The following is a 72,089-nucleotide window of genomic DNA, read 5'->3' as shown; positions in this document are numbered from 1 at the left end:
TGGAGGGTGTTCTTTTTCTGGGTGGATCATCAAAATAAGTGGTCCTCCAAACTGTCAATCATTCTGGTGATATGGTTACGTAAAGCCATGCTTGTCCCCATTTTTACTTACTGGTGGAGAGTCTGACATAGTGGAAAAATTGCAAATCTTCTTTTGGAAAGTGAGCTTGTATGAGCGATGCAAACAGCACCTTTTAAACAGAGCCTACAGGAGGAGAAATGTTGTAGTGCACGCTCTCATATGCATTTAATAGGGGTTCTGTCCTCAGTTTGGGTTTATGCTTTGTGTTTTTTGTATTTGTAGTTGTCTTTTGACAGTGTTTAGTTCTTGAGTTACTCTCTCTGCTCCCCCCTTGTGCTTGTTTCCGGTACCTTTGGCTTCCTTCTAGTTCTACTAACACATCCTTCATATTTAGCTCATTAGCCCAGCCTTTGTTCTGTTTCCCACATATACACCACCTCTGCAGTAACTCAGTGCTGGTTTGTTGTTTTGTTGCTTCCTCATCTCTAGCTCTCCACGCGAGTTTTCCCTGATGTTTGCTGATTTTTTTAAAATTCTTTGTGTTTTGGATTTCACCTCAATTTCATCATTAAATCTGCAAGACACTAGCCTCGTGAGACCATCCTGATCTCGCGAGCTTTCAAGGTTTCACTCGCAGATCAGTCTGGAGACTCTCCGTTGAAGAAAATTTGGAGCCGTTCACCAAACGAACGTCCAATCAGCATTGGCTTTGAGGCGGGTTGAGGTGTGACGCAACGAGAAGCGCGACAGTTCAGTCTAAAGAACATGGCGGCTTCAGCCGATGAAACTAGCGTTAGCGTGGCTATCGGGCAAGTTTTATCGGAATTACAGAGTATTTCTTCACTGAAAGAAGAGCAAAACACTGCTCTGGAGGCTTTTCTCAGAGGAAAAGATGTTTTTGCTCTTCTCCCGACTGGTTTCGGCAAGAGTTTTATCTATCAATTGGCTCGTCTTCGTCGTCGCTCTGTTAGTACGTCATATGCTTCGTTGATCTGATTGGTTTATTTGGCCCGTCTATCACCAACATAGGCCAATCAGCTAACCAGTATTTTCGCCCCTCTGCACACCTCTGCCTCCTGGTCTCTGCATTTGGGTACTGAAAAACCTCTCCCCAATCGTAACAGATTCTGCCTTGGGAGCGGGTACAGGGTTGATCATGTGCATTTTTTTTTTAAACTGGAGAGGGCAGGATTTTTCAAAAAATCCTCCACTATACCTTTAACTTTTTATGTTGAAGCAGAGGATTAAATCTAATAGAAAGAGATTTAAGTCTTCTCCTAATATTTGTTTTTCTGGTGACTGAAAAAAGAGAACAGCGTTCCTACCATAAGATTGTGTTTTGTGGTTTTTCTTCCAACGCTATGAGATCAGTTCAACTTGATTCTGTCTTATTATCCTCCCTGCATGTCTGCTCACACAAAATAAAGTCCACTGCAGTCATCATCAGCAGGGTCATGTCTTTGTCTAGCAAGAGAAGTTTACATCCATTGCTTCTAGCCATATATGAAGTGGCTTACAGTGTTTGTGCTCTGTCTTTCCTCCTTCGCTGGCTCGTCTTCATTATGCTCCCAAGGAGCATATGGCTCTGTAGTGACATAGTAATTATATACATTTTCAACCCATCTTTTATTTTCTCTCAGCTTCCTTTGTGTGTGTTGACTTGAGTGTAATCTGACAGGAAAAGTATTCACGCTGGAAGTCCGTGGCAAAAACAATCTGACATGTTGAGAATAAAAGGCCTTAGGAGAAGCTAAATAAAAGCATCGCTGCTGATTCTAATGAGGGTAATGTTCCATTTTTACAAGAAGAAAAAATCATCAAAATAAAATCATGAGGCCTATACAGTAAGTAACAACATTTAGTCAACATATGTTCAGTTAGAAAGCGTAACATATCTTACACATTTATTGGATTTATTGCACATGTATTAAGACTATAAAGTTATGTGCATTAAGTGTAGATTAAAATAGGATTATGCTCTCTCATTTATAGATTAAAATAAATGAAATCAAACTTAACAGGCTGCTCAGTGATGCATTGGGTTGTTGCCTAACCCCCAGATTCCACATCTTTGTCACCCCTCTGCCCAACCCTGCTCACATACGTCGTGTGAAGTACTTTTCTGCCACGTTAATCAATAAGTACCATGTGCCTCTACCCTATCCGTCCTGCACATATAGAAATACATCCAGGTGTACATACAGTAAATAATGTAGTTATGGAACTGAAATTACTTATTTATATCCTTTACTCACTAAAAAATGCTAATACACATCTTTAAAAATGTTTTATGACTTTTGTGAGACAATATTGATGCTTTTTACATTTTCTTTGTTAAACAGCTCCTCTGATGTCATCATGGGACAGGCTCAGAGATGTCCGGCACGGGCGACCCGAGTTCGAATGCGACCTGTGGTCCTTTCCCACATGTCTTCCCCCTTTCCTGTCAGCCTACTGTCCATAAAAAGGGGCCACTTTTACAGTAAAAACTCTAAATGAATAAATAAATAGATTACGCACTACATACTTTTTTTCCTTGTTAACACAAAAGGAAAACATAAAACTCAAGACGACTAGATTTATCTTTAAATCCAAATTTGAAAAAGTTCCTGAAAGTAGCGTAGGATCCCATTTGTGGTGCAGATCAGGCAGAGACGACAGATAAAGGATTTTAAGGCATTTATTTTCTCAGGAAATACATTATTGACCAAATAACGCATTATGTGTTTAGTACGTTTTTGGAGAGGGAAAAACAATTTAGGTATTTTAAGCAAAATAAAATCGAGGGCGAGCCCAATGTATATCTGCATGCACAAATGAGACGATGGTGCATGTGCAGGACGGACCGGATAGTTACACTGTTCCACATCCACCACTACTTCTCTGCACGTCACCGTCCACGAACGGAGCTGAGCTACTTTTAGCTCCACTCCGGTCTGGTCAGGTGCAATCTCACAAAAAAGGGAAAAGAAGGTCGAGAAGATCCGTTTTTTTTAAATTAAAATATGGTAACGATAGATCGGTAACAAAAAAAATTGACACATAATTCTTATATATCTCCAAAAACTAAGACCGTTTAATTAAATTATAGGATGCAAACTATTGCTCCTTCAGCATAGGAGGAAGGAAATTTCTCATCTCGATCAAAATATTTATTTTATACTGAGAGGCTTAAAAGTTTAATCAAATTCAGTCAAAACTTCCAAGATTGCATTTCATAAATTCAAAAACAAACTTCTTATCGCAGGCATGAATGAAGAGATGCTGAGTTTGGAAGCAGAGAACAAACCAATTTAGTATGATCCTAGTTATCCCTGACACAAAAATCCACAACAAAAAGAAAATATTTGGGCAGAAAATGCACATATGCTGATGGAGATTTTTTTGAATATGTCATATTAGATTAAACGGTTATTTCCCCATGTTTTCTCCTGTGAATTTAATAATATTATCGCACATGCTCTCCTCGAGCTCGGAGGAAGTCAGAGCAGAGCAAGACGGGAGGAACAGCGGAGGCTGTAGGCTTTGCTTTGTGCAGGTGGTCTGGAAAAGGAGCGGTGATGGAGTTTGCATGTTCTCGTTTTGCATGCTTGGGTCCTCTCTGGGTACAGGTGTTGCCTGGGTTAATCAGCTTCTCTAAAATTGTCCATTGGTGTTAGTGTTTGGTTGTGTGTCTTTGTCTCTGTGTTGCCCTGCAACGAACCGACGACCTCTCCAGGGTGTACGCCACTTCTCGGCCATTGCCGGAGAAAGGCACCTGCCCCACCGTGACCCTGATGAGGACTAAGCGGGAGAAGATGGATGGATGGACAAACTTGATTCAGTGTCAGGATGCTCATATTTACAATATTCATGGGTTGGATCACATATCCAGACACAGACTCCTGCATTGTTGAAGCTAATTTTTTTAATTCCCAGTATGCTGCCAAAAAACAGCTGCACACTCATAAGAAAATATTCTCTAATCTCATAAACTGTATCAAAACAATTTTAATCACAGTGATTATGCATGCAGTCATGCCCAGTAACAGGGATAATAAATACCATGAATTATTTCCTCATCATGGTACCTGTAAGTTGAGCCAATTTGATGCATGCAGGGGTCCCATAACTGCAGACCAGTTAGAGGGGCTAGCATCTCTTTATCACATCCGTTGTAGGTGTAAAATTTAAATAAACAATCTGTTAAAATAGCAGAAACTTGGTTCCAGTGAATCAATCCAGAAGGTGGTGAATTATTCACTCTTGGGTTGGCAGGAGGCCTTGATGATGATGAAAGTCTTGGCTTTCACCCTAGGAGGCAAACAGCTGCAGGGATGTTGTTCTCCATTCCTCCAAGCAGCAGAATGAAAAAAGAGAAGAAAAAAAAACAACTCAGAGTTGTTCGTGGTCAACAGCAGTTTGTTCATTAGCAGTTCCTTTCTGGGCGTTAACATCCAGCCAGTGTCAATTAGAGAGTGGTTTTAGAGCAGGTGGGACTGTTACTGCTGGAAGTAGATAAATCATCAGGTTCAGACACGACTGCCAGAAAGTACAGCAGTGACTAGAAAGGTTAGCTGCTGATAAAATCGGCTACAGTCTGGGATTTTGACTGATAAACCGAACTGCTCTTCTTCAGGTAAGTAATTACAAAGCTGGTTAAAAGTATATATGTACCGGTATATATATATATATATATATATATATATATATATGGACTCATCCACGACCTCCCGACACAATTGTTGTATTAGAATAACACATTAACATATTCACATGTGTATAACATGACAGATGTGTATAACCCACATCTGTTCACTACACACCGATAGAGTTGCTTTATAAGATTGATCTAAAACAATTAACTGCAGATTGCAACTATTCCCTTATGTGTGAGAAGGGACAGTTGCAGCTTCCATTTATTAAAGAAAAGTTTGGTCAGCAAGGAATAATCAATGGATCATTACGGTGCGGTAAGCCTAGCGCCATTCTCCCCGCTTTACAAGCTAAATCAATGGGAACTACTAGACACATCTGCAATCAACAACAATTATTGAAGATTTCCAGAGGACTTCACCATTGAAATTCACCAGAGCTATAGTGAAACTGACAATGCCCACGTGCATGGCAGCTGGATGCTGGAATACATCGGGGAAAAGTGAAAAAAAAAGAGTTATTCCACCTTTCTGATTCCTGATCCTCCACGGACGGGTTGGTCGTTGGATTGCCAACTTGAAGAGGGAGGATTTGCCATCGAACTTCTGGCCAGAGAAAAAACCCGTAATATGTAGCCAACATTTGGAAGAAGAATGTTTTCAAGATGACTTGGATAATAGCGCGTTGTGACAAACACCAGATACAGCACTGGGACTTGATCAACAGCCGATACCGCACCGTGACGTCACTAACCAGTAGGTGGCAGTAGTGTTCTTTGACAAACATGGATGCCTCCAGTAAAGCACATTCACATGAAAATTATTCTTTATTAAAAATACTGATCATTTATTGAACAGTATGTAACAATTTTTAATTTTTAAAGTAATTTCAGAAGTTTCAATTCTGATTATAACCGGACTTTTCCTTTAAAGCATTAGTTTTGGCTGTCTTTAGTTGGAACTCAGTGCTCCTGGAACACCCCCCACAGGTCACCACTAGCGCCCCCGTCGAATGCCTTCTTCAGGTCCACAAAACATATGTGGACCGGTTAAGTAAACTTCAGAGTACGCTCAAGCATTGTGCAGAGAGTGTAGAGGCGATCCACTGATCCACGTCATGAAAACCACATGCTTCCTCCTGAAGACGACATTCAATAAACAGCCAGACTCTCCTCTCCAACAGCCTGCCAGAGGCCTTGACAGGAAGACTGAGAACTCTGATCCCCCTATAGTTGGAACACACCCTCCGGATCATCTTCTTATGCAGTGGAACCAACACCCCAATCTACCAGTCCAGGGACACCGAAATGGCATGCAAGCCACAAAATCCCCACAACATCCAAAGGTCTAAGGCAGCGGTCCCCAACCACCGGGCCGCGGACCGGTACCGGTCCGTGGGTCATTTGGTACAGGGCCGCACAGAAAAAAGTATATATATATATATATATATATATATATATAAAATTTATCGACGATCAGAGTCTGAGTGATGTTTTATTTTGAAAAATATAAAAAATTGCGGTATTCTCTCCCAATTACATCTGCATCTGTGCCTCTCAGTTCAAGACTCATACTATCTATAACAACCTATCTTTGTGAAGCGGGATTTTCCGTGGTTACAGCGACCAAAACAAAGCTACGGAGCAGACTGGACATCAGGAGCACACTTCGTGTGTCATTGTCTCAGATTACGCCTAGATGGGACTGGCTTGTTGTTTTATTTTTATGCTGTTTGTATTTGATTTTATGCCAGTCGTATCATTTTACTTGATTGTCCGTGAAAATATTGTCTGACATATAGTGGTCCGTTGTGCAAAAAAGGTTGGGGACCGCTAATCTAAGGTACCCAAGATAGATCTCATCCACCCCTGACGCCTTGCTACCATGGGTTGAACCTTGGTGATAAAGGAATCTGCTACCCACCACAATCTCTTCCTCAATTTAATTGTATTACTATGTATTTATTTAGAATTTATTTTGGATCATTTTAGAGTTGGTCTTCCATGTGAATTCTCCTCTACTTTTCCACAAAGGTAAGCTCTAAAAGCTGGTTTTTAAAGAGTTAATGATGCAGTAGGTCATACCAGGTGGTTCTTAGGTATTAGGAAACAAACAGTCATTTGGAGAGTTAGCTCAACATTCTATAATGAAGATGGATTGAAACAATGACGATCATTCCAGTTCTAGTCTGGAATTGTTTTTTCTGGTTAAACCATCAGCCAGTTTAAGCTTAGAAGAGGCTGGTGATGCTGAGGGACATGGCAGCATCGCAGCTTAGAGGTCAGAACCATCCAGAGCGGACCACAAACCTACAGAGTCAGACTGAACAGAACAAAATTTGGAATAAAGATAAAAACATAATAAATAGAAAGGCTTTAACACCACCAGGAGCGCACGTTCAATAGATGCATTAAATGAATAGATTAATACCAACTCACTTTATATGCAGCCAATTTATGATTATAAACTCATGTATATCCCCAACAGGTTTGGATTTGATTATTTTCATAAAACTGAAAAGCTTTTTTTTGTGATGAATAACAAATTTATCTCTGAAAAGGTAATTAAATATAAAAAATACTATATTTTCTAAAACAAATGTATCTCATTTTATCTACATATATCTGCTCAAACATTAGATATTTAAACAGTCATATAAAGCTATGTGACAATATGTGGCCTGAAGCTCTAAAATCCTATGAAAAACCTTAAAGACGATATTTCCATCACACTAATCTTTAATTTCCTCCTCCATTAGAGTCAAGTCGAGACTTTAACCGAGAATTTTATACTGATAGTATTCATTTTAGTCAGTTAAAGTAAAAAAAACGACTTCAAACCTGATTCTGCCCTGAGGCATTTTGTACGTACTTTGTGTGCAGACTAGATGTTCCTGTTCCACATGACTGGCCTTTTATCTCAGATTTCTCTGACTTTTAAAATGGTAAGAAGATGTTAAGCAATTTCTATATTTATATTTTTGGAGTCTGCATGGCATGTCGTCTCTTTCGCCCCATTAACATACTGGTGACCTGTCCACATCTTACCAAATGTCTAGGATAGACTCCAGTCCCGGCTTAGTCATTTTGCCATTAGATAAATCCCAGGTGATATGATATGTAAATCCTAGGTGTCTGTATTTTTAGGGAGTCTGAAACAGCTGGATGAACACAGGCTCCCTTGACACTGACAGCTGTTTCTTGCCAACTGGAGCATATCCAGCAGTTTAGCATCTCACACCCTCTCCTTATGGGCATGCACTGCCTTTACATCTGTGTTTCAGACTTTGTTTTTGGCGACTCAGTTCTGTACGGTCGAATTGCATAAAAGGGAAAGCTGTTTTTAATTTGCAAATAAACTGCAAATTGTTTAACATACAAAGCATATTTGTAACTTTAAAGTCACTCATAATAATCTTCAGTTGTTGCGTGTTTACTCTTTGTAATGGATATACTAACACAACGTTTTTAATTTTTTTCAGTTTCAGCAAATGCTTTTATTTTTCCAGTAAGGAGAGGAGACAATGTTTTGAGAAATAATGTTTGAGAGGCAGGAGCTTTGAGACCTAAATCCTCAGGATCTTATTGCTCTCAATAACAAGAAATGTCTGTATAAAGTCAGAGTGCTGCCAGAAATGCAATAAATACTGTCATTTTATTCCAAACATGTGCACACTAACTACGCTCCATGTGCATTTTGAACATTTAATCCATACAGATTCAATATCATGAGGTCTCCAATATGTCACAGCCATGAGTTCATCTCCTCTGAACTCATTGCTTTAGATCAGGGGTCACCAACGCGGTGCCCGCGGGCACCAAGGGGCCCTCAAGGACCACATGGGGTGCCCTCTTCGTCTTCTGAAAACAGAAGAATTCACTCAGTGGGTTAGGGTAAGTTTATTATTTTTTTTATTCTGTTGCTCTTCTTTTTAATCATTTATGTATTATTTGATCATGTTAACTATTTCATCATATTTCAGTGGTTTCAAAATGATTTACTGTAGGTGAACACTGATCCCTCCAGTTCATAGGTCAGTATTGGTAGCCCTTCCTATGACTCGGTAGCCATGAAGTAGCCCTCAGCCTTAAAGGAATAGTACACCCAAAACATGATTAGCCTTCATTTTCTACTCACCCCCATGCTGAACAACACTCTGGAGTACTTTTTTGATATCTCAAATGCATCTGGAGATCTGGGAGGCTTCTTGCTGTCTGCTGACATTCAAATAATGGAGGTCTATGGCGCCCGAGGCAGAAAGGTCCATAAAAGTCCACAAAAAACGTGTCAATATTCCTCCATACTGCTCGTCCAATGTATTCCAAGTGTCCTGAGTGGGTAGCATCCAGAATTTACTCGAAACGAAGTCTTTTAGAATGTTTTTAGAGCATAAACAGTAGTGTATAGGATTTCCTGAAAGCGCGCGCCTGCGAGCTCACGACTCTACGGAAACCGGCAGACCAAACCAGATGAAAGTGCGCATTCAGCTCGGCAAAGAACTCCTGCTCTTCCTCAACACTGAAGTCCTCAGACATTTTTCTTTCGTTGTTTCTTTCTTTGCACAGGTAAACAGCACATTTCTTCTTCTACGCTTGCATTATCGGCAGAGCAGACGCTGAATTCGGTTCAGAACGGTAGATGTTTTCAACTCAAAAAGTTACATTTGCGATTAAAGTCACATTAGTTTCAATTATTTTTTTTTTATTTAACAATTAATTAAATTACATTTTTAATCAGGATTAAAGTATTTTTTATACATGCATTGTGGTGATCCAACAGATGGAATAGCTAAAGATGTGAGAGGGAGTCAAATTATGCCGTTTTATCCCTGGTGTTTTCAAATATCCTGTTGTGGAAAATGTGACATGTTTTAACTGAGCTGAAAATAAGGAGATAAAACTGTTTCAACTAACTTAATCCACATGTACACATTCTGTCCATATGCTTGTTGTAAAATTTACAGCTTTTACTACATCTGTGACACTACTGCAATCCAAGAAGTTCTAACAGTGTTTGTAATTTAAACTGAGCATATGGACGGAGAGAAGGAAGGGATTAACTGACAGCAGGCGTTTGAAAAATGTTGGATTTTCGTTCCATTTCTGTTCAGCTTGTCCTCATAGAGATTCACGTGTCACCGCATGAGATACGTTTTAAAGCAAGACTTGCAGAATATGTACTATACATTACTGTAGTACATGCTACAAAATGAACCCTTTTTTCAATAAATATTAGAATATTTCTGAAATGTTTAAATAGTAGGAAATTAATTCCCACCTCATATATTAACTGCACAGTAATTACTACACAGAATCTAATCATCACCTGAGAAAACATGCAGTTCACGTCTGCTGGCTAAGAGAAAACCTCCCTAAATAAGATTGTCCCCTTAATGGGATTTTTCTGATGGATCCTCATTGCTGAGCTTGACCTTGTTCAGCACCTTACCCTAATTTCAAACGTAAATTGATCTCCTCGGTCCGACCGGATGATTTTTAATTAAATGTGTGCATGAAAAATTGAAAAACTTATCAGGCTGTTTTCATTTTTCTCATTTAAACTGATTTCATTATCTTTGTTTCGAGAATGGCCGGCATCATCAAGATCTCACCTCATGTCACACCGCTCCCCCTAGAGCAACCCAATGCTTCAATAGTGGGGAAGTGAAATGCTGTAATCCCCAAAGTGTAGCCAGAGTTGAACAAACTGAGCCCTTTCTACACTTGAGGGAGTTTTTTTTTTTTTTTTTAAATCACTGAACCAGAAGAAGGAGTATGACATTTTCTACATTGTTAACAAACCCAACCGCATACCATTGCCTTTAGCAAGATTTGTCCTTTGTTTCTACAAGGTCTATGAACTGTACATCAGCCTCTACCATAATCCTTAATACACAAGTATAGTAAAAAAAAAAATTTTTTACTGCAGTGTGTATAAAAATAAACAAACATTTCAAAAGATATATATTGGATTTACTGTAAACTATTGAGTTCACATCCAAAATATTGAAAGTTTCATCTTTTTGGGTAGAAATTATTTGATTAAATCTGATTATAAAGTCAGGAGTTTGTTTTTCTCTGTCTTTTTATATCATTTTATGGTTCCCTGGAGTTTCCGTATGGTTAACATAGGTGTATGCAATTTATTCAATTTTTATTATTATTAGCATTAAGTATAATTAGCTCAACAATGACATAAACACACAATAAGCACCATTCTCTGGGAAGATTAGAGCATTCCATAGCCTACCATTGATATCAATGTAATTAAATCAGTTGTTCTTGATGCTTTTTTTTCCAGTTACGCTCTCTGTCTTATCTATAAATGTTTTTTCATGCAAATGTATTTTCTTTTTTTTTTCTTGTCAGTTCAACAAAGAGTTGAACAATAAACTAGAAGGTTTAACATAATTGAAAAAAATGTATTTGATTAAAAGATATTATGCGTTATACTGTGAAAAGCAGTATCTGTAATATTTACAAATTCAACCTCTTCTGTTTTCGATCTCTTCCTTTTTGCATTTTTTTTGCATTATTTTTTTTTATTAATCAATAATTAAACAATATTCTTTAGTCATTAGCAAGTCTGACCATCTGCTCAGTGATTTGCAAACTCCTCTATGAGAGGACAAATTTGTACAAATGTTTAAATTAGATAAATAAATACAGAGACACACAGATTGTAAACATATATGGATGTTTTTAAAAATGTATTTATATCCCTGTCTGAATTCAATAAGACTAAAACGATACAGGAACCATATGTGGAAAATCTAGTCCAGAATAAAAAGTCTGTACCAAGATCAGTCCCAACATTTGCATTTCTAGCTCCACATGCAGATTGATCACCTGGATAAATTAACAGGATAAAGAAAAAAAAAGGCAGGGTTCGTGCTTTCTGGACCTGGATTACCCACTTATGCAAACGGCACATTGATGTATCAAGATTTTGTATTTTTCAAATATAATTCCTTCCCTATAACTAATGAAAATATATAATTGCTGCAACCAATGTTTTGTATGTACAGTATGCATTTTGTATGTGTTTTTGCTCGTTTTGTATACAAACTGTGTGTCCAAAATGACAATAAAGTTTGTCTAATCTAGTCTAATCATTATTTTGCAAATCGATTAATCTTTTGATTTTTTTTTAAATTAGTGATCAGATAGCTAAAGTTTCCTTAAAGAAGATTTTTTTACGAAATTAAACCAGGTGAAACTAAAACTTTTTAACTGAAGGAATTCTGGATAGAGCAAATTGACAGAGGAAATTTTTTTTTATCTTAATACAAAATGTTTATACATTTTTTTTGTTCCAGTTCTGATATAATTAGTGCTGTAAGTTGGTCGCTCTGTCTGCTAAAGGCATGTTTTACATCTTTATACTGCAGTATAACAGTTACTAGATTAGTTTAGAATTACTTCAATAATCAATTAATCACGATTAATCTGATTAATTGTTTCAGCTCTACTTAAAATTAAATTGATTGGAGGTTTGAAATGTTTTCTGAGACCAACAAAGTATTATTTTAATAATACAGTGTTTTCTTAACATAAACGTATGTAGCTGTTAAAAGGTGTTATTTTCAGAAGGTGCTATATTCTCATACAGAATGATTGGGATTTATAGAAAAACAATTGTGCTCAGCTGCTTGTAAAAATAAAACATTTTTTTAGCATTGTTTTAATGACCACTCTGGAGTGTGACCTATTTATTGTCATTTCAGATATCGAGCGTAGAGGATTAAACAAAGAGTGAACTTTTCAGTTGACGCCAATATCTTGCTTATGATTGATCATAAAACAGAAGGATAGAAAGAGTGTGTTGATGAGCTCAGGTTCAAGATGCAAAGCAATCAATGGTCCAAACGAGCCTGAAAAACTACTGGAGTTTTTTTCTTCCTGAACGATACAACCAATACAACCTATTCTCATTATGAGTGCGAAAAGTTATGCACCGTAATTTTCGTACATTATGGACGTTTTTTTCGTCGTATGCGCATGCGCATTTGACGCACCATTCACGAATATAGAATATAAATTACAATTAGCCCTAACCCTAACCCTTAGATATCAAACAGCAAGCAACGTAGTTAGAGACATGAATAAGTGCTGATTGCACTGTTTTTCCCAATTTTACGTCCGTCCGCGGATCTGCTTTTTTTTCTGTCTGCCAGCGCATGCGCACTGATGTGGTTTTTTGAGGAAAAACGTCCAAAACGTACGAAATAGTGTGCATAACTTTTCGTACGATTTCATACGCACTCATAATGAGAATATGTTGACCAATAAGCTAAAATGAAGAAATGAGCGTCCATATTGGGCGGACTGCTTGTGTGGAAACCATTTATTTAATAAAAATGAAAGCTGTTGGCATAGACAGCCTTTAATATAGCTGTTTATGTGTTACATGCTCGTCAGGAAGCCAAGTCTTGGAGCTGGGAATCAAACCGGCTCCAAAGAGTTTTCAGTTGACACATCATTAATACTTTCAGGAGCAGCGCATCAACAAAACCACACCAACAACAGAACAATGACAGAAATACTTCTTAAATAGAGGTGGAATTAAATTGGAAGAAACCATTGCAAAATGATACACAGCTGCAAAAGAACAACAAACAAGAATCTTTGTTTTTAATTAACAGCTAATGAAGCAATACATTTACAAATCAAGACGATAAAAAAATAAATCAAAGCAAATACTCAAAACTTAACACAGAAAACGCCATAAATGAGACCAATTCCCCCCTTCCATTCTCTAATGGTGCAGTCCTGTGCACACCTGCCTGGAGAGGGTAATGGCAGAGATGAGAATTTCAAAATTAATTTGGTATATTTCCTCTTTAATTCATGTATTTATCTTTGATGAAGAGTTTAGTAATTAATGAAAATATTGTAAAGTGAAAATAATTTACCTTTTTAACAAAAAGAAAAAAAATGAGGCCTACCAAAGAAGCCAAACCCCAAACAAATCCTTGCATTCAAAACAACTAAAATAAAATAAACATCAAAACCAGATGCAGTGTTTAACTGTTAACAAATATACAGGTAGCAACGACTCAGTGTTACAATATATATAAAAATAATATTTCAACTGCATTATATCCAGAAATTGTACAGTGATCCAGGGGTGACTGACAGGAGCATGGGTGTCATTGCCCACACTTTCAGTAGGTCTTCAGAATTAGGCTCCACATCTAGGCTCCCCATTTAAAAAGGAAATCCACCTTTCAGTTCAGCTTTGTACTTTGAATACATTCATTATTCTACAAAATCTGGAAAGTATTTCTTTCTTTTCCAGAAAGGCTGCGTCCAGAAATTACTAATAATGAGAAATTGGAAAGAGATTAAGTGTTCTGCTCTTCTAGACCTGGCACCAATGACAACAGGGAAATGCTTATAGTGAAAGTTAGCTAAGACAGGAACAAAATGCAGATTTAATCTGATATCAGATGTCTGAAAAGGAAAAAAATTAACTATTTCCTTTTTTTTTTATTAAGGGCAGAGGGCAAGGCAGGCACAACTGGGAGACAAACAGTGGCACAAAGAATGAGGTAATAAGTAGAGGCCGCCGGTGGAGTTTTCTCCGCGGGGGTCTGGGCTATAAATTCAAAGTAGACGTATACCAAAAACAAATCAAATGTATACTAAGTTATCACACAAGTATATTTATATGAATGCTAACAGAAGACATTACAAAAGCAGTTTTTAAAAACAAAAAACATAATTTCATCTACAGGTTTTCTTTTCGTCCATAAATCTTGCCCTTCTGAGGCTTTGTGAAGGTAAATCTGTGTTTTTCATGGTCCAATATTGTGTCACAAACTTAAAAAAATAATGTACCATTTTAATAATGGAGAAGCTATTAGTCAGGTTTATAATTTTTGTAATATATATAAACTATTTATTTTCTGATAATGTGTTTATTTAAGAGCACCTATGCAAATTAACAGACATCTAGAAAAAGTACACTATAGTATATTATTTTCAATGTGAATCCCAGATTGTTCGTTCTTCGTTTCCGTTTTTAAAAAGTGCTTTAAATCAGTCTCTATCCATTTTGGGTCACATCCTGACAATTAAAAAAGGAGGCAGGGAAAGCAGAATAAAGCTTTAGCCTCACTGCATGCAGTTAGCCAAGCCTTGTAGCTAAACCAGGTCCTGGAAAAGGATGGTTCTTGCGCCATGTCTCTCTCTCTCTCCCTCCAATGTTTCTCCAACTCTCACAACTCCACCTGTCAATCATCCTTAAAACATAAAACAAGAGTCAATGGATAAACATTCTTGCGGCCTAGGGTGGAAATACGTCAATCCGAAATGAAAATGAAATGACGCTTTACTCGTCAGATTAAATATTTATCTTGCATTTCACTAAAAATATGTATAATATATTTAGAAATATTTTACATTTTTAAAATAAAATTATAAAAAATATTTTTTTTTTTATGTCTTAATCAGTGCCAATGGGTGGGTGGGGCAGCGCCCTAGCGCCCTCTATTGGCCAGCCGCTACTGGTAATAAGACAAGAATCCAGCTGTGAGTAAGGAGAACCAGCTGTGAGTTTTTTTTTTTATTTTTTTTATTTAACCTTTATTTAACCAGGAAAGTCCCATTGAGTTAAAGTAACTCTTCTTCCAGGGAGTCCTGGCCAAGAAGGCGGCTTAAAGCTACAGTGTGTAATAATTACAGGCATATAAATTCAGAAATTTAATATATTATACATAACTATGTTATTTATCATCACCTATGAGCTCAGCCTTTTAACCATAATATTTGCGTTGCCTTAGAATTCGTTATTTATAATTACATAGGAGCGGGTCTCGCAGCCATGGAGGCTGACATCTTTGCGCTACGGCAGCGCAGAGGCAACAAACTAGCGATTGCGAGATCTCCCATGACGCTCGAAAATAACTACGGCAAGTTGAGAGAGATGAACTGAGACGGTACTGAACAGTAGATGGCAGTATTATGCCTGAGAAGCGTTTAGTCTGCCTGAAACCAAAGAAGAAGAAGAAGCAGGTATACTGCGCCTCGGTAACAAGAAAGGTAAACAAGGCGGCAGGCGTGAGTGACTTTGCAAACTGTTTGGCACTGTGTGGCCAAACATCAGACGAATGGAGGATCATGCCTACTCTGTATCACAACGAAAAGCGGCGGACACCGAACCCCCGTCATCTAAGAAGCGGAAACACGACGAGAATAAACGCAAGAGTGACAAGAAACGACAAAAAACACGGATCAACATTGGCACGGCATTTACACGATGGAAGTCACTGATGGAGGAAAAAGGTTTTCAAAGTGACGCTCAAGTTGCCAGTTTTCTCTTGGACAGGTAATTAATCCTACACACACAATTGTCTAATATCACTGCAGTTTTTGGAGTACAGGATGCTCAGACCTGTCTAAAACAATAACATGCTGCGTGATGATGCTGTTACTCTCCAGTATACTTATTCAGCAACGTCCCTGACGTTTCACAGGTAATGATTCAGTAATTTTCTGTAAAATAATTTTCTGGATATATACCTCGGTTACTTCTCTCCGGCTCCTTTGGAGATCTTCAAGCCTTTCCTCCTCTGCTCTCACCCCGCTGGCTCCCCTCTCTCGCCTGGCCCCAGCTGCACGCTCACCCCAGCCTCTCTGCCCTCTTCCTTTCCCTCTTCCTTGCCTTGTAACCCCCGTGCCACAAACAAGACTTGGACTCTGTAAACGGGGAATATATATTCTTCCAGCGAACACAATCTCGCTGTTAAACTAATGACTACAATTACTTCGTCTGTTTATATCACCATGCAAAGCAGCTCACCAAAACGTCACAACGACGTAGAAAAAATAACGGGTATATTTATTATCTTAAGTCTACATGAAATCTATACCCTACACAGACTAATGAAATACTATCTGTAAAATTATCTATGTAAACAAACCTCATCACTTGAGAAGGTAGGTGATGCGGACGTCGTGGAAGACATTTTGTCCCGTAACGCTCGCCGTACTGTTGGGGGGGAGAAGCGGTGGGGGGGAGACGTTCATGTTGCTGCAGTCTGCAGTCTGACCGCTAGATGTCGCTGAAAATTACACACTGTAGCTTTAAAGAGTTACATTAACATAAAACCACAGGAGACAAGACAACCACAGCTACATATTATCTAGGCAAAATTAAACACAACACAACAAGATTGGGCATACACATACAACCAAAAAGCAAACAGCAAACAAGGCATCCAATCAAAAACAGTTGCATCTGTCAGTTAATGATGATTTTAACAGGTCTTTAAAAGAATTTATGGATGGAAGTACTTCAAGATTTAAAGTGGCTTGAAGTTCATTCCATGCTTTAGGTGCAAATGATGAAAATGCTGTTTTTCCTAGCTCAGTTCTTGTAAATGGAGTATGTAAAAGTATTTTTTCTGATGACCTAGTACTGAGTAAGGAGAACCATGAGTTTGAATACTACGAGAAGTTTGGAGAAAGGCAAGTGATGGAGGAAGCAATTGTTAAAACATTTAGGAATAACTGGAGAGGCAGGAGAGACGCAGAAGAGCAGAGGGACTGAATTATGAAGAAAACAAATCCAAGAAAAAAATCATAGATCTCACAAAAATGATGTATGAAAAATGCAACAATAGACTAAGAAACTGTTTCCTAATGAATTAAGTGAATTAGAAACCACTAAAAAATCATAATGAAGACTGAAAATGGAAAGAAGTGGTGAAACAGAAGAGAAAAAAACAAACAGGAACAGAGAGGATTTTAACAGCAATGACGTGAAAAGGTTATTTTTAATTTAGTCAAATTTAAGCAAATCATATTTGAGGATCATTTTTATATTTATTTTTCATTTAAGGAGCAGCTAAACATCCTAAACACAGTATTTTAATCTAGACTCACACTGGACAGTTCCAAAACTTATTTTCTTCTTTGTTTTTATTTTTTTTACCTCTTTAATTGCAGGTTTTTTCTTCATACTTTTGGAAACTGTCTCAATTTAGTCAGCGCTTGCGCAACAGGAGAAATTGTCTCATATTTTAGGTACACTGAGAAAATTTAACCCTGGGTTGACAAATACAAAGCACTTACCCCCACCGCTATGTGTTATGACTGTTAAGTGCTGATAACTCATTATATAATTAGTTATAATTATAAAAATGAATGTTGATTAAACTTTGCTTTCACCTCCTGCATGATGGGGGCAGAATTAATTTTGAAAACATTGATTGTCAAAGAGAAACTAAAGGCTCCTGATCCACTAACGACAATGTCTGCGACACAATTTGCAATCTTTCCTTAGTGATTGACGTTTTTTGTCTTTGGATGTAGTATTTTTTTTTTCATACAGTTATCTGCATTATTAATACCCCAGAATTATATTTTTCAGTCATTTTCATTCAGCAATACTCCATTTAAAAAGCAGAAGGGAAATCATTGTTTTTTACACTGTTTTTTTATGTGATATAAATAGTGAATTTTCTGCATGTGTGTTATATACTCAGCCACACTCCTCACAAACAAATGAAATAATCGCAAACTGTTGTCTGTGTTTGGAATCCAGTTTGTGTGGGTTGTGTTTTTGTGTTTTCTCCCTCCACCACCAGGTGGCGCCCGGTTCTCGTTGGCCCTTTCACACACCTGGGGATAGTTACTGAGATTTTTGTCTCCCTGAGTCTTAACCTTGTTGTTTTTGTCTTTGCCTCTCTGCAGGAAGTCATCCTGCGAACTGGATGTTTGGGCCTTCTACCCCTGGAAGGATCGTCTTGAGCTTCATACTGAGCAGGGGATGCAAACAGGAGGATTGGACCTTCTCCCACCCTGAAATGATTGTTTGAGCCTCACACTGAGCAGTGGATTCATCTCCACACGAATCGTTCAAGTGGCAGTCAGCTCCACCACTTCCCTAGGAACCAACTTAACCTGGGTAAACCCTGTCCGCCCTCTAACGAGTCAACAAATTTCTTGAACAACCCACACCGACTGGATTCTTGGAAAGACACCTTTTCTGGAAAAGTGAGTCCAGTTGCTGTTTCTGCTTTTGCAAATCGTAGCTCAAATTTTCTACTGAGCCTGAACTAAACACTGAATTTCCCTTCTCACTTCCAGTGCCAGTTCACCAGCGTTCAGAGTAACACTGGGCCCATCTCGACTTGATTTCAATAAAACCTGTTAAACCTTCCCCTGGTTTCTCTGAGTGGTTTCCTGCATGTGGGTCAGATCCCTGAATAAGATCATGACAGTCTGCAAATGAGACAGCTTAACATATTTAATCTACTATGAATATGTGCATCCTTCATTCATTTTAAAATGAAAACCAACAATAAAAAAATTTGGGAAAAAAACACTCTAAATCAGTTTTATGAAGATATTATAGAAACAGATTAGTTCCTTCCTATTTCTCAGAACAGAAGATTCCCCCCCCCCAACTTTCATGTTGGGCTCTAAGTTTACCCAATACGGCACAAGCAGCAAGTAAATAAAAGTCACAGAAGCATACAGCTACAGTGGCACTTCACACAGAATATTAAATTTTAGAGTTTAGAAAGTTTTAGTCGCAGTGGTAAAAAAGCAGCAAAACATGCATTGAAATATCAACACTGGTGCATCTTGGTGAGTCAAATTGTGCAGACATGGAGAAGGATCAGTTCGACCCGCCCATTGCAATATAAGAGCACATCATAGACATCCAACCTGAAACTGCAGTTGCATAAAGAGAGTGATAATAAAATGCAATATACTTAATTGCATACTCAATAATCAGTATTTTAGCTTTATATTTTTAAAGCTACAGTGTGTAACTTTTAGCGACATCTAGCGGTCAGACTGCAGCAACATGAACATCTCCCCCCCACCGCTTCTTACGGTGGCTCAGAAGTGCAAAACACATTTACAATTCAAAAACACATTAACAAATAAAAAACAAAATAACATTTGAAGAAACAAAATTATATTTTATGAAACAAATGTATTTTTTAAAAAAAAGTTTAAATTTTTAAAAACAAATTTACATTTTAGGAAACAAATTTACATTTTAGGAAACAAATTCACATTTTAGGAAACAAATTCACATTTTATAATGTATAATTTATTTTATTTTTTCTTTCTTTCTCTAAAATGAAACTTTCTCTCACCTAAAATCTAACTTGTTTAAAATGTAAATTTGTTTTTAAAAATTTTATCTTTTTTTTTCAAAAATACATTTGTTTCACAAAATATAATTTTGTTTCCTCAAATATTATTTTGTTTTTTAATTGTTAATGTTTTTTTGAATTGTAAATGTGTTTTGCACTTCTCAGCCACTGTAGCTTCTCCCCCCCAACAGTACGGCGAGCGTTACGGGACAAAATGTCTTCCACGACGTCCGCATCACCTACCTTCTCAAGTGATGAGGTTTGTTTACATAGATAATTTTACAGATAGTATTTCATTAGTCTGTGTAGGGTATAGATTTCATGTAGACTTAGGATAATAAATATACCCGTTATTTTTTCTACATCGTTGTGACCTTTTGGCGATCTCGCAACCGCTAGTTTGTTGGCTCTGCGCTGCCGTAGCGCAAAGATGTCTGCCTCCATGGCTGCGAGACCCGCTCCTATGTAATTATAAATAACGAATTCTAAGGCAACGCAAGTATTAAGGTTAAGAGGCTGAGCTCATAGGTGATGATAAAATAACATAGTTATGTATAATATATTACATTTCTGACTGTATATCCCTGTAATTATTACACACTGTAGCTTTAACATGGCTGTGTCTGTTTACAGTCTGAATAGCAGCAGAAGAAATTGTGCAAATAAACTCCAGCTGAAACTGGGCTCTACTAGCTCCTTTTCAGACATATGTAGTTCTTATGGGGTAGTAATATTTTAGGCTTGGCAAAACTGTGAAAGCGTTTGGCCAATGTTCCATATATTATGGATATTGCTTTTACATTTTTTTGACAAATTACACAGAGCCTACGTGTATAAAGAGAAGCAACTGTACCCTAAAACAGCAACACTCAAACCAGAGAACGCTTTAAAGGGACTATAGTGTTCCCTGTTATCAATGCTAGTAAAGGTTCAGCAATTTAGAAGAGTGAAACCTTCTTGTGGGACTAATCTGTTTTATTTTAGCAAGGGATAATCCAAGGGAGACAGTTTTAATTTCCAAATGCCCCACAGCAGTGACCCAAATTTAATTGTTCCTTTGCTACAGAGGGAGACCCTCTTGAGACGGAAACAGTAAGATAGGAAAAAAATATGGGTAATTAAAGAAGTATACAGGCGTCTTCAATGAATGAAAACTGTTAGTGAGCAAAGATCATTTGAATCTAACGGATGGGAGCACTGTCCGTCAGCTTTGCACGAGAGAATAGTGCTGATGCACAGAAGTGCTGCACAGAACAAGCAGTTTGGAAAACACGACTTTTAAAAGAAGCAACTTAGTGTTGTAGATTATTGAGGATAGATACAATTCAGTTCATACAATGCAAAAATATTTCTTTATAAAGAATAAGAAATGCTGGGGCCTGTTACACATTTATCTTTTGAGATAACACAGAAGCAGCCCTCTTTTGAAAAAGATTGATTAGGCAAAAGAAGCTTGGTTTAATTAAAACACAACCATAAGCAAAAAGTCTCTTGTCAGCCTAAACAAAAGTGAACAAAAGGATCTCCCCAAAGAGCCTAGGAAACATCTTTTGTACCTAAAGAGCAAAGTTGAAAATGCCTATTTTCCATCTGTCTCAATGTGTTGCCTCCATTGCATTTAGGAATCATATCCCTCTACGTCGCAACGAAGCAGATAGTCCAGAAAAACTAGTAATATCCGTGTCAGGTTTCTGTTATGTTTTTCTTTTGAGTATTCAGTCTTGCTTTACTCCTTGTTTTCTAGTGTTAGTGGTTCTTTTTTTTGCTGTGTTCTTTGTTTTTTTCCAGTAACTGTCCTATTCTGGGTTCTGTTTTTTTCTTTTTAGTGTTTAGTTTTCTTTTCTCCATGTTTTATAGTCCTAGTAATTTAATTAACATTTTGTTGTTATTTCCAGTCTTCCAGGTTTCTATTTGTTGCTCTCTCCTGCCCTCTTATGTTCTCCTTCTTCCCTAGCTATTTCCCTCTCTTGTTCTGTGCACACCTGCTCCCAGTTTCCTCATTAGCCCCCTCTTTGTCTCAGTCTCTTTTAAAAGCCCTCTCTCTTCAGTTCCCCTTTGCTGGGTCCTCGTCAAACACTGCCAAACTTCGTCAAACTTCCTCTTCCTGAGTCTTCCTCGTTGTGACAGTGATTCCCCTGATGTCTCCGTGGTTTCTGGTTCGTTTTGACTAGTTTTATGTTTGATTCTTTGGATTTTTGGACTCCTGGTTTCATGTTAGTTTGGACTTCTTTTTCATTATTGGATTTTTGGATAACCTGCCTTTGTTTTCAGTTTCCCTTTCATTAAATCTAAAGAAATTCACCTCTGCCTTCCTGCCTCTGCTTTTGGGTCAACAATCCATAACCAAATCCTGACAATCAGGTGCCTTTTTGACTGGCTTATTTGCTTTTATTTATTTTTTTTTTTAGAGATGTAGAATATTTAATTATATAAGTCTTAAAGTGGTGAACAAACAAACATGACCATGAGGACTTTTATCTCAAGCTATTTTTTTTATCTCCTAATCATCAATGATCCCCCCCCCCACCATGGACTGTTCTCCCTGCTGCCCTCTGGGAAGAGCCTTCGCAGTATTCAATGCAGGGCCTGAAGTTTCCGAAACAGCTTCTTCCCCACCGCCATCAGACTGATGAACTGTTGAAAAAAACTCCAAATCAAGTCACAACCTCTGCATCATACTGATTACACCAAACTAAAAAGAACTCAACTCCAAACATGTTTTTCTTCTGCTTTTTTTGCACCATATATATTTGTCCAGGCACTTCTCTGAGCCGCCATATCAATGCGTTTTGCATCATGTTTTTCTCCTACGATGTCTACATTCGATCACTGCTGCAATTTAAGGAATGGAAATTTTCATTTCACTGCTAAGCTATGCTGCTCATTTACAGCCTGAAAGCTGTACAAAACAAAATAAACGCAAAACAAAATAAAAGTTGTCTAAGTATAAATTATTCATTGTACCTGGATGGTTGTAGATCAAATGTGGTTGCACGGAGAATGGAGGAAAACAGAGGGGGGAAAAAATACTTTATAAGTAGTTGATATTATATAAAATATTTAAATGTATGCATGTAGTTTCCAGTATGCATGTTGTTCTGTTTGATCTCTTTAACTGCTTATTTTTCGATTTCTATGCTTAAAAAAAAAAAAAAAAAAAAAAAAAAAAAGCTACATCATTATTGCTTTTTTCTCTTTTCATTTATTTATAACAATGGTGATTGGGATAAAAAAAAAAAAAAAACATCATCCAATTTTTCCATTTTGGTATATTTGGTTAATTTTAAAAGACAAAACAAAAAAGAAATCACTGTGTGTGTTTTTTTTTTTTTTCATTTTTGAATGAACCTGAGCCTCTCTTTACCTTTGCTCTAATCAGTTAACATGTTCATTTTCTTTCCACAAAGATAATTTACAAAGAAATTCAGTTTAATCAAAGGTACTCTTGCTTTGCATTGCTCTATTTTGGAGAGAGCACAGAAAAGTAAAAAAAAAAAAAATCCCCAAAAATGTGAAGCATAATTCTCAGACATAAAATAATTATTTACTAAAAAAGTCTAAGCTATTCAGAAAGCAGCTAAATCAGCCATTTTTATTGTTGAGAATGAAAGTGATTGATGAAAACAGGAAGCTTATCCTTTTTTCCTGCAGCACACCAAAGCACACACATTCTGACTACACACGGCTAGAGATGCAATAATAATTTCAATCATCAGCTGTCTGAATGGAAATCAGGGAGCTTCAGCTGCTGCCCTGTTGTTTTCCTCCGACTTCTCTGAAAGAGCTTTCTAGAAACTATCCTACTACATCTCAGTAGTCATAACCTTCCCTTCTTATTGCTCCTGTAATAACATTTCACCATCATAGACAAAACAAATCTCCCCCATTCCACACAAACACACACACATTAGATTTACCACACCAGTAGTTTCCACACGACAACTACTGTGGGACAATATTCCACCCTGTGTGTTTGCGTTAGCGCTTTGGCGTTGCCCAGGGACTCTTATTGCCTCCGAATATAACTCTTTTTTTTAGGATCTCTTATGGAGGCTGTAATGCACTATCGATTTGTTTAGCTAATACGTTTCTCTGACCTCACTCATCATTCTTATCCCAAATGTTGCAGCATACCATCGCCGCTCGCATTAAGCCACACCTCGGAGGTACAAAAACCTCTCAGACGCAGCAGGTGAAAATGAAACTGCTCCCTGAATTCCTCACAGAGCTAAAAAATAATAACGGGAAAATAAATAGCAGGTGCTTTTCGATTATGAGCTTGGCTATAAAAGAAAAATAACGTTAAAAGTTTTTACTTTGTACAATCTTTTTATGTCATAATAAAAACAGAGGCTCACACTTATTATCATTGTTGTGAAGCTAGTGTAGAAAAAAACAAAACGCTTTACTGAAATGTTGTTTGCAACCCTCCGAGCTGCACTTTATTAAAGAAAAGGTGTAGAGATGACGCTAATCTCTGCTTTAAAAGTGAAACTGTGTGAGGGTAACTGTGCCAGGATGACCTTCTCTAAATTTAGCAAATCAATATAGGACACAGTTAGAGAGAAGACTGGAGACAACCCTGGCTTTAACTATAAACCATCAGATGATGGCTAGTGGTAGTGACACACTATAATTCAAATGAGAGCTCATTACTAATCATATCTCCACATATATCTGAATTAGCCAATTAGTAGAACAAAGCAAATCTAGACCATTTAAAGCACTACGAATGAATTAACATGGTCTGATTACAATAGGCCTGTAAAACTTTCTTTCTCTATATAATGTCATGCACAAAACGAAACAGTACCAGGCCTAATTAAAGCTATTATACTGCAATTATGGTTTGTAAGATGCTATCAAACACAGAGCAATAGACACCAATGCAACCATCATTGATTTGATAGAATTTGCTTTAATTTTCATTGATTTCTATACATTTAGCCTTATGTGTTTTATGGCTTTCCTTGTAGTGAAATACCTTAATAGTACAACTTAATCACTGAATTTCACATCAAATAATAATAAAAAAACATTTTAAGTTATTAATTTAATCATAGAAATTCTTAAATAGAAAGAATGTAATTCAAATTAGGGCTGAAACAATTCATCAGATTAATCCTGATTGAAGGTATTGTGGAGGATTTTCTTGAATTTTAGAGGCGTCCTCTCAACTTTAAAAAAAATGCACATGCGAGTAAACTCAGTTAACTGACTGTTCAGACAGATGATTACTTCCCCGGTGGTGCACTGCGGGGTGCCTGCACCATCTTTGTTATTAGAGCTACTGTTAGGTAGCGACAGCCAATGGTGGCAAAGGACCGCTGTGACAGCAAATCCCATAATGCTTTGCGAGGAGAGCTCTCTGCGCAAAGCATTCTGGCATATATCTGCCTCTTCTGAGGCCTTTCTCTTCTTTTTATACACTTCGTAGACACCTTTTCTCTTACGACCTTCGGCCAATTTTTAAGAACCGCGGCGAGAAAGGTGAGCTTCAATGACCGTAGCTCACCACAATTCGCTAACTGCTTCCTGATTCTAAGTTATCATCTGAATCTAGTTTTCTTTTATTCCCGACAGGTTTCGGGGAGTTCTTACTGCTAACAATAAAATTTAGTTAAACTCAGACAACCACTAATATAAAAACTAATTTAAAAAAACAAAAGACCCTACATTATACACAGCAATTCATTGCAGCATATGGCTCAAAATATGACCCAAACTCTGCCACTTTTTGAAATTATACTACCATAGGCTTTCCACAAAAGACCCTACAGCAAATTTCAAAATAAAAGTCTCCCATTTCCACTGAAATAATACATGTACTAACCTAATATTGGGAAACTGTAATTTAAGACTTGGAGATGGAGTCAATATTACTCCTGGATAACACCCTATCCTTAAGAAATTCATAACAAGCTTTCAAAATGGCCCCCAGTCATCAGTGCTGGATTGTTGCTGGATTGTTGCTGGATTGTTTTAATTTCCTGATCCTGACTAGTTTTGCCCTTTGGAGCTCTGAACCTGCTTGTTCCCATTCTGATCTATTTGCCTGACCGGTCTTAGGACTCCTTCTGGATTCTGCCTGCTTACGACCATGGATCTGTCTCCTGACCCCGACTTGGATTTCCTTTCAGTACTTCTTCTGATCTCTGATCTTCGTGCCTCGACTCATGTCTACATCATCAACACTGGCTTTGGCTTCCCCTTATGGAAACTGCAGCTATCCCTCGTCTGCTTGCCTCTACTCAGCCAGTTCAGCAGCCTTCTTGGCTTTGGCTCCTGGAACTCTCTGGGCGCTGTCCACTGCCTGCTGTGCGAAATCATCCGGGTGGATTCCACTCCTACTTCTGGGCCTGGACTAAATTTTAAAACCAGGTTAGTGACTCATAAGCTCATAATCGTCCTCCGTCAGATTTACGTAGTCACTAACCCGAGTTTCCCCTCTAAAGAGATTCCGGCCTTTTCCATCCTAGCTGCTGAGTCCCAGATTCAACGTTTTGTCAACAAAGCGTTTTTGTAAATTACATCACTCTGTCTTTCTGAAATTCTGCTTTGCAGTTCTGACACTCATATTACCCAGCGCCTGCTTTTCAGATCAGCTGGTACTTGTGGAAGTAGCTGAAGTATTATTTCAGCTTAAGAGATGTTAAAGAACCTGTTATCTTTGCTGTTGTTACACATCATAACAAGCATCGAAAAAGTACAAAAATATCCCTGAGAATCCATCCAGTTTCACAGGATTTATCAACAGAAGCGAAAAACATCAAAAAAAGAAACTGATCCAAAAATGGAAGGATTCAAATTCTCTTAAATAGAACTAAATAGATGTTTATTTTCCACATTTTAGAACTGAGGTTGAAATAAAACTTTAACCGCGAAACTCCTAGCTCTGCAGGCAGTTAAAAAAAAAATTGTTTGCACCTGCTGCTCATATTGGCATTTACCTGATAGGATGATAAAGTCATCAAAGATCTTCAAAGAGCCTTTTTGATGGTTGAAGAGTATTGAAGAGGTTGGCAGGTGAGTGTAGAGAGGTGCCCACCATTGCTGAGAGGCCTGCTCACCTTTATTAGCCAGCCTTTGTGAGTCATGCCAAGCAGCACATTCTATCACGGCTCCAATGCGAGAGGTGAGACAATGTCACAAAATGGGTGGAGGAAAAATAACAAATGACGTTTTTCCAAGAGCGGTCAAAAGCAAACACGTACAATTTAAAGCCTATTTAAAACAATATTCAAAACTAAAATCCTGATGGTGATATGCCTGCTCTTTAGTTAATTAGACAGTCATGTCATTAGTGTCATAATTTTATCTAAAGATCTGACCCACATGCAGAAGACCAAACAGAGAGAAGTTTAACAGGTTTTATTGACGGTAGGTTGGGACGAGTCCAGTGCTGCTCTGAACACTGTCGAAACCGGGACTGAAAAGTGAAGGGGTAGATTCTGCGGTCAGTTCAGGCTCAGTTGGAAATTTGTGTCTTCGATTAGAAGAAGTGAATTAAGGCAACAGGACTCATGTTTCCAGAAAAGGTGTCTCTTGTAGAATCCAGCCGATGTGTGTTGATCCAGTGAATGACTTGCTCGTTGGACGGCGGACAGGGTTTACCCAGGTTTGCAATGTTTCCTAGAGGAGCGGATGGGCTGACTGCTACTTAGTTTTCCTGCGGTACTTGAACGGTTTCTTGTGGAGGTGAATCCCCTACTAAGTGTGAAGCTCAAACAATCCTTTTGGGGGAAAGTAGATCCAAACCACTAGCTTGAATCCTCAGCTCAGTTTGATGCTCAGAGAAACCTTCCAGGGGGGAGAAGGTCCAAACATCCAGTTTGCAGGATGACTTCCTGCCGAGAGGCAAAGACAAAACAGCAAGGTTAAAACTCTGGTTGACAAAAACTCAGTTTGACTCAGCAAAACTCAGCTGGGCTAGAGTACCCAAAACTGGCAAACACTCTGGCGTCGAGGTTGTGGCAGTCAGCAGCTTAAGAGTCCTCCGGTAATGAGGCAACCATCCGCAGGTGTGTGAGAAGGCCAACGAGAACCAGGCGCCGCCTGGTGGTGGAGGGAAGACAAACAAAACACAACCCAAACAAACCGGATTCCTAACAATTAGGGGGATTGTTTCTATCAAAGTATTTGGATGTGCACAACTGCCTTAGATCTGTCTGTGTGAGTTTTTGAAAATTAATGTATTTTTACTTAAATTCCTGTATAAAATAGCACTCATTTTATACGTCAGTTTAGTTTCTGTGTAAGTATGCCTAATGGACATTCCTATGTTGACACATGAGGACCAGAGAGGCTGCAGCATCTCTTTATATGGTAATGCTGTGGTGCTTTGTGAGAAGTCCATCCCTAAATAAGTGAAATCATCATTTTTAAATGGTCTCTAAGTCATGTGAATTTTGGTAGGTACTGTCGTGGGAAAAAAGTATTCAACTATTCATCCATGTTAAATAAACGGAGATTGATGGATTTGACTCAGTCGGCACATTTATTCCTATCTTTGCAAAGAGAGAACAGTTCATCATACAGCCCTAATGGCACAGCATTCTGCTCTGTTCTGATCTAGGCAGCGTTCGTCCCCCCCTACTTACAGCAATGGAAAGCAGTCAGAGTCAAAACAAATTACACCCAATTTGGTTAACAGTAACATGTTATGAATAAACCTTGAGAAAGAACCTGGTTTGTTATGGGAAGAATCTATGTCTGGTCTACAAACACCATTCTGCAGGGAATGGTGAGGTCATGAGAGAGAAACAGACTGAGTGAAAACTTTTATAGTGAGTAAATAGGATAAATTAATATATAATAGAAGAAAGATAAAAATTTTCCGACAACAGTACCCATAAACAAAAACAGAAAAAAATCTGTAACAATATTCTTTTGATTGTTACTCTATATCTACAACAACTCTTGAACTTTTTAGTTTTGGAGTACAGCACATAAAAGGCAAAACTTACTGGAAATTGTATGAATGCTGAATAAAATACTAAGTTTTCTGGGCATGTGTACACAGCTTTAAAAAAATAAAAATAAAAATATATATATCAAAGAAACTCACGTCAAGGCTTCGCCAAAACACCCGCTGACAACAGCTATCTGATGGAGTCCTGCCCACAGCCTTGGCTTCCCCATTGCATGTTTGCCAACTAGCAAAGCTCTGATCAGAGCCTTTGAGCCAAGAACCAAAGGGATGCCTTCTAATGATTAAGTTTTTTTTAAAGACATATTAGATAAAGCACATCGAGGTTCCTTTAGGTATTTACCCTAATAAATCAACTTCCTCTATTGTGCAAAAGAGTAATTTATAAACAATTAAAAATAATAAAACTAAACAGTATCCACATGGTTGGGATCTTGACAAACATTCCTATTTTAAAACCAATGCACACTCACAGAGCATTAAATGACGTTCACCTTCTGCCTGATTGTCAAACCACTATTCATCTCATGCTTAGTCTTAATTTTCATTAAGAAATCATGAACCATCTGTTTGACTGAAACTGAGCATGATGTGAGAAATGCCTCCTATGTTATGTTTAATTAATGAAGGATTGTATTCTGGCCAAGGAATCCCACAAACCAGGAATATAACATGATGCTAATGTCCCCTTGCTTTGTGAAATGGGAACTTTATGAAATGTTTGGAACTGTAGTTATGTGCTAATTCTTCATAGACAGTATCTGCTTTCAGTGTGACATTTTGAGGATGCAGAGGAGCTTTTATTTAGACATTTTATATGAAAGGCTTCTGATTGATGAAGCACTGGAGTCTGACAATGAATGACACAGATTTAGGAGAAACAAATATTATGAAATGCGGAGATTGATTTTTTCTTCCAACCATAAATACCACTTTTCAAAACAGAAACTGACCATCTCAACAAAACAAGTCGATAATTATGAATGACTAAACTAATGGAAAAAAAAGTTCTGTACTGAACAGCGAGTCATGCTAGATTCATAGAAAATATTAATAAATGTTTGCGTATAACAGAATCAGATAATGATAATTATAAAATGTGATATATTTAGAAAACATCAAAAGTCGGATGAGCTGATATGATAACTGAAAACTTACAGGAAATTACCTATAAGATTTTATTTATAAATTGATGTCCATTTTGAAAAATGGGTGGAAAAATAATGTCATTGTTTTGTTGCTGAATTTGTCCAAAACATTTCTGATGGTTCACGTGTTTCAAACCGAGCAAAAACTGCTGAAAGGACACTGAAAAGATGACATGATTTACGTCCAAATGTCTAAATTTGTTTGAAATCTGAAAGGTGATGTTAGGTTCAGAAATGTAGGTTTGTAAAAGAGAAATTGAGTCTACACAGGAAAGAGATTCAAGCAACTTCTACAGGAGGGGAAAGAAAAGCCCAACCTAACTTCAAGCTTTCTTTCTCCGAACCCCCTCCTGCAGCCATCTTTTATTAACAGAACATAACGCATGGTTACAAAACAGTATTTGTTCTGACAGAACAACTGATCAGTTCATAAAGACAGGATGCTCCACCAGAATCACAAGGCAGGGTGGTCTCCTGACTGAATCACAAGACACAGTGGAGCATCCCCTTGCTCAAATGTTTTATAAGCATACATACATTAATTTTATAATCATCATTGAATAAACCTAACAGGGGAAAAGCCATGATTTTTAGATTGAAGGTTGAAAAAACTTTTCAACGTTTATTAAAGGGTAATTTCCTTTTCAGCTTAAATGGTAATCTGTTAATGTATTCTTCTATTTAGGTGCAATCCCACGGGGGAGGAGCACAACTGGTATGAAATGTAAAATTCAAATGGGGAGGACCTGTGCATCATCTCATGGGGTGCCTCCATATCTCGACTCCGTCTTACATTATACACTAAATACTAATTTTTGTTCAATAATGACACTTATTCTGATGAACAGAAATTGTGTCAACCAATAGAAAAAAGGCAGATGCCAGTAAATTGAGTGGTGGTCCACCACCTCCACCCCTAACAGAGGCAGAGGAGCACGCCCTATTCCAAAATGTAGGAAGGCTAGCCATTCCTTCATCAGTTGGATCCTCATCAAAAGGACATAATGTTTCAATCAGACATTCTGATTTAACTTTTATATGTTGCCACAGATCCATGACAGAACTAACCTGACTGAATCAGGAAATAAAATGAAATGATACAACTGGTTTTAAGGGGGGCGGTGAGAGAGGACACTCCAAGTTCATTCAGCTTCTGACCAGGTTAGCTCTGGAGAGAATGTTACTACAGTAACAGGCTCAGAGCTATAAGGGACCTCTCTTTGGGACACAGAAAACTGTGGTCATGGAAAAATAGATCTATATTTTTTCTTCTAATTGCATTCTTTAGGTTAAATACTTTTAGAAAATGAAATTAAGGAAAACAGGAGGTTGCTTCCTTTTAAAGGGGAGTTTTTCCTTTCCACTGTCGCTACAAGCATGCTTAGATTGAGTGATTGCCTTCGAGTCAATGAGTCGATGCAATCAACTGGTTTTCCTTATATAGAAAACTGAATCAATTTGACTGGATGATCTGGTGAACTGGAAAGTGACCTGAGATGACATGTTGTGAATTGGCGCTATAGAAATAAACTGAATTGAATTTTACGATGGGTAGAAAAAGTGAGTCATCGTAATCATCACTAAATTTTCAATTCAGATTATTTCTATAGCACCGATTCACAAAACACATTTTTGTTTCTGAGTCTTTGAAAGAGTTGTTTGAAATCCCTTTATTTTAGGTTTGATGAAAGAGTAATTAGGCTCAGCAGATTGAGTTATATTATCACACTTTTTGGATATATATATATATATATATATATATATATATATATATATATATATATATATATATATATATATATATATACTTCTTGTATAATCATGGGCTCATTTCCAGACTGTTTTTTTGTTTTGTTTTTATTCACTTCCTGTTCTTCATTTACACATCCGTCATCCACCATGGATAATCAGAAAATGTAGCATTTTCACTCTGGACTGCAATGATAAGCAGCTGATCCCAACAGCATAAAATGAATCCTGTTTACAATAAAAATCAAAGCAGAGGACCACTAAAATGAGAAAAGAAGTATTGGCATGATTTCTGACTCATACCACCATACACTTCCTTCTTGTTATTGGGTTTTATGTTTTTATCATTTAGTTTTGATATTGAAATGATGCAGTCTAAATAAAAATGATAAAAAGACATTAATATCATTACCACCTACATGTACTACAAGGACATCTAATAAATGGGTTATATGCCACTCCACTACTTCCTGAACTTCAGCCAGCTCCTTTGTTTCCTGTCTTTCATTACCGAACAATCTGATTAATCCAGGTGTTTGTGACCATGATGAGAAATGCCAGACATACCTGGATTAATCAGTTTGTCCAGTAATGAAAGTTCAGCAAGTAGTGGAGTTGGGCATATAGCCCATTGAAATATTAGAGAACAGAATAACGTAGTAGATCTTGCATATAGATTTATAACACATAGTGTGACATTTTGAGCCTTTATTTCTTGTAATTCTAATGATTGAAGCTTAAAGAGGGTGAAATCCAAAATCTTAGTGTTTCAGAGTATATAATACGTTTAAAATAATACCAGATACGACAAAACAAGTTTAAATAGGAGGCAACTAGACTTTCGCTCTGTTTTTCTAAAAAAAAAAAAAAAAAAGAAATGCATCTACAATTCAGTCCTTGAAGTCATTTTTAAAAAATGATACATGAATAACCAAACAAAACACCCATACAAATCAAAGTAACTAAACAGACCACAAAACACAAAGCAATAATTTGGCCTCGACTGCTGGGCTGGACTGAATGTAAAGAAGAACCTAAAGGTGGATGAGATTAGAGATGATTAGGAACTGAGCAGAACTAGGCAGGTGAATGAAATGAGTAATTAAGGCCAGCTATCAGAGCAGATGATGCCATTGACAAGCAAAACCTGAAGTACCTACACATCGAAACAAAGAAAATGGACATAACAAAATCTTTCCTTCAATTTTTTCCAATCAGTTCATTCCTAAAGGAATCAATGACCTTAATTAAAAAGCTATTGGAACTCAAAATAGATACGCCAAGAGGTTATAATAATAATAATACATTTTATTTGAAAGCGCCTTATCACAACACCCAAGGACACTGTACAGGCAGATAAAAACATCAAAAACAGGAAGCTAAAAAGTACAAGCATAAAGATGCCACAGAAAACAAAACAGCAGGAAGTAAAATAAAACCAAAGGAAGAAAAGGAAGAGAACAATATTGAAGTGATGCGTAAAAACTAGATGGGATAGGACTGTCTGAACAGGAAAGTTTTGAGTCTGGATTTGAAAAGAGGGAAGGAGTACGGAGATCCGGAGGGAGGGAGTTCCAGAGGTGGGGAGCAGAGCGACTAAATGCCCGGTTCCCCATTGTGACCAGACGGGCCGAGGGAACGGAGAGCTGGAAGGAGTGGGAGGATCGTAGGGAGCGGGTGGGGGTTTTAACGTGAAGGAGATCTTAGATGTAAGATGGAGCCAAGCTGTGGAGGGCCTTGAATGTAGTTAGGAGGAGTTTGAAGGTGATTCTTTGCTTGATGGGGAGCCAGTGGAGTTGTTGCAGGATGGGAGTGATATGATGAGAAATGGGGGTCCGAGTGATCAGGCGTGCTTCAGAGTTTTGGAGGAGCTGTAGTTTCTGGAGGGACTTGTTTGGAAGGCCAAAAAGAAGTGAGTTACAGTAATGGATGCAGGAAGTGATGAGACTGAACAAGAATGGCGGTAGTTTGGGGAGTGAGGGAGGGACGGAGACGAGAGATGTTACGCAGATGGAAGTAGGCAGACCGGGTGATGTTGTTAATGTGGGACTGAAAGAGTTATGTTGCATAGTTGGACTTTTTAGATGCATCTTATAAACAAAAAGAAGTAGGCTTTGAGGTTATTTGTAATAAACAGGTTCAAGGAGAAAACCTTCTTTTCCTCTGTGCCCTCAGTGCATACAGCGAACATTCTCACAATCACATTTCCTCCCACATACTGTACTCACACATTCACGCAAGCACACATCAAGTTAGCAGTGACTGCGAGCAGCCTCTCAGGAAAGAAAAAGTCTGTTTGCTGAGAAGCGATTAGAGCCCCCTTTGGTCTTGGAAGAGCTACTGATGATTGATGTGATTAATAAAGCTGTTGTCATGGCGCCCTCTACGTCTCTGACTGCTGGCCGAAAGACACAGAGAGGAAGAGAGAAAGAGGAATCATCCGATAGGGAGAGACACTGAGAAAGACTGGATGGCACTAGTGTTTGTAAAGACATTAAATTTATCCTTTAACACCTCTGAGACAAAACTCATTCATCAGACCACCTCGTCGTCACATATTTATTTATCTATAATTGGATTAACTCTCAGTTAAGGCATGCATCTGTCACTGATGCTCTTCACATAAGCTTCAATTCATTCATCTTCAAACATCTTGGTTTGACCATGATGTTTGAATGTAAAGGAATCTATTAATGTTCTTGCACTGAGTACCTGCAGCATCTGTTATTTTCCAAGGATATTTCTCCTAATATTTGGTTCTGCATTATAGAGAAGCACAGATGTCAGAAATATATGTCTCAATAGAATCTCTTAAAAAAAAAAATTTTCTTTGGTATCCATTGGAATAATTTCCCTCATTCATTACATATTCATGGCATACACAGTGACACATTTTAAGCTTTTTTTTTCTGTTAATATATAATGAGTTGATTTCAGACCTAATGAAAACCTAAATTCAGTTCCTGACGTATTAATTTTTCATCAGTGTCCTGAAATATTCATATTGGAAATGAATAAAATACATGACAAATACTGTGAGCTCATTAGTTTTTAGAAATTCAAATAAAATATTTTTACAGGGACATCACTATGTTGTTTACACTACAATGCATTCTGGGTAAATGATATAGGCCTGTAGGTCGAGCTCTGACTTGGTAAAGCAGTAAGGAGTGAAGTAAAAGTAAAAGTCAGAATCAAGACTTCTGAAAGTACTTTAAATATGGAATTATTAGATATTTTTTAATAAATGAGTAATTTTCATGTGAATGTGCTTTACTTGAAGCATCCATGTTTGTCAAAGAACACTACTGCCACCTACTGGTTAGTGACGTCACGGTGCGGCTGTTGATCAACTCCCAGTGCTGTATCTGGTGTTTGTCACAACGCGCTATTATCAAAGTCATCTTGAAAACATTCTTCTTCCAAATGTTGGCTACATATTACGGGTTTTTTCTCTGGCCAGAAGTTCGATGGCAAATCCTCCCTCTTCAAGTTGGCGATCCAACGACCAACCCGTCCGTGGAGGATGAGGAATCAGAAAGGTGGAATAACTCTTTCTTTTCACTTTTACCCGATGTATTCCAGCATCCAGCTGCCATGCACGTGGGCATTGTCAGTTTCACTATAGCTCTGGTGAATTTCAATGGTGAAGTCCTCTGGAAATCTTCAATAATTGTTGTTGATTGCAGATGTGTCTAGTAGCGTTAATATCGTTAACGAAAACTAAACGAAAATATTTTCGTCAACGCACATTTTTCACCGAACGAAAACTAGACGAGACGAGACTAAAATCCCCACTAATAAACAATAACTGGGAGTAAATCAGAAATAATTTTCGCGGACTAATAAAGACGAGACGAAAATGCAGTTCGGTAAATAAAGACTGGACTAAAATCTATGGACATTTTAGTCCACGTACAAAGACGAGACGAAAATTACATATTATTATATGATATGTTTTTTTTCAAATCCTGTCTCCTCCTCCACCTCAGCTCTTCCGCCACACACCCACTTTCAAACCTAGAGGTTTGTTAAGGAAAAAAAACAGACCTATATGCTGCTTAAACACTTGGAATTCCTGTTATGCTGTTTATCTATCCTGACATTGTATTAATTTCTGTTCCATATTGAAAATACACCACCACCAACAACCACCCAGAAACAATGACAGGCCAGCTATACAAGCTTCTTGAATTGCCCACACCAAATACAAAGCTGACTCTCAGGACTAGCAAGCTATGCCTTGTTTCACCGTAAACACTGTACCTGTACTTTATTTTATTTATTTGTTTCCTTTGTCAGGGGTATTTTTTGTTTTAATGCAAGAATTTGTGTTTGTGTCTTTGAACCTTAACAATGTTCAAAATAAATATTGTCAGAACATCTTCCATGTCTGCATGTGTTCCTTAAAATTGTGTTGTTGTTTTTTTATCAAAAAGATGAGAAAATGTTGAAATGTGAAATAATTTTAGGAAATGTTAAATATTTTCTGCTGACAAAAAAAGTAAAAGGTTAAAATTATGTCCTGTCTAAAACTAGACTAAAATGTTGACAGTTTTTGTTGACTAAAACTAAAGGAATAAAATAATGTTTTCTTGGACTAAAATAAAGACTAAAATGCTCGACTTATAGTCGACTAAAACTAGACTAAATAAAAATGGAATGATGTCGACTAAATGTGATAAAAACTAACAAGCGATGCTGAAACTGGACTAAAACTGAAACTAAATTTAAAAATGGCTGCTAAAATTAACACTAGTGTCTAGAAGTTCCCATTGATTTTGCTTGTAAAGCGGGGAGAATGGCGCTAGGCTTACCGCACCGTGACATCACTGCTGGAAGATGGCAGGAGGGAGGGGTTACTATATTTGGGCAAAAATGGCCGCTCCCAGACTCAATAATCGTGACGAAAATTATTATTTTTATTTTTTTAAACTGATCAACGCTAAATTAATTAAATCACTGTAAACGTATAAGTTTAAGTTATAAATTATGATCCATTGATTATTCCTTGCTGACCGGAATTTTCCTTTAAACCTTTTCAGTTTCAACTGAAGCGCTCTGAAATTGATGAGAATGAAGAAAACGCCAGAGCTGATGAAGAAGAGGAAGACCAAACAGAGGGGATAGCTGGCTGAAGAAAAAGACTAAAACAAAGTGAATCCAGTAGAACATTTTATTGCCTACCTGGAATGGTGACAATAGTTGAATAAACTCTTGGCTCTCAAAATGGTATCGGTGCCCTATTTGTTGGTACTCGCTGATACCGTTACCACCATTTTAGTGCTGGATCGGGGCCCCGCCCGATACTGGTACTGGTGCAAAACTAATTATTATTACTATTACATCTAGGTTTGAAAGGACAAACACTTCCCTAATTCATTGTTGATGGAGATCACTGACTGTTTATAAGGAATGTTAATGTCTTTCCAGGTGACAAATGATAAAAAATTTGGTTACATTTACAGTAAATATCATATAATTGTGCAATTGCAGACCTGCTTCTGTCATTCAGAGGATGGGGATGATCTGTCAGTTAGGAGAACAAGACCAACTGTTATCTTTGAATATTTATATTTCTGTCTAAACTTAAGCTATTCTTATTTATTTTTCTATTTATTACAACAAATATTTTGTTCTGTGTGGCTATTCCCTAACTTTGAGTATGTACCTTTTTAAAGTTCATGGCCCTGTATTTGAAAATGAAATAAAAAAAACACTTGCATCTAACAAAGACATAAGAAACATAAGAAACTGAAGCTTCTTCAAACTCTGTCAGCAGAAAATTATTTTAAGAAAATCCCTGTATGTCAGTCAATTAATAATCTTTGTAAAGGTATCTAGTGTAGTGCACATTTATCTGTTGCTTGATGTCGTATTGACTGTTCTAGCATAACTTATGCTCTTTAGACTAGAAGGAGCCTCCAGGAGATTATTAAAGATCCCTGCACTAGCTAACTCATGTTATTGATCAATATAGGTTTTAAACTTTTTTACCTTTAAGGTGTGCTTGCTTTGATTGTTGTTTAACAAAAAAATCACTGCCATAAAGGAGAAAGGTCTAAAAGTAAATAGTAAGTCTCACTTGACTGAGCAGAATGAAATTGAAGGCTTTTCCAATTAGGATCATGTGATTTTTGACATTTCAAAAACTGGGCAAACAGTTTTTTTTGTTGTTTTTTTTATTAGTTGCACCTCAAATAAGTCAGAGGATCCCAGACTTTTCTGGTGAAAGAGTCTGGATAGTTAATCTCAACAGTTTGATGAACATTATTTAGTTTATGTTTCTCAGGAGCACAGAATCAATTTAGAAGTCATCATTGGAGTTAATCTAAAACCATTAATTCAGATTTTGGAAACATTAGATTAGCCTAAAAACTACTGGTATCAAAAGAACGATAAGCTACATTTACACAACAAACCCAGTGTACAGCTTTTTAGCTGTTGTAGAAGGTAGGTATAGAAACACTACCTTTACTAATGGAAAAGAGTAAAAAAATTGAGTTGAGCTTAATCAAACACCATTAATTGGAAACGGGCAAGATCTTTGAGCTTCAGCCATCAAATCCAAAACATCATTTCAAAAGGATTTATATCTTTTATTACTAATAAGGTGAAGTTGCTGGCATAGGTTTCTCAGTCATAAACACATAATATAATGGCAGGTAGAAAGATGCCATATTGCCTTGAATCACTGATGGATAGAGGGAACATGTTATTCTGTTATAGAAAAAGCTTCTTGTAAGGGCCCAGTCACACCTTGCCAATTTAGCCAACGTATGGCCGATGTCCCAGAAACTTTCTATGTATTTTTTAATTTCTGGGCGTATGCATCGTGTATTCGTAATGAGTCCAGAACTTATGTCCAACGACAGCCTAACTTGAGCATAACGCATGGCAGTTTAATGCCATGGGCATTATGAAGCATCAATTAAAGGTTCTTCCCTCCAGACACATCGTTGCTCCTGGAAGTTGGCTGCCATTTGCCTGGCGTTTAACTAGAAAGGGCTATTTTGAATGGCTGCTACTAAGGCAAATAAACTTGCCTTACCCTGGAGCAAGAACCCTGCAAACTGTTGAGGTACAAGGTCGTGTATATTTTGCCACTTGGCATGGACCACGTATGCAAGACTTATTCTGAATGGGAAGATTCAAAGGGCCTCTCTACTAACATCAAATGTCCTAGAAGTTTCAAGCAGCATAATTTATAACAACAATGCTATATTGGTACTGCCTATTACTGGTAAACTTGCAGAGGGGGGTTTGTTGGCCATGTTTGAGATACAAACAAGGACTTTGATTTCTTTTTCAATCACTTTCAGAGTGAATCATGTCAAAAACAAGTCATCCCTCGTGTATAAAAAGCCATAAGCTTTTATTCAGTAAAGTGCCTTTTTGTCATGTTCTTTTTTCAAGGGATCTGACCCCCATTCAGGAAAACACTCAGAGAACCAGAGAAAAGATTTAGCAGGTTTATTGAAAGCACGATGAGTTGGATCCAGTGTTACTCAGAACGCTGGTGAACCGGAACTGGAAATGAGAAAGGAAGTTCAGTGTTTAGTTCAGGCTTAGTGGGAAACTTGAGCGACGACTTGCAAATACAGAGACTGAAACGGGACTCATGTTTCCAGGGAAAAGGTGTCCTTCCCAGTATCCAGTCGGTGTGGGTTATTCCTGAACTTGGTTGACTAGTTGGAGGGCGGACAGGGATTACTCAGGTTTGGTTGGTTCCTGAAGAGCGATGGAGCTGACTGCCACTTAATTTTCCTGAAGTACATGAACGGTTCGTGTGGAGATTTATCCCCTGCTCTGTGTGAAGCTCAAACAATCCTTTTAGGGGGAGAAGGCCAAAACATCCAGTTTGCAGGATGACTTCCTGCCGAGAGGCAAAGGCAAAAACAACAAGGTTAAAACTCATGGAGAAAAGACTCAGACTCAGCTAAACTCAGTTTGGCTAGAGTACCCAAAACTGGCAAACACTCTGGGGTCGAGGTAGTGGCAGTCAGTCGCTTAAGAGTCCTCAATTAATGAGGCAATCATCCGCAGGTGTGTGGAAGGGCCAACGAGAACCGGGCGCCACCTGGTGGTGGAGGGAGAAAACACAAACACACAACCCACACAAACTGGATTCCTAACACTTTTAAACCACCGGCATAACTTTGTAAACGACTGGTGTGGCCGATTTACTTTAGCCAACAGTAACAGGATTGGGTGCAGCCATCTGTTTCCAGAATGTTTAGGTCCTTTTTCTTTTTTCTTTCTTGCTCTGCTCCCGAGTCTCGCCTATTGCTGTATCCTTATCGGATTTGTCGCTTTGAAACATAATATTCTTGGGGTAGCTACTCACTGCGTATAGAGTAGCTACATGGGTGGACCAGAGACACACAGCAGCACTCAGTGAATTCAAGAACCAGTTACTTCGATATATGTTCAAGTAAAAGTTTAAGTTCCTTAAACATACAGAGCTTTTCCAATTAAAAATGGCAACAGTAAGTTTATTCAAGTAAGTATTGTATTACAATAAGCTTGAGAAAACTTTGTTTAAATGTTGTTTACGTCTTTACTATTTAAAAAAAGCTCGGCTTCTCAGAGGACTCATAGTTACAGCTTAAAATTAATACATATCTGTTGTTTTCTGATTGGACAGAATCAGAAAACAACAGATATGACAGGACAGAATCAGACTGCAGAGCTTCCAGATAACTTCAAAGTTATTTTCCCTGGAATCATTCTAATAGTAGACAGGTTCATTAATGTAGAAAACATGGATACAAGCAGGGATTTCTGCAGATTTAAAGGTGAAACAGATTTACTGTGATATGCAACATGCAATTAAATATATCTCTAGGTTTACCAGAAAGTTTACACGGAAATAAAATATGCTATGTGTAAGTAAATTCAACATATCTTTCTTGTCTTTTGTAATTCAGCAAGACTCAGAAATAGCTGTGCCAGCAAACCCAGAGACAACCAGACTCACAGGATATAGACTGAAAATTCAAATATAAGAAACCTGCAAGTATTACAGTGCAAATAATGGGGTCAAAAAATCAGTGTATAAAAGATTTTTGAAATATAACGTTCCATTACATAGATCCTGGCTGTGGACGACATATGGGACACATTTCTAAATATGTTTTTGCTGCTTGTGAAATAAGAGAAAAACTAATACAGCTTAAAGGGAAACCATCCATCAATCCATATTTTCCTGGATGGATAGATGGAATTGAAACTGTTTACATGCTAGGGAAGCATTATATACTGCTGTTGGCATTGGGTACACCCCGTTATTTGATTTTTTTGTACATTGTTTTTGAGCCCTTTATAAATAATGCACTAAAAGGCATCTGTCTAAGTCTATCAATATAGATTTCAGTGTTTTGTGGAACTCGTGTCAACAATTCAATTCAGTTTATTTCTATAGCGCCATTCACATCATGTCATGGCAGATCTTTTAGTTATCAGGCTCCTCTCCTGTGGAACCAACTACCAGTTTTAGTCCGTGAGGCAGACACCCTGTCTACTTTTAAGGCTAGGCTTAAAACTTTCCTTTTTGATAAAGCTTCTAGTTAGAGTGGCTCAGGTTATCCTGAGCTATCTCTATAGTTATGCTGCTATAGGCTTAGACTGCTGGAGGACATAGGGACCCCTTTTTCATCATTCTGCTTCATTCTATCTTTGTTCTCCTATTCTGCAGAATCTGTTAGTTCAATCTCTAACCTTCTGCTCTCTCTGCTTTTCCTCAGAGTAGCTTTGCCTCGTCTGTTCCTGTTTGGCTGTGACTCCATCCTGGAGAGAAATATCAGCTGTGCTGCTGCCATCAACACCCTTGTTTATAGATGTTGGAGATCGGCCTGTTTTCCAGTGTGGTCCTGTTTCTCTGACCGTGACTGAGTGGATGTGCTCTCTTCGTCCTCTGGCATGGGAGCTGACTCGGAGCTCGTCTGCCTGGCTGTGTGTTTCCTGGACGGGGCCGCCTTTTACAGCTGCTTTTTGTATCTCTGCTTCTGTCTCCTTGAACCCCAGTCGGCCTCGGCAGATGGCCGCTCACACTGAGCCTGGTTCTGCTGGAGGTTTCTTCCTGTTAAAAGGGAGTTTTTCCTCTCCACTGTCGCGACAAGCATGCTTAGTGTGGGGGATTGTATTTGAGTCAATGAGTCAATGCAATCAGCTGGTTTTCCTTAGATAGAAAACTTTGAATCAATTTGACTGTGTGATCTGGTTGAACTGTAAAGTGCCTTGAGATGACATGTGTTGTGAATTTGGCGCTATATAAATAAACTGAATTGAATTGAAATTGAATTCACATCATGTCATTTCAAGGCACTTTACAGATCAACCAGATCACACAGTCAAATTGATTCAAAGTTTTCTATCTAAGGAAAACCAGTTGATTGCATCGACTCAAACGCAATCCCTCACACCAAGCATGCTTGCAGCAACAGTTGAGATGAAAAACTCCCTTTTTAACAGGAAGAAACCTCCAGCTCAGTGTTAGCAGCCAAGGAGACAGAAGCAGAGATACAAAAAGCAGCTGTAAAAGGAGGCCCCATCCAGGAAACACGAAGCCAGGCAGACATAGCCTCGTGAGACAGTCCTGATCTCGCGAGCTTTCAAGGTTTCACTCGCAGATCAGTCTGCAGACTTTCCGTTAAAGAAAATTTGAAGTCCTTCACCAAACGAACGTCCAATCAGCGTTGGCTTTGAGGCGGGTTGAGGTGTGACGTAACGAGAAGCGCGACAGTTCAGTCTAAAGAACATGGCGGCTTCAGCCGATGAAACTAGCATTAGCGTGGCTATGGAGCAAGTTTTATCGGAATTACAGAGTATTTCTTCACTGAAAGAAGAGCAAAACACTGCTCTGGAGGCTTTTCTCAGAGGAAAATATGTTTTTGCTCTTCTCCCGAATGGCTTGTGGTTGTTTTTTCATTGTCGCTCTGTTAGTTCGTCATATGCGTCGTTGATCTGATTGGTTTATTTGGCCCGTCTATCACCAACATAGGCCAATCAGCTAACCAGTATTTTCGCCCCTTCCCAAAATTACTTCAACGGAAGGTTTCCAGATGGATATGCGGAGCAAATCCATCTGGCGGAGTCAGGTTAAGGCAGACTAGCTCCAAGCCAGCTCCCATGTCAGAGGAGAGGAGAGAGCACATCCAGTTAGTCACAGTCAGAGAAACAGGACTGCACTGGAAAACAGGCCAATCTCCAACACCTAGAAACAAAGGTGTTGATGGCAGCAGCACAGCTGATATTTCTCTCCAGGATGGAGTCACAGCCAAACAGGAACAGACCAGATGAAGCTACTATGAGAAAAAGCAGAGAGAGCAGAACGTTAGAGATTGAACTAAGTAAGAGGAAAGCATTCAGTAAATATATTTATTGTCAAGAATAAAGCCCTACAGAGCAGCTATGGATTCTTGCCTGGTCTGCACAGGTCAGTGTAAAACCCAGTATAACTCCGCCTTTAGTCAGTTCATAAGAGAGTGATTGGACCAAATCATCTCGGCGTGCATATGGGTGTAACTCTATCGGTGCTCGTCTTTACCTGGATACTTTGTTGAGTCTCTGCTGCAGCAAGAGATCAGAGGTCCCAGTTTGTCAAAAAGGATCACAAAAGACCAGTGACAAACTCTTAAAAGGCAGTAAAAATGATAATTAGCCAACAGAGCCAGCGCTGACATAACAAACTTAATGATTAGGAATGTGCCTGCACATTTTCTTAAATAGTACTAGAAAGAAATTCACTTTATACTTCAGTCTGAGCTTAGCTGTGTTAACTGTATTTTCTATGAATGCAGCCTGATATCAGAGTCTTTTTTTTATTTCCATGGTAACAATATATGCAGAGCTTAAGGGGTAGAAAAAAATTCATTGCAAACGTGTCAAACCAAATAAGACGTGGCCCTTGGGGAGGGATCGCTAAGCCTGCGGTCCACCTGTCTGTGAATGTAGGCCACTGGGTGAGAAATAGGATTGCTCTCTGAGCTCCCTCATCTTCCTCATGCTAGGAAGTAGCGCTAACCATCGGCGGTTATTGCATGATAGGCTCTGCTCCTCTGCTCTGGCATGTTAATATTACATGAAGCTGTTAGGGATGACAATGAGCCTGAGGCAAAAGGCAGACATTCAGGTTTTCTCTCTCTGTCTTTGTAAGATATTTTTTTTTTTGTGTGTTGCCTTCCCCCAATCCTTCCCCTTGACTTTAAATAACTCATGGCCTCATTATCCAAATAGGCAGAGGGGAAGCACACAGCAGCATATAATTAATTTGATTTTGGTCACTTTCGTTCATATTCTGTCAAGACAGAATTACTAAAAACATTTTGGAAAATGTTTTGTTTGTCATCAGTTGCTGTTTTTGAATGAAACTCTGATGTGTGAAAAGTAAACAGACCTTTAGAGCACCAACAGATCAAGATCGTAAATGTAAACTGCCTTTTATTATTGTGTTAATCCAAAATATTTGAGAAATTAACTTTGGAACTCTGTGTGTGGTAGTGTTAATTTTAGCAGCCATTTTTAAATTCAGTTTCAGTTTTAGTCCAGTTTCAGCATTTGTTATCACATTTAGTCAACATCATCCCAGTTTTATTCAGGACATAATTTTAACCTTTTACTTTTTTGTCAGCAGATAATATTTAACATTTCCTAAAATTATTTCACATTTCAACATTTTCTCTCATCTTTTTGATTAAAAAAACACAATTTTAAGGAACACATGCAGACATGGAAGATGTTCTGACAATATTTGCAAATTTATTTTGAACATTGTTAAGGTTCAAAGACACAAACACAAATGCTTGCATTAAAACAAATAAAATACACCTGACAAAGGAAACAAATAAATAAAATAAAGTGTCTTATGAACTTAACACAAGTGCTGGCTGTTTAAAGCTAGTTCACATAGAATAATAAAATAAATAGATTTGAGATCAATGTTGTAAAAAAAAGAAAACTCCAACTGATACAACAAAAGTGCTTTCCTGCCAGCTAGTTCACATGGTATATAAAGGTACAGTATTTAAGCTGAAACAAGGCATAGCCTGCTAGTCCTGAGAGTCAGCTTTGTATTTGGTGTGGGCAATTAAGGAAGCTCATATAGCTGGCCTGTCATTGTTTCTGGGTGGCTGGTAGGTTGTTGGTGGTGGTGTATCTTTAATCTGGAACAGAAATTAATACAATGTCAGGATAGATAAACAGCATAACAGGAATTTCAAGTGTATAAGTAGCATATAGGTCTGTTTTTTTTGTCCTTAAAGGAATAGTACACCCAAAACATGATTAGCCTTCATTTTCTACTCACCCCCATGCTGAACAACACTCTGGAGTACTTTTTTGATATCTCAAATGCATCTGGAGATCTGGGAGGCTTCTTGCTGTCTGCTGACATTCAAATAATGGAGGTCTATGGCGCCCGAGGCAGAAAGGTCCATAAAAGTCCACAAAAAACGTGTCAATATTCCTCCATACTGCTCGTCCAATGTATTCCAAGTGTCCTGAGTGGGTAGCGTCCAGAATTTACTCGAAACGAAGTCATTTAGAATGTTTTTAGAGCATAAACAGTAGTGTATAGGATTTCCTAAAAGCGCGTTCACGAGTCTACGGAAACCGCGGCAGACCAAACCAGATGAAAGTGCGCATTCAGCTCGGCAAAGAACTTATGCTCTTCCTCAACACTGAAGTCCTCAGACATTTTTCTTTCGTTGTTTCTTACTTTGCACAGGTAAACAGCACATTTCTTCTTCTACGCTTGCATTATCGGCAGAGCAGACGCTGAATGCGCACTTTCATCTGGTTTGGTCTGCCGCAGTTTCCGTAGACTCGTGAACCCGCTTTTAGGAAATCCTATACACTACTGTTTATGCTCTAAAAACATTCTAAATGACTTTGTTTCGAGTAAATTATGGACGCTACCCACTCAGGACACTTGGAATACATTGGACGAGCAGTATGGAGGAATATTGACACGTTTTTTGTGGACTTTTATGGACCTTTCTGCCTCGGGCGCCATAGACCTCCATTATTTGAATGTCAGCAGACAGCAAGAAGCCTCCCAGATCTCCAGATGCATTTGAGATATCAAAAAAGTACTCCAGAGTGTTGTTCAGCATGGGGGTGAGTAGAAAATGAAGGCTAATCATGTTTTGGGTGTACTATTCCTTTAACAAAAACTAAGTCTCTGTAAAAACTGCATTTGACCATCCATTTCAAACTCATACAAACAACCTAACTATCGTTTTATGCAGGAATAAATTGCAGACATTTTTATGTGTGCATGCATTTTGGTTGTATTAATATTGATGCCAATTCAAATCAAATGTCCTTGTAATAGTAATATGCAGATAAACCATAAAATAATCATATTTAATTTTCGTCTCGTCTGTGTTTGTGGACTAAAATGTCCATAGAGTTTAGTCCAGTCTTTATTTACCGAACTGCATTTTCGTCTCGTCTTTATTAGTCCACGAAAATTATTTCTGATTTACTCCCAGTTATTGTTTATTAGTGGGGATTTTCGTCTCGTCTCGTCTAGTTTTCGTTCGGTGAAAAATGTGCGTTGACGAAAATATTTTTGTTTAGTTTTCGTTAACGAAATTAACTCTAGTGTGTGGTTACAAGTCACAGAAATTGCAAATTGGACTCACATCTGTACTCTAAAGACTAGAGGTGTCAATAGTATTAATGTTTATTACTCAAGTTGAAGTATAAATCCTACGTAGCAAAAACACTTCTGTAGAAGTTAGAGCATCACTCCAGTAAAAGTGTAAAAGCACAATTTTTAAAACTGCTTAAAGTATTAAAAGTAAAAGTTATGCAGGAAAAAAAAAAAAAGGACAGAAGCTTTACTGGACTACCCTACCCTATTAATATATTTCTGGATGATAACTTCCTTATAGTTAAATTTAATCGTTTTAGCAACAGCAACAGTATGAAATTTAACTTTACATCATCTTGAAAAACGATTTTTTTATGTGGTGAACAAAAAGTTGGGGCAGCACCGAGTCCAACCGCAAAAAAATTAATTATCTGGACATCACCAATTATTTTGATGGTTTTTAGTTTTTTATACCAACAGGCCATAATGAAAATTAGCGTAAAGGAAAATAAACTATTGTGTCTATTTTTAAAATGTGAGAAATAGAAAGTAGAGATAATTGCCAAAAAAAAAAGATTTATTAATTAGAACTAAAACGTTTTCTAAAGAATAATTACTCCAGTAACGTATAGAAAGCCAAAATTTCAACTTAAGCAATGGTAAAGGGTAAATGACCTGTACTTATATAACGATTTTTTAAGTCAGAGGACTTGACCAAAGCGTTTTCTACTACATTCAGTCTTCCACCCATTCACGCACACACTTAATGTGGAAAGCTACACTACCGCTCAAAAGTTTGGGGTCACCCAAACAATTTTGTGTTTTCCTGGAAAGTCACACTTACTCACCACCATATGCTATGAAATAAATAGAAAACAGAGTCAAGACATTGACAAGGTTAGAAATAATGATTTTTATTTGAAATAAGATTTTTTTTTACATCAAACTTTGCTTTCGTCAACGAATCCTCCATTTGCAGCAATTACAGCGTTGCAGACCTTTGGCATTCTAGCTGTTAATTTGTTGAGGTAATCTGGAGAAATTGCACCCCACGCTTCCAGAAGCACCTCCCACAAGTTGGATTGGTTTGATGGGCACTTCTCACGTACCGTACGGTCAAGCTGCTCCCACAACAGCTCAATGGGGTTCAGATCTGGTGACTGCACTGGCCACTCCATTACCAGCTGCCTAACCTGACTCCGCCAGGATCATTGCGATCATTGCACTTGCCCGGCGAGCAAATGTACTCTCCCGACAATAAAAACTACTTGCCCCGGGCGATCGGGCAATGGTTAACATCGAGCCCTGTGTCTGTTTATGTCTGACTGAGGTTCTATTTAGGCTTAAAAACACTATCAAGACACACCTAAATAGCCTTATTTTATTAAAATCAATAGATTTTTTTGGCTTATTAGCACAGAGATAAGCTGTAACTACGTATATCTAATTATTAGGACATACTTTTTGCTTAATATTTCAGTAGACATAGACCTGACCAGTAATAAAATACTTGTATACAGTTCTGTAAAGCAAGCCTGTTGCTCTATTCCACTGGGCTAGAATCAGCAAAAAAAAAAAAAAAAAGTTCTGGATTTGAAATATATTGAAAATAGAAGTTAAGATCTTTATTTGATGTCCTTTGCAAAGTCAAAAAACAATCTGCAGCTTTAACATGTCAGATATAGCCATCAGAATTTCAATCGTCCCCCCGTTTCCTGCAACAATCAGCATTTTATACTTTCAAAGCACTCCTATTTCCCCCTGCTGCTTTATGTGCTATATCTTCTGCATAATCTCCCCCATTCCTGCCCAACCTTCCTCCTATTTCTCCTGAAATCTGTTCATCCCTCCAAGGACACACAAACCAAGTCATTATCTTCTTCTCTCTGGCATAAATTTAGGAACATGTATAAACAGACGCCATAAATGCACAAAGGCAGTCTCACTTGGCCAGAGGGAGCTGCTTTGATCAAGTCAAGTGGAGATGAACCAATGGTCATTTTTTTGTCTCTTATATAAGAAGTGAATCTCTTTCACAAAAATGCAATGATAATTTAAATGTGCCATTTCCACCACTCTGTTCACCTACTGCACTCTGTAAACTAGCAGTTAGGAGGGGGGTGAGGCCCGTGACACTGACACAAATACACCAGTGTTCAGTGAAGACGGCTGTATCGTATGTTAGACTGCCGCACTGGCTTGCTGCTGAAGTGAGGTTACCATGGCAACAGGCTGGTAGGAGACGGAGGAGTGAAAGTCAGGAGATAGGAGTTGGTGGGCCTTCAGCTTTTCATCACTGCAAGAGATTAGCTCGGAGCAAAGACCCTACAAATGGCATCCGTGTGAGTTGTGCTGCAGAAATTGTTATTGTAACGTGATAGCTGGCAGATTTTTTTCATGCAAACATCATGTTTAGCGTTCTTCTTTTAATCCAGCCCTCATGACAGAGCATATTTAATGCTAACTAATATAAAACTTTTTCAAACTGTTTTCAGTTGTGGTGAATTGAATTAGTTGTGGTGAATTACATCAACTTTTCACAGCCGACTGCACCCCGTTCATTTTGATAATGAAAAGATCTGAAATGTATTTCTATAGGATGCTTGCATCTGATTATTGCCATGGTAATAAACATAGAACAATGAGGGATCAAAGAGATAAAAGAAGCAAAGTGTCGCTTGCGTAACGAGGGCAAGAAGAAAGCAGGCTAAGAGAGCTGCAGGAGGAACAAGCACTGGAGTGAGAAACGAGTGGAAGTAAATCAATAGAAGGAAATCAGGACAAGAGGTGGGAAAATGAAAGATAACGATTGATATTTGAAATATATGATGTAAATACAAGCTGTAAACCAGAAGATAACCAATCCTTTAGAAAGTATTTAGCTTAATTTTAAGGATGGAGAATACAGTTCAATCTGAAATCACCATGAGGGAAAAAAAATGAATTCTGCATAGAGAAGGTGTTCTTGTTAATACCAACGGGAGGATTAATTCACTTACTTTCCATGTTGTGAAATGAACATGAGGGATTATCAGAGGAATTGTTTCAACTCCTTCCTAATCCATCTACTCAAGTAAAACATGACAGTCCTCCTGTCTCCCAGATCCAACTCTGCTTTTATGCAATCTCTATAGAGACAAGACAAAAGCCACCCAAAAAAGAGTTGGAACACTGTTCATGCTTAAAATTTAGTTTTTTTAAATTATTATCCTTGATATAAAGCAAAACGGCTTGAGCTCTACATGATGTGATTAAATCTGCAAGTCAGAGACCGTTGTTGTTTGATATTTATCAGTATAACAAACCCAGGTGTTTGCATTAGTATAGCACCATTCCATGCTGTGGTTCATATTTATTTAAAACCACGACTAATAATGTACATAGTAGGGAGTACCAGAACCTATAAGCTTCTTCAGCAGTCAGTTGCCTTGGAGACAGGACACAGGTTGGAGTAAAAACAATGCTAATCAGAGAGCAGTGCTGTTTTTTTGGCAGGTACACCAGTGGATTTGGGGTAAAGTGATTTGTCAAAGGCTGCTCCTCTCTCTGTCCCTTATGCATCTTCAATAGTAAGATAAATTTAGTTTTGTTTTACTATATTTTAAATTGCTTCTCACTTTAGCAGGCATCTGATGAATATAAAACCCTGCGCCTCTATTAACAATTGGTATCCCTCCAGATTCCTGTGACCCCTGCGTTAAAATAAGTCAGCGTGGGTAGATTTACTCACCGCGTAACATCGTCCCAGATGGACTTCTCCAAGTTAACACTTCAAACACTCAGCAAACTCCACATGATTTTATTTACTGCAAGATGTTGGGGTAAGAAAAGCAACACAGTGTGAGCACATTTGTTAGACCACCTTTTATCCACATAGAAATAGGACCAGATGCACATGGAGAGAACGGATGATTTTCAGCTTGACCAGCTGTGATTGATGATATGCTGGTTTTAATATTTTCGGATCATATAAAGCAATATACTAAGGCAATTATATCAAACACCAAGAAAAGTTTTAAAAGTGTTTTATTATAAGTAAAAACATTTCATGAGGATATAAGAATAAAGTTTTATTAGAATAATTGGCCGAAGGAATGGAAGAACAGAAACAAACTTGCTGGAAGGCTGGTGGGAGGAGACTGTTTGTAAAAAGGAGCACTAATGCAGGTCATTCATCCCTGCTGCAACTAGACACTACAATTCCACATTACAACGGCAATAGTTATATATCTATCTATATCTATCTATCTATCTATCTATCTATCTATCTATCTATCTATCTATATATATATATATATATATATATATATATATATATATATATATATATATATACTCACTGGCCACTTTATTAGGTACCCCATGCTGGTAACGGGTTGGACCCCCTTTTGCCTTCAGAACTGCCTCAATTCTTCATGGCATAGATTCAACAAGGTGCTGGAAGCATTCCTCAGGGAGTTTGGTCCATATTGACATGATGGCATCAGACAGTTGCCGCAGATTTGTCGGCTGCACATCCATGATGCAAATCTCCCACTCCACCACATCCCAAAGATGCTCTATTGGATTGAGATCTGGTGACTGTGGAGGCCATTTGAGTACAGTGAACTCATTGTCATGTTCAAGAAACCAGTCTGAGATGATTCCAGCTTTATGACATGGCGCATTATCCTGCTGAAAGTAGCCATCAGAAGTTGGGTACATTGTGGTCATAAAGGGATGGACATGGTCAGCAACAATACTCAGGTAGGCTGTGGCGTTGCAACGATGCTCAATTGGTACCAAGGGGCCCAAAGAGTGCCAAGAAAATATTCCCCACACCATGACACCACCACCACCAGCCTGAACCGTTGATACAAGGCAGGATGGATCCATGCTTTCATGTTGTAGACGCCAAATTCTGACCCTACCATCCGAATGTCGCAGCAGAAATAGAGACTCATCAGACCAGGCAACGTTTTTCCAATCTTCTATTGTCCAATTTCCATGAGCTTGTGCAAATTGTAGCCTCAGTTTCCTGTTCTTAGCTGAAAGAAGTGGCACCCGGTGTGGTCTTCTGCTGCTGTAGCCCATCTGCCTCAAAGTTCCACGTACTGTGCGTTCAGAGATGCTCTTCTGCCCACCTTGGTTGTAACGGGTGGTTATTTGAGTCACTGTTGCCCTTCTATCAGCTCGAACCAGTCTGGCCATTCTCCTCTGACCTCTGGCATCAACAAGGCATTTCCGCCCACAGAACCGCCGCTCACTGGATGTTTTTTCTTTTTCGGACCATTCTCTGTAAACCCTAGAGATGGTTGTGCGTGAAAATCCCAGTAGATCAGCAGTTTCTGAAATACTCAGACCAGCCCTTCTGGCACCAACAATCATGCCACGTTCAAAGTCACTCAAATCACCTTTCTTCCCCATACTGATGCTCGCTTTGAACTGCAGGAGATTGTCTTGACCATGTCTACATGCCTAAATGCACTGAGTTGCCGCCATGTGATTGGCTGCTTAGAAATGAAGTGTTAACGAGCAGTTGGACAGGTGTACCTAATAAAGCAGCCGATGAGTGTATATATATATATATATATATATATATATATATATATATATATATATATATATATACACATATACACATATACACTCACCGGCCACTTTATTAGGTACACCTAATAAAGTGGCATGCGCGAGATGATTAAATTCAAAGCAGCAAAACATACAGAAATGATCCAGGGTTTCCGCAAATCATTTAAAATAATTACAAGCCATTATTTTTGGGGGGATTTTTTCATTAATTTCATAAATTTTTATGGGATTTCGGTGTAACAATCAGCATATAACGAATCGAACCGAACCAAAAACCGTGACCACGAAACCGTGAATCGAACCGAACCATGGATTTTGTGAACCGTTCCACCCCTAATATATATGTATATATACAATGTAACCAGTAAGTTTCTTCCCTGTGAGATCTATAAACACAATCAATCAGTCAACCAATAATACTGATGCAACTGTGCTTCTATAACCAACTGTTAACCCTCCTCTGCTGAACGGATAACTGATATGCATTTCATTATTAAGCGAGAGGTTTTTCTACATTTTTAGAGTCACTGTCTTGGTGATTGCGTCTTTCATAAAAAAATGATGTTTGGACATGACAACGCATTCACTTCCCTACACTGCATCGATGATAAATGTGTTCTGAAACCTGGCTCACTTTTATCAGATCTAAAAGATGACCAGACGAGAAAGAAAAGAATCCACATTTGGCTGTAGGTTCTGTCCACCCCTTCTCCTCCCCCTTGCTCTAAATGTCCCGATGCTTTGATGAAATATGCATCCGCTGCCTCTGCTCCCTGCTTTCCTGTCCTCCCTCTTCCATTTAGGGCCAAGCCGAAAACTATACCAAAGCCAGCAGCTTGTCAACCGACACGGGTAGTCATGCAATGTTTACCGGGGATTTTGGACCAAATACCGTAAAGCCTTGACTTTTTAATACTTTGAAAATTAGTATCAGTGAGACAATGCAGAATTATGTTTTGATAGTACTTTGTATAATATTCTAAATTGAGCTTATGCAGCTTTGATAGTTTAAAGAATACATTTTACCAAAAACACTCATGATAATCATGGATTTTATTTGCAAAATGAGAGTTTCATTGAAATTATATTTTTTTAAAAAGCCACTGATCCCCAGTTTAACTTTACTAATTCGATAGTTTTTTATAAAAAAAAAAATTATTCATATTTTTCTATTATTTCGTCCTGAGTAGGCAGCATGCATTAAAATGACCCAGTGAGTTACTGTATTAACTGGAAGATTTGTATAATGTTGTATAATAAGCTTCAGAGGTCAGTGGTTTTCATATCAATATGTAATAACACTTAGTGGACTGTTTTTAATAATTATAAGGGGTGAAACTGCACAAATATCATAGTTGGTGTTTAAAGTGATGGTTCTGTACATTTTTATGACTTAATCAAGAAAAAAGCTTTTTTTTAACTTGGTTGACAGTAAAAAAAGTTGAAGAAAAGATTTAAAATTAATTTCTTTTATTATTAGATAAGACTTAGACAACTTTTATTGTCATTTTGTATACAAAAGTGTATACAAAACAAAATTTGTTTTGTATGGCTTTCCTGACATTTCCTGAATTGTGCTATACAGATAAATTTGCCTTGCCTTTATCTCAGGACTCCTGTCTGTGTTTCTGTGTTTGTCTCCCTTCCTCCACCAGGAGGCGCCTGGTTCTGGTCCGCATCCCTACACACCTGCTGATGGTTTCCTCGTTAACGGAGCGTTCTTAAGCTGCTGACCTCCACTACCTCGACGCCAGAGTGTTTGCCAGTTTTGGGTACTCTAGCCAAGCTGAGTTTTGCTGAGTCAAACTGAGTTCTTGTCAATCTGAGTTTTAACAATTTTTTGTCTTTGCCTCTCAGCAGGAAGTCTACCTGCAAACTGGATTTCTCTGACCTTCTCTCCCTGGAAGGATCAACTGAGCTTCAAACTGAGCTGGGGTTCAAACAGGAGGTTTGGATCCACTTTCCCCAAGAGACCGTTTGAGCTTCTCACTGAGAAAGGGATTCATCTCCACTACGACCCGTTCAAGTACCGCAGGAAATCTGAGTGGCGGTCAGTTTCTCCGTTTCTCACCTACAAACAACCGCATTCTGAGTAAACCCTGTTCCGCCCTCCACCGAATCAGACAAACACTGAAACTACAGCATACAGACTGGAGTCAAAGATTCAACAACTTCTCTGGAAACGTGAGTCAGCAACCAAATTCTCTTCTCCAAGTTCACAAGTCCAATTTCCCACTGAGCCTGAACTAACCGCTGTGTCTTCCCCTCACTTTTCAGTTCCAGTTGAGCAATGTTCAGAGCAACACTTCTCTCTGTATTATCTCTTCAATAAAACCTGTTAAACCTTTTCCCTGTTCTCCCTGTTTGGTCTTCTGCATTTGGGTCTTAACTTTAGTAAGAGCATGACATTGCCTTGCCATTTGCATATCTTAATGTATCAACCCTCCAGACCACTCAGGTCTTCTGGCTCCAGCCTACTCTGCATACCTAGAACCAGAACTAAACATGGAGAAGCAGCATTTAGTTCCTATGTCATGATCTGGCCTGTTTGCTCTCCCCTAATTAGTAATTCCTATCACCTGCCCTCTTCCTTCCCAGCCTCAATTATAATTTATTCCCCTCACCTGTTTCCTTTGGTTTATATTCAGTTCAGCCTGAGCATTCAGTGCCAGATCATTACTTGTCTTTCTGTTAGTCTGTCTGTTTGATTTTTTGTCATGGTTCCTGTCCTGGATCCTAGCAGCAAGTGGAAAGAGGGTTTTAGTGTTTGTCTCGTCTCCTGATCGTCCACTGTTCCTCCCCCTTGGAGTCCTCTGGGTTTTTGGCTCATTATGGGGGGAGGTTCAGTTTTTATCAAAGTAAGCCTGGCTCCAGGGTGGAGACCAGTTTAAAGTCTACTTCAAGTTCCGGTTCCACGTCCTGTCTCGGCTACCCTCTTCCACTGAGCCTGCCTGTCTGCACCTGATCCTGTCTGCTCCTGTGCGTGGCCACCTGGTCATGCTTCTGGTCCCAGTCCTATGCTCCACTTATCTGGAACAAACTTCCAGAAAACTGTAAAAGTGCGGAAAGCCTGATTTCCTTTAAATCAAGACTAAAAACACATTTGTTTAGGATTGCCTTCCACTGTTCTAGTTAAACAGTTCAACTGAAACATCATTAGTTCAACTTTTTTATTTTCTTTAGTCAAACTGTTTTAATGTTATTTTTTGTTTCTGCATTTTTTTACTTTATTTTTTTTTCCTACTTGCTTTGATTCTGTTTTATTTTCCTATATTTTAATCATGTAAAGCACTTTGCCTGGTCTTGTATTGCCTAGCAGTGCAGCAGTGATCAAGTGTGGTAAAAAAAAAAAAACATGGTGCAAAAAACGCATTGATATGGAAGTTCAGAGCATTTAAATATATATAGTGCAATTATGCAGTGTTTTGGTTTGGTTTGTCAGTTTGATGCAAACTCTGTGACATAATTTGGTTTTTTTCAACAGTTCAGCAGTCTGATGACGGTGGGGAAGAAGCTGTTGCAGAATCTGCTGGTCCTGCATTCAGTGCTGTGAAGCCTCTTCCCAGAGGGCAGCAGGGAGAACAGTCCATGGTGGGGGGGTCGTTGATGATGTCACGGGCTCAGGACACGCAGCGCTGGGATATAATGTGTTAAACATTGTGTTTTAAACCTTAAAGAAAACTGAAATTATAAACCTGTCTACTGATGTGGTTGATATTTCCTAATAATAAATTACTTCAAACTGTGAGATTAATAATACCACTGAATAATAACTACAGGAACACCTACTTACATTCCTATTTCCTAACTTTTTTTGAGCTTTAGTTTTAATGGTTGTTTTCTTTCACTCTGTTGTCTGATCGGGGGTTCTGTCAGATGAGTATACCCATAGTCAATACTCATGCGCAAGATGTCAGATTTGCATTTATCCCTTTAGTTTAGTTTAAAAAAACAACAACTTTATACTACCTCAACGGACATGTATCCCTTTAGTCATGTACAAAAAAACTATTTAATGTGAGATCGCCACATGCTTCAAAAAACACCAAACAGTAAGTAATGAAATTATTTTTCTTCGCCTGTTTAGCCAGGCCAACAATTCAATTTAATGACCCCCCCCCTTTCAGAGACATAGACAGGTATGGGGTATTGCAGGCTAACAAAGGGTCCGAATGCAAATTGAAACGTCTGTTTCAATTTGCATGTTTTCTAAGCAAAAAACAAGGCTTTGTTTTTGGTCCGCTAAAGTCTTGAACTCAACAGTATTTCTGACATTTTGAATTGAAAATCTTCCTGGATGGGAAACGAAACATCTTCAAACTTGGAAACAAAGTCCAGTGGATTGTTTTTTAACTTTTTTTGGAATGACTATGACCTGGATGACTGAATCTTTACCAGCACAATTCTGGGGACATTTCCAGCTCACATATAAAGAAATATACATCTCATCAAGATGAAATTAGGAAACTGGGAATATATTTCATGTATTTTTAAATAATATTAATATCTTAATGACAAAAATCATCTGTAAAAGCCAGGAATACCTCTCCACACTAGTAGTATGTCCTATAATTATTAAATTTAATAAATAGATATGGTTATTAGTAGAAATCTAGAACTGTATCTCTGGGTTGGGGGGGAAGGGAGTGGAGGGTTAAACGTAAGGTTACCAGGGGATTCCAATTATGTGGGCCTAAAGAGCTCTGTCGCCTTTTAATCTGAGAGTGACATGAGGAAATGAAAAAAAAAACAGAAAAGTAAATACAAACATTGATCCAACATTTTGCCTAAGCCTGTGGCAGTCTGTGGAGACAGTGTCCCCTACGGGGGCATGTTGAGTGCAGAAACAGCTGTTACGAAGAGAGTTGCACTGCTGTTAATACAAAAATGAGGAACAGAGCGCACCTATGGGGGCAAATAATATTGCAACAATAATGTCCCCATACTCTTTCTACTGTTATAACAGTCTACACACATTTCCCCCCTCATTCATAAAAAAGACAAATCTGATACTTTTCTGGGGACAGCTTTAACAGGTATTTAAAGAGACAGGTAGTCAAAACGGGGACTGTCCCTGGAAATCGGGGATGTCTGTAGCCCAGACCAAAGTAAGAAAGAATCTACAAGTGCATAAAAAGCAAGTTACAAGCACAGAGAAGGAGCTGAACGAATGGCTTTGACTTATTGGGGGATTACTGTATTGTATCAGTGTTACGTCCCCTGGCTGAGACCGGGGTGGGGGGGGGGGTGGGGGGGGGCGGGGGTAAGGGACCAACATACATTTAGACAGTGAATGAAAGAGTCAAAGGGGCATTTAAAGGTTTTATTCTGCCATTTCTTGTGAATAAATTATGGTAAAAGCTTCAGGGAGAGCCAAGGCCAAAATAACAAACAAAACAACCCTAAAGAAAAAAGAAAAGTGGACTTACCTAACTCAATCTGAAACAATATACAAACCTACAAATAACCTACCTAACCACCACATAAACAGGAGAAAACTGGGGTTAAAAAATAGGCAGCTCTCCCCTACAAAAACATCCAAACAGGTTTACTTAACAGCCCATTAGATTCAACAAGGAACACAGAGGCGTACGGCAGACAAATGGCTCAGAGGCCCTGAAGTTCTGCTTCACAGGCCTTAAATAGTCTTCAGGTGATCTTGATTGGACAGACTCAGGAAGCAGCAGCCAGTCTTAAAGGCGGAGCCTAAAACAGACCAAGGTGTTAATTGGATGCAAAAACAAAGACATCCAACTTGGGGATGTAACAATCAGCATAGATAAAACATTTAAAATGCGTGTGGAGAGTAGTATAAATGTGTTTAAAAAATTGCTTCTCTCAGCATTTATTAAGCATCAGCTCTTTTTGTAGAATTCTGACTTCATAAACTTTCTTCAATAACTGTTTTGTTCCCTTATATAATTCCAATAAATAGAATAACATGCATGCAGGGGGGGGTTTACTATTAGGCAATACTAGGCAGGTGCCTAGGGCCCCAAGTTCCTGGGGGGCCCCATAAAACTCTGTTTACATGTATGGTTAATACAACTTTTCCTTATTTCTGCACATTAATTATGTTTTTGATAAAAATCCTTTGGCTAAAATGCCATCAGAACGCTGATAATATTAAGTGTGTCTCAGCCCCCCCCCCTTCAGTGTCCACCATATTGGATCAGTCCATCTGCTGCACATGTTCAGAAAGGTCCAAACAGACAGCAGCAAACCATTTGAAAACAAACCATGCAAAGAGCAGTGTTGCCAACTTAGCGCTTTAGTCGCTATATTTAGCCACTTTTCAGACCCCTCTAGCACTTTTATTTCTAAAAAGCTCCTAGCGCCAAATCTAGAGACTTTTTTCTGCTACTGGAGACTTTGGAGACAACATCTAAAAGCAGCGAACTCTGCTCTCCAGAGCGAGTAGATTGGTAACCCCGCCTCCTGCTCTCCTCTATCTTGTCTGCTGTCATGATTCATGCAGCTATTATTTCATCCAAATGAAAAATGGAGAACAGATAAGCAGATCATGGCTTGTCTACAGTGAAAAGAAGGACTGGGTTATTTACTTTGGCCTTTTTGGAAACACAGGAAGGAGCAATCAGCTAAGTGAGCTTAGTGCTTGGAAAAAATCTTTCATTCCTTTAGAGACAGCATGAAAAGTCAGCTGAGTACAAAACATAGAGAGGAAAACAAGAAGAGAGGGACAAAACCTAGAACAGATAATGGATGTCTATTCTATTAACATTTCTCTATCTGTAGAATGGGTCTGTTTTATAAGTTGTCTTCTCAATGCAGAGGGCCTAGGGCCCCAAATTTCCTAAAACCGCCCCTGCATGCATGAGACAGATGTTTGACAATTTTGTTCAGTTTGTAAAAGTATTCTACCTGGCAACATTACAAGCTTTAAAAGGGTCACTTTTTACATGGTAGGAAGTATTCGTTAGCTTTTGGGGAATTATAACTGCACACCTTTAGGGAGAACAAAAGGCTGTCAATCATTTATAGAAATCTTCCTCAAAGAAATATGAGGTTACATCAGTGTCTCGTCTTACACAAATCGGTTTAATTGATTCACTATTCATCTCCCGCCTCAGTGATTAGGCCTATTAAAGCGCTTTTAATGGGACAATCTTATTCCAGTGATTGATATTTGGAGAAAAGAAAGTATGGCTCCTTAGGGGCTGGACTGTTCCAGAGTTTGCAAAAACCTGGCAATTAAAAAATGTCTGCTAGACTTGAAACAGGGGAAGGGGATGAAGAAGTAGGGTCATTAGTGAAGGCAGTTTGAAATGACTAAATCTATGCTTAGGAAAGCATTTAGAAATTAGCATAAGTAATTACAGAGTTTACAGATATTTACACATTGCTTTATGTGTTTGTATAACGTTACTAATTACTGAATAGTACTACTTAAGTGATGAAAAAAGTAGAGCTGAAAAGTTTGGTTTCACCTGGTATAAATTTGGGAGGATATTTATTGTATTATGTCATAATTTTTACACATGGCAGTTGCTTGTAGTTTTCAGGTAGGAAAAGCCTAAACAGTATCTTCAAAAAGCTGGAGACAGTTCCAACTCCAAGCTATCCGGTTAGAAAACCCTCCTTTAGTTCTCCTGCCTGAAAGTCAGGCCTCAGGCATCCTCAGGGGAGGAATGATCAAACGCATAACTCAAGCGTTGGTGTGCATGTGTTCACATTCCTTTTGTAATCAAAGCCTTTGTTCATATGTTGAATAATTTCAAATCAGTCTAACAGCTAAAAGCATCTCTTTTTCTTTTCTTGTCGGTAAAAATTTCAAACCACTGTAATCATCTATCAAGTAAAATCTTGGCACTAGTTAATATAGAAGACATTAAATTTGAGGGTAAGCTTTGCAATATCATTTAACAAGATATTTATATATGTTAAAAAAAAAACGGCTAAAATGTTCTCTCACTTAAATCGTTCTTTTAGGTTGTGCATTTACATGATGTCCAGAATGTAACTACATCTCCCAGGATGCATTGTACCTCTGACATCACACCACAGGTTATTGGGGGCAGGCAAAAGTACTGCCCATCATATTTAATGGATAACTGCTGCAAACAATGGCACAAAATTCTCCAGCGTGAGATCAACAAAGTTAAATTTTCAATTATGTTTCAGTTTGTAGTCACATTGTCACAAGGAATATATTGTCTTTAATACATCTCTGCATAGATAAAGATATGCATCTGTGTTTATTTTATACAGTAGTAGCCATTCAAAATTCCCCTGTTTTCCTTGACCTTGGCTGGTCTCCTGCGATTCCCTCTTAAACATCAATCTTCTTTGCAGTAAAAAATATTCTGTCATGATTTGTGGACATTAAGATCTAAAGAGAAGCTTCATCTCCTGGTCAGACCCTGTATTTCAGTGAAAGGATGGAGTCAGAGTAAAACAAATATGCAAGAGGGCGTCACTCCAGTGGCTGGGAGTTGGACGAGATTTCGCTGGGAATTGCAGGGAAGTGGTCTGCCATTCGGCAGCATTTGACTGGAAGGGCCGTTTTTAATTAGCTTCGTGAGACCATCCTGATCTCGCGAGCTTTCAAGGTTTCACTCGAAGATCAGTCTGGCTACATTGGAGCCGTTCACCAAACGAACGTCCAATCAGCGTTGGCTTTGAGGCGGGTTGAGGTGTGACGCAACGAGAAGCGCGACAGTTCAGTCTAAAGAACATGGCGGCTTCAGCCGATGAAACTAGCGTTAGCGTGGCTATCGAGCAAGTTTTATCGGAATTACAGAGTATTTCTTCACTGAAAGAAGAGCAAAACACTGCTCTGGAGGCTTTTCTCAGAGGAAAAGATGTTTTTGCTCTTCTCCCGACTGGTTCCGGCAAGAGTAGCCTGGCTTGTGGTTGTGTTTTCGTCGTCGCTCTGTTAGTACGTCATATGCTTCGTTGATCTGATTGGTTTATTTGGCCCGTCCATCACCAACATAGGCCAATCAGCTAACCAGTATTTTCGCCCCTTCCCAAAATTACTTCAATGGAAGGTTTCCAGATGGATATGCGGAGCAAATCCATCTGGCGGAGTCAGGTTAGTTTTCAATGGCTGCTACTGTAAGTGATTTCCTGTTCCTAAGCATTAGTGCCTAAAACATTCCTTTCTATTTAATAGTTTGTTAATACAGTAACTCTATTGTGGTTTTGGTTATTGATTAATAACTACCAGTTGACCAGATATACCTTAGGTCCACACCAGTTTGGACAGCGACACTTGGCGGTAAGTTCAGTAAATCATTGTTATAATCCAAATTGTTAATTAGAAATGCTGTAGCCCATGTATCATTTATGTAGTCTACATAAAACATGTATTTGTTTTGGAAGATTTTGGTTACAATAACAAATGATTATGATTATAAATTATAATTTTCAGTCAATATTCATAATAGAAGAGATAAATTCTTTATCTAAAAAGGATTTTTTAGTTCAGAGGTTTAAAAAACATTTCTTTATTATTCGGCAGAATTGCCTTGTAAGGTTCGTCACTTGGTTCACATTTATAAGCTTGTAAAGTTTCTCACAATAGCATTTAAGACCACTTAAAGTGATATAACTGACTCAGGTTTGCAGGATGTCTTGCTAAAATAAACCCTTTCAGCTTTTTATAAAGCTCTTCTAGATAAGCAACAACAGATCTTTTGCAATGACCTTTTCCCCCAAACACATTAATTTGCTGCTATGCTTGGGGTCTGCCACTCACTGTTCCTCACAGCGAACATGTCGCTCTCAGGCACCTAAATCCTTTTTCCCCCAATGATCTTTTCATGGTTATTTCATTTCCAAAAGGTTATCTTAATCTTTATTTTGTGTCTGTAAAATAGGGTTTCCATCTTGCTAAGTATCCATTTAGCCCATACGGCTAGAGGACTGTGGATATAGACACCTCATTTCTTTCTCAGGCATTTTTACCTTCACCAAGGAAGTTATATTTTTAGGAGAGTCTGTCTGTCTGTGTACAGGATAACCTGAAAAAACCTGAAAAAAAAACCCATCCCCAAGGGGTAGACCTGTTCTACACGTTCAATTAGCATGCTTTCTAAGCCAAAACAAGGATTTGTTGGTCCGTTCTATAAAGCCTCGAAGTCAACGCCATTTTTGACATTTTGAATTGAAAAATATTCCTGGATGGGAAGCGAAACATCTTTAAACTTGGAAACAAAGTCCAGTGTATTGTTTTTTTTTTCTTTACTTTTTTGGTATAACTTGAAAACTTATGAGCGGAGTATAACAAAATCTTTGCCAGAGGCGCTCCTGGCATCAAGGAACAATTAATCAAGTCAAAGTTAAAAACCCATTAGTTTAGAGCTGCCTTTGACTGTTGAAATTAAATTGGTAACTGAGGTATTATTAATTTAAGGTTGTGTTCTCTACTTGCTTTTATCATGTTTCCTTGCTTACTTTTCTGCTTTTATGGTGCAATTGTTTTAATTGTTTTACCAATGTTTTTGCTTTTATTCTGCTTTTATTTATCCTCTATTTTATGATCTAATTCATGTAAAGCACTTTAAATTGTCCATGTACTGAATTGTGCTATACTAGGGAAGAGGATTAGGGCCACTGGGAAAAAAAAAAGTGAACTGATTTTTAAAGTTTATTTCAGTTTAATATGGGGGGGGGGGGGGGGGGGGGGGGGGGGAATCACAATTCTGACTTTAATCTCAGAATTCTGACTTTTTTCTCAGAATTCTGACTTTAATCTCAGAATTCTGACTTTTTTTCTCAGAATTCTGACTTTAATCTCAGAATCCTGACTTTTTTCTCAGAATTCTGACTTTAATCTCAGAATCCTGACTTTTTTCTCAGAATTCTGACTTTAATCTCAGAATCCTGACTTTTTTCTCAGAATTCTGACTTTAATCTCAGAATTCTGACTTTTTTCTCAGAATTCTGAGATTAAAACATTAAAATTCACATTAAAACATGAACAGAAATATGTATTTTGAAGTTTTTACACATGTAGGAAGGCTGTTACACAGAGCACAATCTAAACTGGAAACAAATCTAAATCTAGATAAGTCATTTTTTTCTTAAAATAAGTGCATTTGTTCTTGAATTGAGGAGACAAAAAAAGAGACATTTTGCCAATGGAACAAGACAATTTAGATTTAAAATAAGAAAATAAAATGCCATTGTCTTACTACAAGTGCATATTATCTAACTATCTTACTTTAAGAGTAAAAAAAAAATTCCATTGGCAAATTACAGTATCTAATTTACCTACTCAAATCCAGGTTAAATACGCTTAATTTAGGAAATTTTTACTTATTTCTAGATCATTTTTCCAGTGTATAGGTTTATATGTGGTACACAGGAGGGAAATATATGATCACTGGTTCTACATGTGATCAAAAGTTGAATGTGGGATAAAATACATGAACAAAATGCTTGATCATATGCGATAAATGTGACCCATGAGTGGAAGATTGAAAATAACATGAGAAAAGATGAGAAATTCATGTTTTTTTTTTTGTTGGAAAAGGTTATTTCAAAAAGCTTTGCCCCAACACCTTTGGGGATAAAAAATAAAACCTTACTTTGCCATTAGTTCCTCAGAAGCTTGACAAATGTTCTCTGCAGCCAGATATAATCAGTCAGGTTCAGACCCGTGCGGACAGCCGCAGCTCCAATGACTGAATGATATTTAACACACAGCCAAGCTTTAAAACATCCCTTAGAAACTTGCTGAAGTGCTCCTGATACAACATTTATGTTTCCTACAGGGTACGGTGTGTGGTCACAATATGATTTTATTTACTGCTTAAGTGCCTCTTTGTAAGTGCTGCTGAAAGCACTCTAGCGAAAGTGAACCTCTGGCATTTTTCAGCACAGGATAAGGGCAGCTACATCTCTGCAGCGGAGAGCCTGTGTTCCAGTTCACAGACTCTGTCCACTGCTTCTCGGTGGGATTATGATCGCTTTGTGAGATGTCGACAGGAGTTAATGAATATCTTCTTTCACAAAGCCTGGGTAATCCTTCCTACAAAATGCCCCCCCCATTGATAAGATCTACCATCATACAAGAAGAAGGACCACTGGCATCTTGCTCTCAACTAAAGTAGGATTTTTCAAGCTTTGAAGCCTGAGCTGCTGTTCTTTTTTTTGTGTGTGTTAGCTCTCTGATAAAATTGGGTGCACTTATTATTGAAGGATTTGTTGCTGGTGGAGCCAGAGAAACTGTCTACCTTCTGTCTTATCTGCCCTGCAGTCAGCTTGCACTGCTTTTGTCTCTTATCACTGTCGCTCCGTCACAAGGTGTCTTTTGTTCTCTTTTTTATATTTCATGTCGTCCTCAAATCTTCTCTGCTGCTCATCTCTGCCAAGGTTTGAACAAGTAATTTGCTGATATCTGTTAAATGACAGTGGAACGTTTTCTTTCTTTTTTAAATGCACCACTCTTACATTTTAAGAACGCTCTGGTTTTCCAGAACTTTGAGGCAGATTTTTATTTAGAATAACCCAAAAATAATAAATACTTTGCTTCTAAAAAGGTTTCAGCTATTCCCCCGAACTCTTTTGGAAAGCAAGCCCGCCTGACTAATTATTGATGTATAAACAGGCATAATGTTCGTTATAAACCAGTGACCAAAGCCAATACAGACATAAAAAAAACAGCAAGTGAACTTTTAATGATTCGATAAAATAAAAGGTTTGCATTAAAACCCAAAACAGTGAACCCATTGATGGCGGAAAACAAACTGAAGGATTGAGTGCAGAGCATAACGGGTGCAAACGCTGGACAAACGATGAGGAGGTTCAAGCAAATAGAATCTAAACCTATGAAACCTAAACCTAAAGAAATAAAACACAAGAGAAATAATCTAAAAAACATCTGGTAAAATGTGACCAAACGGTAAAAATATGGTGAATAATAAAATAGCAAAAAGTAACAGAATACGGCAAGACAAAATGAACAGAATGCAGTAGCTGAAAAAGCAAGAATTAAACCAAAAGCCTAAACTAACTTGCATGATCCTGATGATATTGGATTGTTTCACTTGAAAACATGTCTCTACTGCTTTAGAGTCCAGTGGTGGACAGTAGTTCTGCAGCTGTCTTATTTGTCTGTTTGATTCATTTTTAAAAGATTTTTTTTATGATAAAGACCCCTTCAAAATTCAACCGCATTTTCTTCCCGATCCACACACACCTCCTCCAGCTGCTCCTGGGGGAGCCCGATACGACACAAGGCCAACTAAGAGATATAGTCCCTCCAGCGTGTCCTGGGCTTTCCATGAGGCCTCCCCCCTATAGGACATGCCTGGATCACCTCCCGAGGGAGGCAACGAGAGGGCATCCGGAACAGATGCCTGAGCCACCTCAGCTGGCTCCTTTCAATGTGGAGGAGCAACGGCTCCGAGCTCCTTACCCGATCTTGAACGGTGCGCCTAGCATGGGCGTAGGTTTGCATAGGGACCATAGGGACATGTCCCTATCAAAATTTTGAACCGACCTAATTGTCCCTACCAATAATTGGATTTGAGCAACATGTTTATAATTTACAGCAGTAGTTGTTGCAGCAGTGGCTTCTTTTCCTCTCGCAGCTCCTCTGCCTGGTCTCTCCTGTCCCTTTCACGCAGCAGCGCATGGAACTGTGCTGCGCTGTTTAACTCCACTCTCATTGGTTGTTATGCCTTAAGTTCCGCCTTCTCTCTCTCTGATTGGCTGTTTTCTAGTCCGCGTGTGCTTGGAGCACAACATTGAAAATTTATTCACACTAGAATGCAGCGGTTACTACAATTAATATTAGGCTACAAAACTAGTCCCAATAAAAAAATTAATATCATGTACACTAAAAAACAAAAACCTATTTTTTCTTTTATAAAACGAAATATTCTGAGTCAGCCAGGAGTTCTGAAGACTGCTGGAAAAATGGGCAAATAAAGGCTGTAAGCCATCAACATTTCTGATTCTTAGCCACAGCCACCTTAAAAAAGAAAATGTGAGGGTTTCCTTTTTAGTTAGTTTAGTTATATTCAGTTGATATTACTGTTTTCATTTTTTTTTGTTTTTATTTAAACAATTTTGATATAATAACTGATCTAAGTGGGTTGCTCTGTGGGGAAAGGCACATTTTACATTTATATTACTGTATGTTTTAAAGTCTCTATTCTCCAGTTAATGATGAATCACTTACTAAACTAGTTGACGATTATTGAAATAATCAATTAATATGATTCATTTTTTTCAGCCCCAGATGAAATACATGATATTGGCTTCACAGAGTAACTACAGCCTAGATGTTCAACTTTTATAGTGAAGTTAATATTTTAATGAATGTATTATTTTGCTTGATACAGAGAGAGAATAGTAGGTACAAATATTAGAGTGGGGTTTAACTCTGCACAATTCTATATCTTCAGAAGAAAATACTGTATTTACCTTCTCTCTTAGTCGTTCAAATGAAACCGTTTTCAATGTGGAAAACAGTCCTAATTCCACATTCATCAGAGCCGGTGATACTTCAAACATTGATAAACAGCATCTAATGAGTGTAGAGCTTATAACATTTTTATTAATGGAGCAAAATGTTGCTTTTCTCTTTTAACAATGAATTCCTCTTATCAGTACGGATGCTCACATCGAGCATAAAAAAGGGCATGCATATTGCATAGCACCAATGACACCAGATCAATAGTGTCGCTACCTAAGTTCAAATCAGACCTACGCCCTTGGCGCCTAGCCACTAATTTCCGGCGCTTGTATTCGCAATCTTGTCCTTTCGGTCATTACCCAGATCTCATGACCATAGGTGAGGGTGGGAACGTAGATCGATCGGTAAATCGAGAGCTTTGCCCCCCGATTCAGCTCCCTCTTCACCACGACAGTCTGATACAGAGACCGCATCACTGCCGACGCCGCACCATTCCATGTATCGATCTCACGCTCCATCCGTCCCTCACTAGTGAACAAAACCCAGAGATACTTGAACTCCTCCACTTGAGACAAGGACTCTCCTGGCTTAACCATTTAAATTAAAATCAGTAAAACAGACTGATGCTATGTTCTATAGAGGGCGTTTCCATTGCTCCCCTGGTGGCCAAAAGTTACACTGTGTTGCTTTAAAAATAACTTTAAAGGAGGTATGAAAAACACGTTTTTTTTATGAAGCCCATATTTCTGTAATGTTTTATTTTTTTTTATTTAAATCTCTTTCTACAACTATGAGCAGAAAATCATCATTAATACTAGAACCAATGGTGTGAAAATATCAGTCTTTGTGTTACAAACTGAGCAACTAAAAAAATTTAATTTCAGTGTGATTGTCATTTTTACAATGGGTCTGAATAATAAAAAAAAGTAAACATTTAAAGCTGAAGTCTGTAAGTTTTTAAAAATCACTTTTTTGTCATATTGGCTAAAACTGTCCCTATGCCCAGATAGCAGTACATGTGATATGTAACCTGTGAAAAAAAACTGCTTCAATTGGTCCCGCCTACTGCCTATATTTCAATCTGGAAAGAATAATTCGGGACGAGACAAAACAACCAATCACAGCCAGAGGAGCGTCTGATGGAGTGTCAATCACAGCTCACACACGCTGAATCCCGCCCTCTCCCTCTCACCGCTGAACCTGCCGCTGCCGCCCGGCTGCTGCAGTCAGTAGGACGCGCGTGGAAGTCATGGCGGAGCGACAGCCACCAGCGAAAGAGAAACTGCCCTTACTGCCCCTGCCGACAACTGCTTACACGGCAAAGACTTCAAAAAAGAAGATGTCAATGGTAGGCGTACGCTGCTTGGACGCTTCTGGTCGCATGCGGTAGCCGCGCAGATGCTGTGAGAGGGGTGGAGCTTGGAGGTGGGGCATGAGTGAAGCAGAGACGGTGGTGGAGTGGCGTGAAACCTGTTTTTCTTCAAATTTTCAGTCGAAGTCTGCTCTCTTCTCAATGTTACAGACTGCAGCTTTAAGTTATGCAATAATCACTGAATAATGACTAGATTGCTCAACAGCAACTCATTCAGTAACACATTGTCTTAATGGATTTAATTTTAAATTATACTTAAATGCCCTTTGAGATTTCCTACTTTTGTACAGTGGAAATTGGGAAAAACGCTAATTTCTAATTTAGGGCTGGTGAGGCGGCACCCTAGCGCCCTCTATTGGCCAACCACCACTACCTCCACTTCTCCCATAATGTTAATTTGACTTGTTCCTGTTTCTTCATACCCTGACTCCGCCAGATGGATTTTCTCCGCACATCCATCTGGAAACCTTCCGTTGAAGAAATTTTGGGAAGGGGCGAAAATACTGGTTAGCTGATTGGCCTATGTTGGTGATAGACGGGCCAAATAAACCAATCAGATCAACGAAGCATATGACGTACTAACAGAGCAACGACGAAGAGGAGCCAATTGATAGATCAAACTCTTGCCGAAACCAGTCGGGAGAAGAGCAAAAACATCTTTTCCTCTGAGAAAAGCCTCCAGAGCAGTGTTTTGCTCTTCTTTCAGTGAAGAAATACTCTGTAATTCCGATAAAACTTGCTCGATAGCCACGCTAACGCTAGTTTCATCGACTGAAGCCGCTATGTTCTTTAGACTGAACTGTCGCGCTTCTCGTTGCGTCGCGCTTCTCGTTGCGTCGCGCTTCTCGTTGCGTCGCGCTTCTCGTTGCGTCGCACCTCAACCCGCCTCAAAGCCAACGCTGATTGGACGTTCGTTTGGTGAACGGCTCCAAATTTTCCATAACGGAAAGTAGCCAGACTGATTAGCGAGTGAAATCTTGAAAGCTCGCGAGATCAGGATGGTCTCACGAGGCTATTTTCTTCATCCTCCCCATCATGAATCTCTAAACTGTCAGAAAGGTATTTCTGTACAATAACTCTGCTTTCTGAAATCAACATTAACAAACTACAAAAAACTAATTTGATGATTACTTTTAGGTCACATTTAGATCATATATTATCTGTCAGTTAATGACTGAATTATCAGCGTTGTGATTTATAAAAGAAAAAAATATTGATAATATATTGCAGTAATTTCTAATCTGAGAAAAGCAATTTGACTAATTTAAAATGATTTTGTGATACTTTTGTTACACTGATACCATTCGGTTGTCTTTTGCTGTTATTTTTTTTTCCTTTCATTTTTTATGTGGCTTATCTCTTCACTAGGACTCCACTCATTTCCATCTCCTTTGTCAATAAAATCCCAGGCTAAGCAGATACAAATGTTGTCAACATTGACCTAACTGAACTCATCAACATTCTGTAATTCAGGCCTTCAAAGAACCCCATCAGGGACGTTTTGGAGCAGAAAGCTCAGCATCATCATCAGGGCGATATCCATACTTGTCTTGTCAAAGTAGATTAAAAGGATGAGGAGTTGATTTTAAGGCTCTCAGTGAAAGAGCAGATTTTTCTTTTCTAAAAGATTAACAGCCATTTTGAATCAGATGTTGCTATCTCTCCCCATGACTAATTAAATGTCTCCAAATTAAACACTGGGTTTTATGGAGCATAAATTCTGTTCCATTGTTTTTGACATTGACGGATTCTTGACCATTCATTGTTTTAAGCACATAATCAATGATGTTTAATTACCCTAATCATTATTAGTGAAACAAATCCCCCCCTGTCCAGGGCACACAAGCTCCTTAAGCAATAACAAGGTAAGAAAAACAACTCAGCGGTTACTTTTTTCTCTGCTGACACAGAGGAAAGAAAAAAAATGTGTCGGTATAAAATTAAAAAAAAACTCCACCATTAATCCCACTTTATTTTTTTGTGATACAAGCGACGTTATTTTATACTTTCTGCACTATTTACACGCCACTACAGCGGCTGCTTTCATCTCATTCTAAGTAGGACAAAAGCTTGTCATATCTAAAACCAGTTGTCATCGCTGTGAGCTTCCTGTCATCGCTAAAAACAGTGGGAGTGATCCGACTTCAGATTTGTCTGATCTTGCGTAGGCTGGTTTCCATCTGTCAGTAGCTACGAATAATCAGAGAAATCTTCCCGGTTGTATCCAGTGATAATACATTGGCAATTTTATCCAAAACATCTCTGCACAAATTGTCCGCCGGTTTGTAGCTTCAGCCCCTAATTTCAGACTTTTAAGGTGTTGAAGGATCTGCTTGGTTTTAAAGAGAAGCTGTTTATACTTTTCTTGGTTGTTTGTTTTTTTTTTCTTTTACTTGCTTGTTTTGTTAACCCTTTTTTTTTATTGCAGCAGCTTCTACTGAGACAAAAATATATTGAGCAATGTAAGGTACCTCTACTGGGGAATGGCCTTTTGGATGTGTGGTAAGCAGCGGGAATCTCCTGATGAATTCCACATGAGAAACCCACATGGGAGGAGAGACCCGCACTTTCATCTGGTTTGGTCTGCCGGCTTCCGTAGACTCGTGAACGCGCTTTTAGGAAATCCTATACACTACTGTTTATGCTCTAAAAACATTCTAAATGACTTTGTTTCGAGTAAATTATGGACGCTACCCACTCAGGACACTTGGAATACATTGGACGAGCAGTATGGAGGAATATTGAGACGTTTTTTGTGGACTTTTATGGACCTTTCTGCCTCGGGCGCCATAGACCTCCATTATTTGAATGTCAGCAGACAGCAAGAAGCCTCCCAGATCTCCAGATGCATCTGAGATATCAAAAAAGTACTCCAGAGTGTTGTTCAGCATGGGGCTGAGTAGAAAATAAAGGCTAATCATGTTTTGGATGTACTATTCCTTTAAAACAAAGCATGTGGTTGTTTTACAATTTAATTGTTCCACATGTTTAGAACAAACATGTGATAGAGGCTGTTCAGGCCTCTTTCACAACCCGTCCGTTGCATGATCTTTATCTGGAACGATCTTAAGCAAGAGTTAATAAAAGATGAATCACACATTATACATCATAATAGTTCATTAAAACACAACCCATGAAACACAAACAAAGTAAGAGTATAAATAAAATATTTCTGACAATTTGGTTAAGGCATATTACATGACTATGTACCTTTAAAATTTGTAGTTTGTGCTGTTGAAAAAAAACACAATTAAACTGGTACAACACTGTACAACAGTTATACCGTGACCATGAGTCATTGTAGTTGAGTAAATTGACAGCAGTAAAGGACATCAGAGCGTGCCCAAAGTAATGTTCTATTTTTCCACATTGGCATGCAGTTATGTTGGTACTTAGCACCCTGATGAAGACTTGCAAATTTGTCTCATTTATACATTTCTTATGTAACAAAGTGTTGTTTTTTCTTGGAGTTCTTGCAGCCAAGAGCTGCTAAGGCGTTCCAGAAAAAGACGTGTTATACCTTTATCTGGCAACATGAGCAGTAGACAGGTCACACTTCCTTCACACCAAACTAACTGACTGTAAAAACCCTTTATCAGGCATCAAACCTTCTGGGCAGAAACCCAACTTGCTAAGTTAGACTTGAAGATATGTGACTGAGGAAAAAGTAAGAATATTGCTTTAAAGCACAACTGAAACATGAGAGGAAATTATTTTATATGCACTGAATGTTAGTTAATTAATAGGTCATTCAAGTCAAGGGTAAAGCTAGTTATTTATTATCAGTTGAATGATTATAACTGGAATTTGCTTTACTGACCAGGGTTTTAGCCCAGTTGTCTTTCACCAGTTTATTAATTTGGGCTATGGCTCTTAGCAACGTTATTAATCACCAACCAACTAAATGTGTCTCTGTTCATTCTGATGTTACTGAAAGAAGAGTGAATCCAAGCTAAGTGATAAATCGTTCACTGTGTAAAATGATCACAAAAGACCACAGATTAAAAATACAATGGTACCTTTATTAACTACAATCTCACAGTATTATATCTAATAACAAAGCAAAACACTAGATACTACTGAAAATAAGCAAACTAAAGAAACAAAATGGAAGAGGGGTTTAAGAGTGTTGAAAGTCTGTTGTTCGAAGTTTCAAGGCTTAATTCTGCAAAACACGTCATGTTTTTTCATTTTGCATACATGCCTTTTTGCAGTGTTTTCAGTCTTTTTGCATGCCTTTTTCATTAAGGTGGGAAAACTTGAAAAAAGGAGACGAGGGAATGCTCATCTTGCTGCTCTAAACTAGTAGTTTTGTGTAAACGTCTAAAGCTGCAGACAGCGTGAAAGTTTAAAGGGGAACGCCGTTTTTTTACATCAGGCCCTTGATTTTACATTATTAAATCATGTTCTACTCACTCATATGAGTTTTGTGTCATTTGGAGGCATTCAGAAGATATGCTGTTAGGTTATATCCAAGTAACATCTTTCTATGGGCAACGACTTGAAGCACAAACTAAACTATTCATAATTTATTCTTTATGGTACGCCAGCAT

The sequence above is a fragment of the Cyprinodon tularosa genome, unplaced genomic scaffold, assembly GCF_016077235.1.
Source record: "Cyprinodon tularosa strain WSP-4 unplaced genomic scaffold, ASM1607723v1 ctg169, whole genome shotgun sequence".
Classification (NCBI taxonomy): domain Eukaryota; kingdom Metazoa; phylum Chordata; class Actinopteri; order Cyprinodontiformes; family Cyprinodontidae; genus Cyprinodon; species Cyprinodon tularosa.
This window is presented reverse-complemented; position numbering follows the sequence as displayed.